Genomic DNA, 65,035 nt, shown 5'->3' on the forward strand with positions numbered 1-65,035 from the left:
AGGTAAAGTTGAAGTAAAATTGATGGGACTGAGTAATTCAAAGTATCATTCATTGTTAGCTTACCATGCTTCAAAGAATATAAGGTTTGTTCTTATAATTGTTGTTGTTATTATTTTTATTGTTATTATTTTTCCTTTGATTGAAAATAGATTGTTTTCTCATGCAACAAATGTCCCAAGAATCCTATCAAAGCACTAAACTCAACCTGGAATCCAGTATGCTCAAAGGACCTGATGCAGACCCTTGCAGAGACTCTGTACTTTGGCGCGGTTCCTCTGACTTCACAAGGGCTTTGATGAAGCTGTTACCAGGTGTGGGGATGTAGCTCAGAGGTAGAGCCCATGTTTTGCCTATATTAGGCCCCGGGTTCGAGCCCCGGCATCTCCAAAACAATACTTTTAACCTTTGATTTTCTTTTTTCAGGATGTTTCTGTACAAGGTGTCCCAGAATTTAAAGTCCCATGATGAGGTTATATATGCATAGCTAATTATTGGATAAAATTGCTCATTTGTCACCGTGACAGCAATGTTCATCTTTGTGACGACATTTCCATAGATACCACCATGGTCTGGTGAGTACAATGTGGTCGGGCTTTTAGGGATATGCTTTGTTCACAGAGCGGAAAAAAAAGAAAAGCTCTGCATTCGTAGTGGGGACAGTTTCTCTAATGGGTATGCTTTCTTGGGTGAAAACAAGGGTGAAGAGTTCTTCCTTTGAGAGGAAGTAAGGGAGGGCTGGGCGGAGCCATTCCTGGTTACTAAGGGGGAGGCAGCATTGCGGTTTTCATAGAAACCGGGGTCATTATGGCGACTCTTTTCAAATGGCGACCGGACGATGTCCTGGAAAGGAGCATTCAGTTCCTGGTGTTTGGACTGAGTTGAGCTTATGGATTCCCGGAGGTGAGCACCAGAATCTTTCTGAGGGTTGGGAGGCAGATGCAGGGATTCCAGACCCAAGTTGAACCACTCCTACCTCGTGCTTGCAGCCTGTGTTTCTCCGGAAGGAGAGAGACTTGGGACCATTCTGCCTCCTCCTGTGCTGTTCTGTACAGGGCTGTGCTGGAGCCATTGTCCAGGAGGGGAGTTGTCGTAGAGTGAGCAGGAGGGAAATGAGGCCAAATGAGCACTCTGTGATCCCGACTTCCCACTCTGTGCGTGAGATTGCTCGCTGACATTTGAGGTTTTCCGTATGTTTCATAGAAATGTTAGAAATGTTTTATCAGATATATGTATTTCTAACTTTTCTCCTAGCCTCAGACTTATCATCTCAATTCTCATCCATGTCTTTGGAAGAGCAGGAGATTTTAAATTGTAAGATCCCACCTTCTCTAGTTCTTCAATTACGGTTTTTATTCGGTGTCTTGTCTGCGAAATCTTTGCCTGGCACTCAGTGACAGGGATTTTCTTCTTGTGTTCTGTTTGACATTTATAGGCTGATTTTTATATTTTTACATCTGTAATTTATTTTGAATGGTCTTCACATATGATACGATGTAGGTCCTAGTTTATATTTGTGGGTTTGGATATACACTTGCCTCAGTATTGCTTCCTGAAAGGCCATCTTTATGCATCAAATTGCCTTGTTTATTTGTGAAACATCAGTTCTCCAATTATCCAATCATGGTACATATGCCAGTAATCCCAGTGCCTGGGAGGCTGCAGCAGGAGTATGGTCAGTTCTTCTCAGCACACACTACACGCACTACACACAAGCTTGATGCCAGCATCAGACACAGGAAAAATGTTGACTCGATATAGGCAGTGGTCTGTAAATGTGTGGATGTGAGCGTGGAATGTTGGTTTTGGACTTTTTCTTGCCAACTTTGATTCAAAAGCATGCTGGTCCAATTACTGTAGGTTCAAACAGAGGTCTCCTATCAGGCAATGCTGTTCTCTAACATTTGTCTGTTTCTAAGGTTTACACAAGCTATATATTTAGTCTACAATGTTTAGATTTATCCACTCAATTTTTATATTTATTTATTTATTTATTTATTTATATTTTTTTGGTTTTTCGAGACAGGGTTTCTCTGTGGTTTTGGAGCCTGTCCTTGAACTAGCTCTTGTAGACCAGGCTGGTCTCGAACTCACAGAGATCCGCCTGCCTCTGCCTCCCGAGTGCTGGGATTAAAGGCTTGTGCCACCACCGCCCGGCTTCCACTCAATTTTTTTTTTTTTGGTTTTTCGAGAATTTTTAAAAAGAGTAAGTGCTATTTTATTGTTAGTGCATCGAATCTGTAGCTCAGTTTTGAATCAACAGACATCTTACTAATAATGAATTGTTTGAGCCGTGAACATAGTTGTCCTTCATTAAGACAGGTTGTCTCCAATTCAGCAATGTTTGGAAATCTCTCGGCCTATCAGCACTATGGATCTATCTGTCGGGATAATGCACAAATATTTGTACTTTTTGATTCATCTATAACTGCTATTATTTTTTAAACAAATAGATACGTATTGTTTTTTCTGTGAACAAATTATTAAATCTTCTGTAAACTGTCAGGAAACAAGTGTCAATGAAACTTACAAAGGATATATTTTGTTGAAAGCATGGATTACCCCATGATGAAAACGTTATTTGATGTGTAATGCAGTTTGTCGCTATTTTCTTATCGGCATTTACAGGTTATTATTGACAGTCTGAAACAAATGAGAGAAATGTCCCAGAGACAAGTCCATGGCCATCGTCACAGGAATCTCATTCAGACCACATAATTTAGGAGCTCTCACCATCCTGTGTGTGGTCAGAGACGAATCTGTTGTAACGTGATTGTACCCCTTGAGCTCTCAGTAAACACCAGGGAGCTAGGAGAGTGAGAATGAGAGGTGTCGTGTGTGTGTGTGTCGTGTGTGTGTGTGTGTGTGTGTGTGTGTGTGTGTGTGTTTGTACAGGAATTCCTTGGCAGAGGCTGGTCTGCAAAGCCTGATTGATTGACTCTTAGACCTGCAGTGATATGGAGATGGTGGAAGTCGCAGTCCCAGGGCCTAATTACAATTTCCTTTGTGTTCTCTTGAGCCCATGAGTAGCCAATCCTTGGGCCCCCTGTGTTGGACTTACCTAACACCTTGTCACTAACAGATGACGTTGGACCTGACATTTAAAATATCAGAATATGTCTCCTTAACAAAGCTCTAAGTTTCTGCGAGTCAAAGTACTGTGTGTCATCACATAGCAGCTAGTAGCTGAGGTTTCTCTGCTTTACCATAATAGTCTACTTAATATTATCTCCAATGCACTGAAGGAGAGTCTACAGTTTCTTCATTCTGTTATTATAAAAACTTCATGAAATTGTTTCCACATTGTGACATGTAATTTGTACTAACATAAACCTGTCTCACTCATGTTTACTCACAGATATTTGACTCCAGAATGAACTCTCTTCTTCCTTCGAGGTGAGAGCTGTGTGTTTACATTGACAATTGTTAGTGTGTGTTGTGTATATGCTCATGCTTGTGCAGATATGTCCCTGGATATATATGTGTGAAAGTTAGTTAATCACTTACTGCTGTGATAGGTTATGTGTTATAATTCTCCTGGTCCTCTTCAATGATGACCTGGTGTGTAGTACACTGCTTACTTATCTCCATAGTTCTTTACTCATGTGCTGACTTTTATCAGTATGGCTCAACACCCATTTTCCTAAACTGTTTTCCTCTCTATTGCCGTTCTCTATTTCCATGCTCCATTTGTCCCAGTATTGGCTAGAGGAATCCTTTTAAGATGGCATCAATGAATATCACAAATTCACCTTAAGCTTAGGAGCTCACAGCCCTGCTTCAGGGAAAGTTTGCCCCAAATTAACAGCTCTGCTCTGGTAGGGGAGGGTTACCCCAGCCAGGTTGTTACAGCTCTCCTTAGATCCTCAGAAGAGTAACAACTCTGCTCTGCTAGGAGAAACTTTTCCAGTTCTGCTCCCCTCACCTCTGCTTGGCTCCAGTTGAAGTCATTGCTTCTCTGTTCTTCTTAGGCAAAGAAGGTCTCACCCAAGCCTCATTTAAGAGATTCACTGGGAGGGAAGAGTCCAGGAGGTGGCTGACCCTGCAAGAGTGGGAAAGGCAGCTCCCAACTGAACAGGTACAGGGTGGTTTCATGCTCAGTGATTAGCTTGTTTTCCTGCTCTGGGATTGGTTCCTTTTATGCTGAGAGATTGGTTAGTTTGTTTCGCTGAATTGGTAAGTGGAAGAGTGTGTTTCTGTGGCTTTGGTTTCAGGGACAAAGTGTGTTTATTTCACTGGCCTTTTTAAAACGTTGGGCTCTGGTTTCAGGGCCAGTGAATTGATTCTAGTCTCAGGGTCAGTGTATGTTTCTTTTGCTCTGGTTTCAGGATCAGGGTGTGCTGCTTTGGACAGAAAGGGGTGTTGTTTCCCCTAGAAACAGATATGCAGTCCATTGTGGGCCAGCAAGTGAGTGCTGAGAACCCAGCCCAGGTCTTCTGTAAGAGCAGCAAGTCCTGTTAACCATGGGGCAATCTCTGAAGTCCAAGTCACCAAATATAAAACGTAATTTGTATTTTTCCACTTTTCCCCATAATGACAATAGACATCTTCTTATACTCAGGTAGGTATAAGTTTCATTATTATTTACCAATCCATAAAGTTTCTTTATGTTACTTAGGTTCTCATACCCAACCACTGCCCAACCCTGTCTGCAGAAAAATACAACAATCTGATATTATAGACAAATTTATATATGCTGGAATGTATTAGGATAAAACCAGAGTTTAGAGACATCTGGCCTTCATTCATCTTGAATATATGTTTAAATTTATCTCTTTTGTTGCCCATGATAATTGTTCATTCTTAATATGAAATAGTGTAGCAATGTATAGCTACACGGCAAGTTTTATAATTTAGTTTATTTCATGTGTATATATGCTTGCCTACATATAGGTATGAAGAGCTCATGCATGCCTGTTGCTCATGGAAGCCAAGAGTGGACATTGAATCCCTTGGCACTGGAGTTAACAGTTGAAAACTGCCGTGCTGGTTTTGGGAAATGAGTCTTTGCCTGTTGCCTGTTGCTGAGGTTGTTTTCAATTTCAGTGTCTTGTATATAAAGCTGTTGTGAACTGAAATAAATAAGTCTTTAAAAGAAAATATGTCCTCTTTCTCCAGGTTATATATTTGGGTTGTGATGGCCAGATGACAATTAACATATGAAGAAACAGAAAAAGATTTTTCCAAGTTATCATCCTGTTTTCCATGGCCACCAGCAGTGGGTATTTGAGAGTCATCCTCCACAAACTTGCCAGGTCTTTGTATGACAAGTCTTTATTTCTGAGTATTTTATATGGGTGTCGAGAGTCCCATCAGAATCACCTGTCTCTCTTCCCTAAGTGTTAAGCATGTTGCTGCTGTATGTTTCTCTTAGTGGAGCATCTACTCACCCTTCTGGTCAAGTTTTATTTCCTGAATTGTTTATTTTCTTAGTGTCTCCTTTAGAAGCTTTCTGTATTCTGGATACAAGAAGACTGTCATCTGATATACAATTTCCCACATTCATTTTCCCAGGTAAGAAAAATATGTTTCTATCATATATTTGGAAGAATAGACATTTTCTCACTTTATGGAATTCTTAACACTCCTGTTCTTCATTTAATGAAAGGGGGTTTGCCGTATCTAAGAAGTTTGTTTGTAATTCATGAACCTGAACATCCAATTGTATTCTGCTACAAGATTCATGTTTAGGTTGTAATTTGGACTTCTTTTAGGTTTATTTTCCCTATTTACTGAGGGTCTGCCTGTATGTCTGTGTGTGCCATATACACGTTTGAGTGCAGATGCCCACTGAGACCAGAAGAGACTGTCAGTTCCCCTGGATCTGGAGTTACAGACATCTGTCACCCACCATATGGGTGCTGGAAACTGAAGTCAGGTCCTCTGCAATAGCAAAAGGCACTCTTAACTTCTGAGATGTCTCTCTAGTCCTGTGTAGATCATTTGTTCATTCTCGATTGACTTTTGTATCCTGCGATATACGTTTGTCTATATTTATATTTGTGCATGGGGAGGTCTGCTTGTCCCAAAATAAGACAGAAAGACAGGGCATTGAAGGGGATATGAGAGGGAACACACAGCCCCTCACCCTGTAATCATTTTTACATTTTTCTGACATTCAAGAAACCTCAAGCCAACTGATAGAGCCAAAATTACCTGCAGATATGATGCAACTATTCCTAAAGACATCCCAAATAATGTTTAAAAATAACAACAAATAAACTAGAGTCTGAAGATAGGGTGTCAGGAGCTGTTTCCTCCTGAAGTCATTACAGGAACCATCACCCTGGGGAGTCTGCAGAGAACCCCACACCCCTAATTGTGTTAGGAATCGTTCTATTGACAGAGCCTACCCCATACCCAAATTGGCTGTTAATGGAGAGCTATCTGTTAGTGGAACCCGCCCCACATTCCAAACTATCTAGAGAACTAGGTGTGTCAACTCCTAGTTGTGAGTTCCCCGCCTATGTGATCTGACCGAATGTAACCTCCTGGCCTAGTGACCAACGTGAACTACGTGAACCATGCGACAAGAGTCCAGGCCCCTGTGCCCCCCCCCCCCAATTCCTTACCCTATATAAACTGTAAACCTGTCTCTAATAAGCGCAGGCTTCGACAAATCTACCTAGCCTTCTTCCTCTTTCCCCCCATATCTTCCAGATAGTGCCTCTCCGGGACCCTGGAATAGCTGAACTGCCAGGTGGGTTACAGACCCTAGACTGAGTAACCCACCCAAAGCGGTTTACAGTGGCGCCCGAACCAGTGACTCGGAGCACGGCCAACTATTGGATGAAGATGCGCTGTCCCGGGACAACAACAAGAAGAAAAAAGAAGATTCTGTGGCTGTAGAACTCAGACACATCTGCAGAATGAGGTAGGCGCAGGATCACTGTCGTCCAAAAAGATATGGGACTTTCAAAGGAAGAGAAATTCATACAGGAATTGGCGCACGCCTTTAATCCCAGCACTCGGGAGGCAGAGGCAGGCGGATCTCTGTGAGTTCGAGACCAGCCTGGTCTACAGAGCGAGTTCCAGGACAGGCTCCAAAGCCACAGAGAAACCCTGTCTCAAAAAAAAAAAAAATCAATCAATCAGGGAGAGAGGAGTAAGAGTCAAAAAGAGAGATTTATGTGTTTGCTTTATGTGTTTGCTTGCGGACTCAAAAGGGAGTCCCTCGAGGTGCGAGAAGTTAGGGTACAATCCACACAGCTATGCCTGCCAAGCAGGCTGGCTGCTAGGGCTAGAGAGCCTATGTCTTTAACCCCCTGCCATATGGAGCAAAAGCTGACAGGCAGGTTTGCTATAAAGGAATCTAGACTCAAAAAGCTGCAGCTTCATTTAGGACAGTAAATATGCTTCTTTTCCATTTTTAAAAATCTTGTTTCTTGGTCAAAAATCTTTAGTTTGTAGGTGTCTAAGTTTATATCTAAGGTAGATTAATTTCAGTACTGTGTTTCTGTAAAAAAGTTTTAAAATCAAAGATTGTAATACATTCAGAAAATTTTTAAAATTGTTTAGGCTATCCTGAGTTTTCATTTCTTTCTCATAAAGTTGAGGTTTGTTCTTTCGAGTTCCGTGAAAAGTTTTGCTATAATTTTAATGAACATTTACATTAAAATCTGTATGTGAGTTCTGTGAAAAATGTTGCTATAATTTTTTTTAATTTATTTATTTATTGTGTATACAACATTCTGCCTCCATGTATGCCCACACACTAGAAGAGGGCACCAGATCTCATTACAGATGGTTGTGAGCCACCATGTGGTTGCTGGGAATTGAACTCATGACCTCTGGGAGAGCAGCCGGTGCTCTTAACCACTGAGCCATCTCTCCAGCCCGTTGCTATAATTTTTAATGGACATTTACACTGAATCTGTAGATTGCTTTCAGTAAAATTGTCATTTTTGCTGTGTTTCTTCTGCTTTCCCAAGAAAGTAGGGGATCTCTCAAGATTTAAAATTCTCATACAAGTTTTTCCATTTGTATGGCCCGCTCTTGGGTGGGAGTCGTATTGTTTCAGCTTGAGGTTCTTTCCTGCTGACAGGTGTTGCTTCAGGCTAAACTGCTGAGACTCCAGCCTCTCACTAAATTTATCAAGGGCAGGAGTTATACTCTACCAAGTGATAATGGTTAAAAATAAAAAACATTTCTGCCTTCACACGCAGAGATTACGGGACTCAAACTTCTGTCCTGCTTGCTTAAAGTTATTCCAAGATATTTTGTGGTATTCATGGATACTTAAAAGGATGATGTCTCATTTATCCTAGGTGTAAAAGAGGTACATTTGGGTTATTTTCAGATTCTGGCTATGATAAGTAACTCTGCTGTAAGCAAGTCTGAGCCCATGGTCTTATGGTTAAACAACTTTGTATTTAGGCCCAAAAGGGTTATTGCTAAGTTTTGAGGTAAATATTTGCCTAATTTTAAAAAAATAGACATAATGGGGGTCCCCCAGTGCTGGGGAGACTCTCACTCAGGTCTCCCCATGGCTCGCTGGAGGCCATCCTTGCTGAGGTAGTGCACGTGGCTTTAGTTGGGGGGGGGTGGGGGGAGGAGTTCAGCCTCTAGTGACCTAAAGAGAAAATTTTTAAAAAGGGGCCACAGCCCAGTGGTCCAGGAGGGTCATAAATTCCAAAAATACAGTGGTGGTCGCAGGAGGACAGCTGCCTGCCTTGGGACCACTCCCAGGGTCATAATCCGCTAGTTCCTAAAACAGTACTGTGATAATTGCAGCTGGAAAACCCGTTTTTCGAGGTAAAGGTCTGGCTTTGTCTTCAGACAGTTCCTGGTACAGGGTCGCTGAACAGGCTAGTCCTGGATTTTTGATCCTTCTCTTCCTGATGAGGGAGTCTGGTTTATCCAGGTTTTTCAATACTATGTGTGATCCAAAGGTGACTGTCAGTTTGCACTTCCAGCAATGGAGTTTTTTCCCTACCCACATTTTCTTAAGCATAAATTGTTAGCAGTAATTTTTAATCTTGGTCATTTTTGCAAGGATAAAATAAAATCTCAGAGTTTTGGTTTGCATTTCTCTGAGGGCTAAAGGATGTTCTGCTTAAACATTTTTTAGGTGTCTCTCATTTTTAAGTTCGTCTGAGAGTTTTCAGATTAGGTCTGTAACAAATATTCTTATTGGATTAATTTTTAATAACTAATTTCCTGAGTTCTTCATATATTTTTGAAAGGGATTTATGGTAAGTAAAGATCTTTTCCCACTCTATAGCCTTGTTATACAAAAGTTTCTCAATTCAAGAGATCTAGTTTATGGTTTCTCACAATGTTTGTGCCACTGAGGCTGTGTTTGAGATGTGGCAAAGTGTACTTCAAAAAATTTTTTCTCTGTGAGGTTCAACATAATTTTTATATGCTGAGGCCTTTGGCTCATTTAAACTTAAGTTTTGTACATGGAGATGAATATGGATCTATTTTCATTCTTCTACATGTTGGTGTCTAATGAGGCCAGCATTATTAGTTAAAATGCTTCCTTTTTCCATTTTCCTATCTGTAAGGCAGACTTAAAACTTAAGAGGAGGATAGCTTGCAAACTTTTGGTTGGATGTCCAATGGTTAAAGCTCTAGTTATAATAGTCTTATGAGGGACCTTGAGCCAATAGATAAAATTCTTACAAAAAAAACAGTTTTCAATAGAAAGCTTAAGCAAGCTGCCTAACAGATACTCAAGCAGGTAAAATATAAATCAAAAGGTAAAGTATGCAATAATCAACAAATACAGTATATTAATTATAATTCAGCTATGGCAAGTGTGTATATTAAGTACAAACTTATTCTACAACAGTTTTATAAAAAAATGCTGTTTGTGGCTAAACCTTCCCAGTTTTGCCAGTTAAGATATTAAACTCTTAATTTAAAACAGTAGCCTGTCTGATACAAAAGGACAGGATAAAAGCTGAAAAATTGTTTGACAGAATATTGACTATGATCAGTGTTTCTTATACTAAACAATAGATTCATTGATAATTTTAAGACTGATTCCTGGACAATTGTCTTTGCTCAATTCAAAGGCAAAAACAATAATCTTTTCCCAGATCATTGCTACAATTCACACAACTGTATTTTGCTAATGTTATAGCAAAAAATCCCTTAAAGGATTTTATGCTAATTTTTAGCACATTTCCCCAAATTTATTTTTGTTTTTATGCTTATATCAAATACAAAAACATTCATAATATTATAGAATATTATACACTCACTAGGAATGTTGATAAAGATATTTGTTTATTCATTCACTTGGAGTTCTTAAGTAAAACAGTATAATAGAAAATAAGTTAGAAAAGACTGTATATTCCAAAATCCTAAAAGTGATCACTTAGGGGCAGTATAAAAATACACAGAGCATTGCTATCATGAAAGTTAACTAAACCGAGGCACTTGTGTGAGCCCCCATGCTCACATTCTCACTCAGGCTTCCCCCAACGCCTCAGCCACACCCCCTCCCACTACTCCCGCCCCACTCCAGGCCATGTGGGCTAGAAGTTACTTTCTCATACAATCCATTGGGTGTCCACAGTATTGGGGTGGTAGTCCGAGGCCAGCCTGAGACCCTTCCTGTGTACACACAGGACTCACAGACTCCCACTGTCCCACACAAGTCATCTGACTGTGACCTTGTCCAGCTCTTCCCTCTCAATAAGAGAACCAACTACAGAAGCCTGAAAGGTCTGTCAGCTATGAGGAATAGGTTCACAGCAGAGGTCTAAGTGTCACGGTTAGGCCACAGGAGATATCCATTTCAGGACCCTAAGAATATTTTATTAACAATTAACAAGTTTTCCTCTTTTTATGTGTGGTATTAGGGCAAGAACAGGTCTACGGGACTTCCTTCTAAGGGGCAAAAAACCCCAGTCAAGAACAGCGAAGCTCACGGTCTCTGCCACCAGGTGGCGTCATAGAGCAGTCCACAAGAACCTGGATGGGTGGTGGCAGCCACTCTACCTATCTCCTCCCTCCTCCTGGCTCCACAGCTGTCAACAGCTGACCCAGAAGAGATGAGGTAGGGCAGGAGGGAGTTTTCTTAGCCCTGGCAAGACAGAATGAAGACCCAAACGCCTTTCTTCTCCTTCTCTTTTAATCTCTTTTAATACCTAGATATAAAGATCCCAGAACCGACCACAGTAACAACAGCTGCATGTTGGCAGGTCCCTTCCAGGGCTGTCCTGAGCACCTGCCACGTGCCCAGCTCGCAGGCCCCGTTCTAGGAGGAGCTGGGGCTAGGGACTGCCTTCAGCCCACAGCCTCTCAGAACTCTGTTGGAAATGTGTGGTCCCAGTGGAGGAGGTCTTCACTTGAACCAAGATGAGGGTTATTACTTGTGGAGAAACTTCATTTTATTGCCCAGACCCTTTAGGAACTTATTGACTCCGCTGTGTTCTCCGCTGGGCAAGGTTTCGAGGTATTCCTGGGCTCGGACCTCAAACAGACCTTTGGCATCCTGCCTGCGTAGTTCCCGCTCCTGGATGAAGCCACGGAAAGTCTGGGTCTCCATGAAGACCTGCAGGAAGCGGCGCAGGCTCTTGGAGGAGACAGCTTTTCTGAAGGCCTCTCGCTGCAGGCTCCTCTCCTCGTCCGAGGTCAGGAACGAGGAATAGTGGCCCACAATCTCCACGAAGAATCGGACAAAGGCTTCAGACGCCACCGCATTCAAGGGGCTGAACTCAGGGCCATGCACGCAGTCCAGTGGGCCTCCATCCTAGTCACAGGCCAGGTCATTCCTCTGCTCCAGAATGTGTTCCAGGGCTACCTGAAGCTTCCGGGGCAGAATGGAATCCTCGTCCTCCATCTGTCTGAGGAACCGATCATTGATGAGATGCACCACAAGGACCTCTTCCAGTGGCAGCTCCCTGAGCAGCGGCAGTGAGCTGGAGAGCAGCCCGATGAGGAAGGGCGTGGGTGAGCACACTATGTCAATCGTGGCGGGTGGCAGCACTGGGATGTAGGTGTGCTGCCAGCTGAAGGGGTAGATGAGCGCCACCACGGCATGGCAGCACTTGGACAGCGTGCTGAGTTTGTCCGCAATGAAGATGACCCTCCTTTCCAGGAACAGGGAGGCAAAATCACTGATGAGGTGCCAGACGCTGAGGGAGGAGAACAGAGACTCAAAATCCACGTGCTCCAGCCGGGAGTCCAGGGGCCAACACAGCTCAATCACAACAGTCCCCGAGCTTGGCAGGAAGTTCTTGACAACGATGATTTTGCCCAGGACTGGGAAAGGGGCTTCCATGATGCTCCTCATGAGGGGCTGCACCAGAGCAGGGGAAATGCCTCTTCTCTTTTCCACCTCATCCAAGAACTTTGAAAAGAGGCTGAAACATCCCAGATGGCTCACAATGCAATAAACTTCAGGAAGCCTCTTCCCTTTGCCTCCAGGCAGCAATCTTTGGCAATAACCGAACCTTCTGCTCCCGTCTTCTCCAGTTAAGACAAATGAGAATGTTTCACTGGTAAACTCCTGGATGGAAGCCCAGTCCTTGGCGTCAGGAAAGCAGAACTGGGGCATTGCCTTCAGCTGGTCCTCAGCCTCCCTTATGAACTTGAATGACTTTTCTAACTTCAGAGGAAACTGCTGGGTGAGTTCTGGCACATAGGCAGCCCCTGCCTGCTTCTTGTGCAAAGACACGACCACAAAGTACTCGAAGAGTTGCCTCTACTGGTACTCGCTGAGATCCCGGTCAAGCGTGGAGTAGCGAGGGGCCTGCTTCAGGCGGGACTTCACATTGACCAGGCGCTGGCTGTGGGCTTTCAGCTTCTCCTCGGTGTCGCTGTCAGACTCGCTGTTCTTGTCTGTCACTTTTCCTGAGTTGCTCTCCGTGGACTGGGATAGCCTCTTCACCCGTTTCTTTCCTCTCCGGGCCTCATAAAAGGCATTGATCCGCAATACCAGCCTGGGGATCTTTTTCTTCTTCCTGCCATTCTGTAGGTCTCCAAGGTTAAAGAAAGTGTCATCCGGGTTGCTAGCTGTTTAGGGGGGGGGCTGGCTCTCACTGGGGACCCAGCTCCCTCCCGACTCAGCTTCTGGGTGTCCAGCAGTTTGAAGTTTCTTCTCTCTGAATTTTGCCTGAAAAATGCAGACTTGGACAAGGATTGCTTGGTGAAAGTGTCCGGGATGGAAGAGGTGGGAGATCCAGGGAAAGTCAAGACACACTTCTTGCCCAGGCAGCGGCCATGTAGCTCGATGTCCTCATACGGATTTTCCTTCATAGGTGGATCTAGAATGTCTTCGTAGACGTTCTCCGATAAAGTGCATGTGAGTCCCAGCTTGGTCTGTGCGTACCAGTCCACCCTGCTGCTCTCAGAGGAGGACTGCAGTAGGTCTTCAAACTCATAGGACTTCCTGTGGTCAGCACTGGGTCTCTGCTTCCCAGTCCACAGTCTTCTATTCACAGAAGTAGGAGGCGGGGAGGAGGGTAGCGGTGGGGGAGGGGGAGGTAAAGTGGGCAGGGGAGGCAGGTTTCTCTTCTCTTTCCTGAAGCCAATGCCTGAGCTCCCAGGACTGCTGTCCTTGTCCCCTTCTCCTGCATGTTTGAACGTTCTGCGGGGCTTGGGAAGGGGGTTGATGAAAGGCTTCGGGGACACTGCCTGGAGCCCGGGTATACACTCTCCTGGCCTTTACACTTCTCTGAAGCCTCAGCCCCTGGCTCCTTGTCCTCCAAGGGGTGGGCCCTGCGGCCAGCTGCAAAAGCACCCCCACTTCCAGGACTCTCGGGAATGTGCTGGTCCTCTTCTGCTTTGTCAGGCAGACAGTGTGGGGAATAACAAGTCCCCAGCAACTGGGGGTTCAAACCAGCAGAGCCATCCTTCAAGGCCTTCTCCAGTCTCCTGACCTGTTTGAGCGCGGAGAGGTGGTCACTCTGAAAACGCAAGTCACTGGGCTTCAGCTCGACACCTCGGCGCTGGCTGGGCTCCGGCTGCCCATCACTCTGCCTCAGGCCTGGCCACCGGTCTGTGTCCTGACACGTGGTCTTTGCTGTCCTTCTGCTGTCATTTTCCAAGCTCTCTGTTTCAAGCCTCAACCCATTCTTTGTTCTGGTGACCTCGCTGCCTCTCCGCTCTACCCCGCAGGGTGGCAAGTAGTTCTCTTGGCCCTCCGTTGGCCTGGCAGGCTCAGGAGTAGGTGGCTCCTTCTTGCCTTCCCACTTGGATATCTTGTCCTTTATGCTGAGGGGCTCGGTCTCGGGTGGATGGCCCAGGCTTCTGGACGCTGCCAGGCTGCTTCTTCGAGGGCCTGCTGGCCTCTTTAGCACCGAGGTCTGCAGCCGGGCCATTGATGATCATACTGGAGCCGAGCATGTCCACTCTTGCCTCCAGCATGAGGTTGTGGGGGTTCCTTGGGGAGCTCCTTCCCAAGGGCAGTGCTGGATTAGACTCTCGAGAAGGAACAGATCTCCCAAGTGGCCGCCTTCCAAGAACTTCCCCAGCCTTTGAACCCTCTGCCTTGATCCTCCCCGCAGGCGGGTTCCTGGGCGCATATTGCTGATGCCCATGGCGGCGGCAGGGGGGGGGGCCTGGGGCGCCAAGGCCTGCTGCCCTCAGCGCCTTGGTCCACATGGCCTCCCCCGCTGCCACTAGCTCCTTGGGTCCCTTGCGGGCGTGCCTTTTATGCTAAATTTTACAAATGGCTCTTCCAATGGAAGAACTGCATATAGGGCTAATAAAAAAAATTGTGGAGCATAACAAGGGTCCTTCAAAGCAAATCATAAAAGTTGTAAGCAGATCCTGATGCAAACGGATCTGACATGATAAAACCAAGCTGACCTTTGCTAGGGCAAGGTGGAAAAAGCCCTTACAATGCATTATGAAAAAACCCGACCTATATATATTTGGGGTCGATGATATGTTTATGCTTTTTTCACAGAAAGAAAATAAAATCTGGACCTGGATGATGTTGAGGCTGCAGATGCCCCACAGAGGTCTTCCAGAGGCAACTGGGGAGAGGTCCTTGGTCTGGCCTTTCCTGCCCCCAAGGAGAGGAGTGCCTGATAACAGAACCTGCTGCTCCACTCTGCAGGGTGTCATACTGCCTCTAGAGAGTCAGGGAGACCCGGCTGAGATAAGTGCCAGGATGTGCTCCAGATAGCTGAATCCAGCTCACCTCACTCAGAAATCCCACCTGCCCTGGAGCACAAATGCTAAACTGCTTCTGCAGCTTGAATTCTGGTTTGCTTTGGAGCTAAGGTGCAGACTAAACAATTGTTTTAATCTTTGGGACACAAAACTCATTTTAATTTAAAATATTAACCCTTCTTCACTAAAGAAGGGTGAAGATTGGGGTTCCTGTCACTGTTGCTCAGAGACTGGAACTGGGTGCTGGAAACTGAAGTCAGGTCCTCTGCAATAGCAAAAGGCACTCTTAACTTTTGAGATGTCTCTCTAGTCCTGTGTAGATCATTTGTTCATTCTCGATTGACTTTTGTATCCTGCGATATACGATTGTCTATATTTATATTTGTGCATGGGGAGGTCTGCTTGTCCCAAAATAAGACAGAAAGACAGGGCATTGAAGGGGATATGAGAGGGAACACACAGCCCCTCACCCTGTAATCATTTTTACATTTTCCTGACATTCAAGAGACCTCAAGCCAACTGATAGAGCCAAAATTACCTGCAGATATGATGCAACTATTCCTAAAGACATCCCAAATAATGTTTAAAAATAACAACAAATAAACTAGAGTCTGAAGATAGGGTTCATTCTTTAATATCACTGGATGTCTTCCAGAGGATCCAGGGTTGATACCCAACCCTACCCGATGGTTCACAACTGTCTGTAACTCCAGTTCCGAGAGATCTCATAAAGTCTGGTACTGTCTGTGGGCATTAGGTACTCACGTGGTGCACAGACTTCCCTGTGGAAAAGCATTCAAAAGCAGAAAATAAAAAACGCAGTTATGCTTTCTTAGGGGCAGAATACTTGTAGCCTTGAGATGGATGATGATAGCACTCTATTCTATCGCCTAAGTCACATAATCACCTTACAATTTAATTTACTGAAAGAAACTTTAAAAGGAATAAGCACATTTAAAAGCATTGCTTTTTAGTTTCATGTTTTACTTTTTAATAACCTATTGAATATTTTTTTCCTAATGGAAAAATAGAACCCATTTAAAGAGTAAAAATATTCTTATAGTTAATTTAAAAACCTGAATATAGGCTTTAATGTAATTTAATCTTGAAATTTTCTGAATTACATTCTTTCAGCAATGTAACTTTAGAGCCATAAAAATCCTCCCATTTCTCCCTCTCCCACTGTACCTCCCTCCCTGCCCACCTCACATACCCTTTGCAATGACACCTAATCTCAAGTCTCTCTCCAGTCCACTCTCAGGCCATCATGCAGGAGCCATCCTTATTCTGTGTGAGCTTCTATCCACAGGATTAATAAGCTCACAACCTTTGCTTCATCCTGGCTGTTTCTGAAATTCTTTACTGCATCCTAGATTCATCTTTACCAGGGTCAAGGTCATCAAAGCGACAGGGTTATCCTCAGGCTGCTCGTCACTGTGCTGGGCTGTACCTCCCTACCACTTATGGGGAGTCCCAGAAAAACTCGGTGAAGCACAAATGTCTGCTTCACTGAAGTGTCTTTGAGTCTTTGCTAAAGGTGTCCCCTCACACATGTGTGACTCTTCTGTCCCCTTCATATTCTTTTCTGTCTTATTGTCATTTCCAATCAGGCACACTGTCTACATTTCCAAAAGGTTTATAAGGAGTTTGGAAGTCAGGTGTTCATCCTCCGAGTTTGTTCCTTTATAAGGTTGTTTCAAGCTGGGGTTCTCCATATTCACTGTGAATTTCAGGATAAGCCCATTAGTTTATGAAAAGTCTGTTAGAGTTCTGTTGGTATTGCACTGGATCTATAGGACTATATGAGGAGAACAGACACCTGTATCTTCCATTGCATGAAGATGATTGTAGCGTGAGTTCTAATTGGTCTTAATAATAAAATCTGGAGTCAGATATTAAGTAGTTGGAGCTATAAGATCAGAACAGCAGAGCAGCCAGACACTAGTTCTTTCCCCGAAAAAATCCTCAGACCAAATGGAGCATCCTGTCTCTACAAGACCTCAGACTGACTGCCTGGATCTCCTATCTCCTCCCACCTTATATTCCTCTCTTTTTCCAGCCACATTCCTTTCATTCTCCATCTCCCTCGTGCTGGGATTAAAGGTGTGTGACACCAAAGCACTTTGATGAAAGATGTGAGTCACCACTGCCTGACTCTGTTTCTCTTTTAGACTGGATCAATCTAATGTAGCCCAGGATGGCCTTAACCCACAGAGTTCTGTTTCTTTTTTTTTTTTTAATTTATTTATTTATTAAGGATTTCTGCCTCGTCCCCACAACCGCTTCCCATTTCCCTCCCCCTCCCCCGAACAAGTCCCCCCCCCCTCATCTGCTCGAAGAGCAATCAGGGTTCCCTGACCTGTGGGAAGCCCATGGACTGCCCACCTCTATCCAGGTCTCATAAGGTGAGCATTCAAACTGCCTAGGCTCCCACAAAGCCAGTACGTGCAGTAGGATCAAAAACCCACTGCAATTGTTCTTGAATTCTCAGTATTCCTCATTGTCCGCTATGTTCAGCTAGTCCAGATTTATCCCATGCTTTTTCAGACCTAGGCCAGCTGGCCTTGGTGAGATCCCAATAGAACATCCCCATTGTCTTAGTGTGTGGGTGCACCCCTCGTGGTCCTGAGTTCCTTGCTCGTGCTCCGTCTCCTTCTGCTCCTGATTTGGACCTTGAGATTTCTGTCCGGTGCTCCCGTGTGGGTCTCTGTCTCTGTCTCCTTTCATCGCCTGATGAAGGTTAATATTCCTGAGGATGCCTATGTGTTTGTCTTTGGATTCACCTTATTTAGCTTCTCTAGGAACATGAATTATAGGCTCAATGTCCTTTATTTATGGCTAGAAACCAAATATGAGTGAGAAACCAAATATGTTAAGAAACAGAGTTCTGTTTCTTAAGTGTTGGGAAAGGTGAGTTCCAACACTGCCTGTCTTCTGTGGCTAACTAGTGGCTATCTGCACACACTGATTCTCAGGCAAGCTTTATTGTCATGGAAGAAACAAAATATCACCACAGTCGATGAATCTATACATCTTTACTCTCAGCAATGAGTTGTCCCATTCAGTGTCTAGGCACTACAGAGAAGTGGGCAGAGTTTTCCTAATTATTTCATATTTCCTGATGCTATCTCCAGTGACAGGGATTTTAAATTACAGCTTCCACACATTCATTTCACTGTGGTCAGCTGTCTGTGTTAAATTTAGACAGAGTTATTGATGAATCTTTTAGGTTAAAATATTTAATTACATTCTCTATGATGAAAATGTCTTTGATGCTAACATATATTTGCTGTGTTCAAAATTCAGTACTTTGAAGTTGCAAGTGAATTATGAGAACAGAAACAAATGTCCAACACCCAGTTTGGGGGAAAATTTCTAAGGCAGCCACAGGTCAAAGGTTTGCCCCAATGGCATCTTTGGAATCATAGAGATAGTCCTTTACCTCCCAGCTAGCTCCATCAGGGAGGTGCTGAGATCACGGTGGAGAGAAAGAAGGGGATACATGTGAAGAGTTAGGTATGTATGTGTAACTCCAGAAAGGTTTGTATTATGAAGAATACTTAGGTAATTATTTTCAAAATATCTAATATTATTTTCCCCAACACAAAAAGGAAAAGGTTAGTACTCGTGTGTTTTCCCTCTTGTTTTCCCATCCAGTCATGCAGATTTTAGCAGTGTTGCTGTGGACTTGTACAGAGGGGTGTTTTATGTATGGTTCTTTCCATGTTTATTATAACCATGACGCCTGCTAAGTGTTGCTCTGATGCCTACTTCCCTGTGCAGTTACTAGTATACAAGCATTGCTTGTCTTTGAGTAATGTTTCCCTTTTATCTTTTGTTTATTAATGGATTTACTCATGCGTTTGTGTCTACTCAGAAACACCCATTTCTTAAAGGAGTACTCCTTTGTCATCATTATATACTGTGATGCTTAAATTATCCCATAACATGCCCGTGGGAGTACATTCAAGTGGACCTGCTCTTCATTTGTTATCTGTCTAGAATTCTGGATTATCTGACCACCCCTGGGAAGAAAGCCAAAAGCAAATGCTTCTTGTCAGTGATACTTTGTGTCCTCTGCCTATCAATGTCAGGTCTCTTCTATGAGAAGAACAGCAGGACTGCAGAGAGAACACGCAGAATGTTGACAAGAAGCTGACATGAGCCCTTGTTTCCAGTATGTGAGTCATCATTGCCACCAATGTGAGTGTGTGTGTGTGTGTGTGTGTGTGTGTGTGTGTGTGTGTGATGTGTACATGGGTGTGTATAAAGGGTCTGTGAAATGAACAAAGAAGAGGAAGATGTCACTGCACATCTTTGACTTGACTGGATGCAGACAGACTACTCCATCCTTATATTCAGTACAGTAGAGTGACAAGATCATGTGGGACTCACCAGGTCAGTCATTTCCTTTTCTCTTCCCATCTGTGTGACCAGCAGCTGGTCTGTGATGCCTTGTAGGAACACATCCTGTTGAGCAGTTCGCAGCAAAGAGCAGCACACTGTAAAACAATGGCATTCATAGACTCCCCAGATGACTGAACCCTGTAGGGGTCCCTTTAAATGACCAGGACTGAAATGGAAGCAATCCCCATCAGACCATTTCCCCGAATGGGCCATGCATGACTGCATCACATTTGGAGGGATTGCTTATTAAGATGGTAGAAATCTGGATCCACAACAGACACTGAATCATGCTTATTAAAATGGTAGATATCTGGGTCCACAGCAGACACTGATTCAAACCCTAGGAAGTGAGTGTGGCATAGCCACTTCTTTCTGATGGCTGTCCATGTTAAAACGTATTGCTAGTGTGTTTGATATTCTGTCTTCCAGGATATGAAGTCACAGACTGCTTAAGTCCATACCATGTTCTCTTGTTACTGACTTAAATACCACTGTGTTGCATGGCATATCAAATAGACAAATCAATTCCTTCGTGTACGTTTATCCAGATATTCACATAGTGGCCTCTTTAGTGAACACCTTGTTCCTGCACTGTGAAGACTAGCACGGGTCCTTGTATATCGTGTTAGATAGGTAAACTGTCAGTAAGCAGAAGAAATCAGTAATCACAGCAATTCCGTGTATTATTGGCGCTTTAAAGATCATAAAGGGGACAGGAAATAGTTGTGATGGGGATTGTCGTATGTGATGTTACCCCCAAAGGTTTCAGAAGTTAGCATGTGATCTGAGTCCTGAATGGCAAATAGAAGCAAGACCATGCACAAACCAAGTTGTGGGCGTGCTTGCTTCCATGGAGAACAGTGGATCTAAGAGCAGAGAACAAGGCTAGTTGCCAGAACCTTGAAGACAACGTGGACACTGCTTGGGGATAGGACAGAAAGGAAAATGTTGTCATTGTCAGCTGTGTACGACATTTGGATTATATGATCTGTGTGGAAGGTGAGTTATGAAATTGTCATGATATGTTTCCTTTTGGTAGAAGGTGACTTGGCACTGCACAGAGAAAGGCCTGGGGAGGGCGGGATGAGGTAGTGTGTGGAGACAGTGGAGATGGTTCCGAAGACAGGGGAGGGATGGAGGTATGAAAGAGGGATGAAGCCATGCTGCAGTGATCAGCAGGAGAGCTGCCCTGTGCAGCCTTGTCTGGGAGAGGGCCGATAGCAATGGATGCGCTGTGCATTTTCCCTGTGGAGAAATTGCTCTAACATCTCTGGATTTGTCTGACCACATGGAGACACGGTGCTTCCATTTACTGACATCAGTTATTCCACGTGTATTGACACAGGATAGTTTGAATACCCAAACTAGTCATTGTAAAACTTAACAATTTGATAACGAGTTGCTGATGAATAATTTTCAGATGTAAAGTTTTCTAAGTACAGCTAACTGTAGCATAATTTCCAACAGAATAAGAATCTAACATTTGTCTCTTAAAAAGTGAACCCAAAATTCAGTGTATTTTTGAAAATGGCTGTTCTACAGCATGTACTGCTCTTGGCAGGTTTACAGATGAAGGAAGTGAGTAGGTTTTAGGCAGAGTTGAAGTGAAATCAGTCTCTAAATTCTGCAGCAACTGTTTGTCCCTATTTCTCCAGAAGAAGACTGCCTTTAGAAATGCTTATTTTTGACAGCAGGGAATGGAGCAAACATTCACAAGACAGAGGCAGTTGGATGTCTGAGTTCAAGGCCAGCCTGTAATTCCAATTGCATATATCAACATTAGTCTGTCACATATGCAGGAACTTGTGACTGGTATTTAAAGCAGGTATTATCACTAAAGACCCCCAAATTAGCACATGAGCAGTGTGATGCTCTCAATTCACAGAGTGGGAAGCACAGCTCAGAGCAGAGGGTCTCACTCTGTTTTCTCCTCACAGAAATTCCCAGCCTGTGTTTGGAGAATGGGTCCAGGACATCCTGGCTCAGGGAACCAAAGTTGCTGGGGCTAGGAAGGTCCCACATCTCTCTGACTCTAGAAAAGTGGTTCAACCTGTGACTTGACCCCTTCAGCAAACGTCTATCTCCAAAACTATTTCCATTGTGATTCTTACCTGTAACAACTTTACAGCGATGATGAAGCAACAGAAATAATTTTCTGGTTGGGATCACCACGCATGAGGGACTGTATTAAGAGTCACGTCACAGCATAGGAAGGCTGAGAACCATTGCTGTACAGACATCCAAACGCAGAATCCGGCTTCTCAGATATGTCTGGGATCCCTTCATCATTGTCCCCATACTCCTAGGGAGGCACAGCCCCACATCAGGACACATACACTCACATCTCCGTGCAAGGGAAATCCTGTTCTTCTTTCTCCGTCATTTCTATTTCCACACACTATGCTATATTTCCAAATTTTCTTTTTTTATGTCTTCAGTACTGAGCTTAAGGATGTGTCTGATTCTTTGACCAACCTTTTTCCTGTTTTGTGATTCTTCTGCAGGGTCTGGGTCATTGGCTGTGCACACACATCCACAGACAGTACAACAACAGCCTCTAGTCCCTTGTTGCTGACCTTTGGGAAGCTGGGCATGTAAGGTAGGTTTGCTGGCAGGAGACATGCTCTCAGGAACAGGATGTCCTTGCCAGAGGCTGGACTCGAGGATGCTACAGCACTTAGATCTGCCCAGCATCTGACGGCCCTGTCCCAAGCTCTTCACAAATGTGGTGGGAGCACATTTGGGGATTTTTAAAAGTGGTCCCTAGACACTGCTATTGCTCCCCTGGCTGTGCACACATTCCCAGCTATATTCTTGATTTCTCTGGTAGCTGTTCAATGAGAATGCTATACCATGAAAAGAAATCACTGGTGAATTTAAAAAGCCACAGTATGGGGACTGGCGACATAGCTCTCGTGGCAGAATGATTGCCTAGAATGGAAATTGCTCTGTGTTCTTTGACCCTCTGGGCATGTTCACCCTCACCTGTAATACCAGCACTCAAGGCGTAGAGGGAGGAGGAAAGAGACAAGAGAGTCATTACTGTTTATGAGAGTATGGCTCCCAGCCCCCATGGCAGATAGCTCACAACTGCCTTTAACTCTAGCCCCATCAGGAGTCAATGCCTCTGCCAATCATGTGCATACCACAGACAGACAGACAGACATAATTAAAAGTATAACTAAAATCTAAACAAGAAAAAAAAAGAAGCATCAACTCCAGGTCATTGACCAAGGGGAAAACACAGTGGAATTTAAAATATGAACATTATAAAGGCTAACGGAATCTAACAGTCTACAGTCTGGCAGGGGAGATGACTCAGTGGTTCAGAGTGCATTCTATTGTTGCTGAGGATCCAAGGTAGTTTCCAGCATCCATTTCCAACATCCTTGAAGGACCATACCTCAGCTCCAGGAAGGTATGACCTCTCCTGACCTTTGGAGGCGCCGGAATTCATGTGTACATACACATAGGAATATACACAACGTAATTATTATTAAGTTATGTATATTTTAAAATTATGTACAAATTAAAATAATTGTTGTGAAACAATGAAGAAAAATGGTCAAATGCCAGGCAGTAATGAGAACAGTTTTCATCAGCGTTAGGTGGCAAATGCGTGCACTTTCAGCTATTTGAACACTGGGGTTACACGATCATTACTGCTAAGAAGTTTCAGAACAGCCTTAATAGCACAGAGAGGCCCTGCCTCAAAATGAAAACCAAACAAAAACCAGAAATATCTCAGAAAATGTGAAATTTCTTAGGAAAACAATCTTAGAGTACATGGTTTTTCAAGAGATGTGGATCATTATAAAATAAATTTTTGCAGGGAAATCAATGATAAAATTACTTATTTCGTGGGAATTCAACAATATACATGTAGAAATGGAATGAAAATGTTACTGGGCCGAGAAGAAAACAGTAGCATTAAGAATGTGTTTACATTAAAATGAATACTTGAGCTGGGGCAGTGTGGTAAGCTGGGAGGACCAGCAGCACTCTGAAGGCTGAGGGAGGAAGGGGAAGAGTCCCAGGCTGGGCTGGGCTGCTCTGAGACTCTGCACTAAACACACAAAATAATTAGCAGGACTATTATCGTTCCATTCACTGTGGGAAAGTTTCAGCTTAGTTCTGTCATGGGAAACCATCCTCTTTTCACTGGATGTTAGGCAGAGCCCTGTGTGTCCGTGGCAGACACATTAAAGATTACCATCCCCTAAATGGGGAAGTGACTTCCTCACCACCACATACAGCAAGGCGCACAGAAAATGGCGGCTGGCACTCTACTCAGATAGCTCACTCTCTGGAGATTTCCCTGCAGACAGCCCTGTGCCTTAGGGGTAGGAATAAGCCCGGCGACAGACACAGATTTCCTTATGGTAGTACATGTGCTTTCCGGTGGTGTTTCAAATTTCGTATCCAGGAAGTAAAGTACTTTAAAGTGTAAACTGAGAAAAATGCTTGTGCTCGGGTGGTAAAAGTGGGGCTGGGGAGACAGCTAAATCAATAAATTGCTGGCCTTGTGGGCATGAGGCCCTGAGTGTCATTCACAGAGAGCATCATCAAGAAAATGAAGTTAAACTACAGCAGGAAAAGTAGTAGGTGTGGTGGGACTTGCTTGTGTGTGAAGGTGGAGGCAAGCCTATCCCTGGAGTGTGCTGCCCAGCCAACCCAGCCTGCCTTGCGTGTTCCAGGCCAGTGAGAAACCTTGTCTAAGAAAAACTTCAGGGGGATGGCGCCTGAGGTACAACACCGGAGGCTGCCTTCTGTCCCCTGACCACATGCATGTATGCATACAATTGCAGAAGCACACACATATGCACACGGGCACACAACCACACACTGGATAAACGATGTTTATACCTTCTGTACTTTAGAAGTAGTCATTGTGTTCCATTTCTGGGCAATGAAGTAGAAGGACAAATGGAATCTACTCTCATGCTCTGTGCATGCCTGTGTGCATATGTGTGTGTGTGTTTGCACACAGAGCTCCACCATCTCTATCTAATGAGGCTGCTTTATGTTAGCCTTAGACTGGGATTGGTCTCCAATCTCTGGTTTACATTTGATATACCTAAGATGTCAAGGTTTATGTACCAGGAAAATATACTGAAGTGAAAAAACACTGCTTTATCTCCAGAGGTAAGTTCCCTTCAAGTCCAGGTCACAGCCAATGTTCCCTCCCACCCAAACATAGACGCCACTGGGCCCAAGACTCTCACTGATGTAGTCCCCATTATGGCCAGGAGGTGGCATTCAAACTACATGCCTACATTTATTTTCTTTAAAGGGGCTGATGTTTTATGGAATAGCAATGCGTTTTCAGTGTGTTTGGAAACTTGATACAATACTAGAGCAGTTCCATTTATGGATTGCAGCAACTGTAGTGCTCCACAACTCACTTCATCCTCCCTGAGTGTAAAGTGGGCAGTGCACAAGGGATACAGAGTGGTGCTCTGTAGAGAATATGAATGTGATGGTCACCTTGAATCCCCTGACACTGGAATGGATGGATTTCCTAGACTTTCCATCTCCTCTCCAGAGGCACCAGATGAACACAGATGCCATCTTTAAAGGATTCCTCTAGCCATACTGGGACAAATGGAGCATGGAAATAGAGAACAGCAATAGAGGAAAACAGTTTGGGAAAATGGGTGTTGAGCCATACTGATATCGGTCAGCACATGAGTAAAGAACTATGGAGATAAGTAAGCAGTATACTACACACCAGGTCATCATTGAAGAGGACCAGGAGAATTATAACACATAGCCTATCACAGCAGTAAGTGATTAACTAACTTTCACACATATATATCCAGGGACATATTTGCACAAGCATGAGTATATACACAACACACACTAACAAATGTCAATGTAAACACACAGCTCTCACCTCGAAGGAAGAAGAGAGTTCATTCTGGAGTCAAATATCTGTGAGTAAACATGAGTGAGACAGGTTTATGTTAGTACAAATTACATGTCACAATGTGGAAACAGTTTCATGAAGTATTTATAATCACAGAATGAAGAAACTATAGACTCTCCTTAAGTACATGGGTGATAATATTAAGTAGACTGTTATGGTAAAGCAGAGAAACCTCAGCTACAGGCACTAGCTGCTATGTGATGAAAAGCAGTCCTTTGACTGGTAGAAACTTAAAGCTTTGATAAGGAGACATATTCTGATATTTTAAATGTCAGGTCCAACGTCATCTGTTAATGACAAGGTGTTAAGTAAGTCCAGCACAGGGGGCCCAAGGAGTGGCTACTCATGGGCTCAAAAGAACACAAAGGAAATTGTAATTAGGCCCTGGGACTGCGACTTCCACCATCTCCATATCACTGCAGGTCTAAGAGTCAATCAACCAGGCTTTGCAGACCAGCCTCTGCCAAGGAATTCCTGTACACACACACACAGACACCTCTCATTCTCACTCTCCTAGCTTCCTGGTATTTACTGAGAGCTCAAGGGGTACAATCACGTTACAACAGACTCATCTCTGACCACACACAGGATGGTGAGAGCTACTAAATTATGTGGTCTGAATGAGATTCCTGTGACGATGGCCATGGATTTGTCTCTGGGACATTTCTCTCATTTGTTTCAGACTGTCAATAATAACCTGTAAATGCCGATAAGAATTTAACGACAAACTGCATTACACATCAAATAACGTTTTCATCATGGGATAATCCATGCTTTCAACAAAAAATATCCTTTGTAAGTTTCATTGACACTTGTTTCCTGACAGTTTACAGAAGATTTAATAATTTGTTCACAGAAAAAACAATATGTATAAATTTGTTTAAAAACTAATACCAGTTATAGATGAATCAAAAAGTACAAATATTTGTGCATTATCCTGACAGATAGATCCATAGTGCTGATAGGCCGAGAGATTTCCAAACATTGCTGAATTGGAGACAACCTGTCTTAATGAAGGACAACTATGTTCGCAGCTCAAACAATTCATTATTAGTAAGATGTCTGTTGATTCAAAACTGAGCTACAGATTGGATGCACTAACAACAAAATAGCACTTATTCTTTTTAAAAATTGAGTGGATAACTCTAAACATTGTAGACTAAATATATAGCTTGTGTAAACCTTAGAAACAGACAAATGTTAGAGAACAGCATTGCCTGATAGGAGACCTCTGTTTGAACCTACAGTAATTGGACCAGCATGCTATTGAATCAAAGTTGGCAAGAAAAAGTCCAAAACCAACATTCCACGCTCACATCCACACATTTACAGACCACTGCCTATATCGAGTCAACATTTTTCCTGTACCTGATGCTGGCATCAAGCTTGTGTGTAGTGCGTGTAGTGTGTGCTGAGAAGAACTGACCATACTCCTGCTGCAGCCTCCCAGGCACTGGGATTACTGGCATATGTACCATGATTGGATAATTGGAGAACTGATGTTTCACAAATAAACAAGGCAATTTGATGCATAAAGATGGCCTTTCAGGAAGCAATACTGAGGCAAGTGTATATCCATACCCACAAATATAAACTAGGACCTACATCGTATCATATGTGAAGACCATTCAAAATAAATTACGGATGTAAAAATATAAAAATCAGCCTATAAATGTCAAACAGAACACAAGAAGAAAATCCCTGTCACTGAGTGCCAGGCAAAGATTTCGCAGACAAGACACCGAATAAAAACCGTAATTGAAGAACTAGAGAAGGTGGGATCTTACAATTTAAAATCTCCCGCTCTTCCAAAGACATGGATGAGAATTGAGATGATAAGTCTGAGGCTAGGAGAAAAGTTAGAAATACATATATCTGATAAAACATTTCTAACATTTCTATGAAACATACGGAAAACCTCAAATGTCAGCGAGCAATCTCACGCACAGAGTGGGAAGTCGGGATCACAGAGTGCTCATTTGGCCTCATCTCCCTCCTGCTCACTCTCCGACAACTCCCCTCCTGGACAATGGCTCCAGCACAGCCCTGTACATAACAGCACAGGAGGAGGCAGAATGGTCCCAAGTCTCTCTCCTTCCGGAGAAACACAGGCTGCAAACCCCAAGGTAGGAGTGGTCCTACTTGGGTCTGGAATCCCTGCATCTGCCTCCCAACCCTCAGAAAGATTCTGGTGCTCACCTCCGGGAATCCATAAGCTCAACTCAGTCCAAACACCAGGAACTGAATGCTCCTTTCCAGGACATCGTCAGGTCGCCATTTGAAAAGAGTCGCCATAATGACCCCGGTTTCTATGACAACCGCAATGCTGCCTCCCCCTTAGTAACCAGGAATGGCTCCGCCCAGCCCTCCCTTACTTCCTCTCAAAGGAAGAACTCTTCACCCTTGTTTTCACCCAAGAAAGCATACCCATTAGAGAAACTGTCCCCACTACGAATGCAGAGCTTTTCTTTTTTTTTCCGCTCTGTGAACAAAGCATATCCCTAAAAGCCCGACCACATTGTACTCACCAGACCATGGTGGTATCTATGGAAATGTCGTCACAAAGATGAACATTGCTGTCACGGTGACAAATGAGCAATTTTATCCAATAATTAGCTATGCATATATAACCTCATCACGGGACTTTAAATTTTGGGACACCTTGTACAGAAACATCCTGAAAAAAGAAAATCAAAGGTTAAAAGTATTGTTTTGGAGATGCCGGGGCTCAAACTCGGGGCCTCATATATGTGAAACATGTGCTCTACCTCTGAGCTACATCCCCACACCTGGTAACAGCTTCATCAAAGCCCTTGTGAAGTCAGAGGAACCGCGCCAACGTTCAGAGTCTCTGCAAAGGGTCTGCATCAGGTCCTTTGAGCATACTGGATTCCAGGTTGAGTTTAGTGCTTTGATAGGATTCTTGGGACATTTGTTGCATGAGAAAACAATCTATTTTCAATCAAAGGAAAAATAATAACAATAAAAATAATAACAACAACAATTATAAGAGCTCAAGGGGTACAACCACGTTAAAACACATTCATCTCTGACCACACACAGGATAGTGAGAGCTACAAAATTATGTATGTCTTTTGCGTGTGATATCTGTGGCGATGGCCATGGACTTGTCTCTGGGACATTTCTCTCATTTGTTTCTGACTGTCAATAATAACCTGTAAATGCTGATAAGGAAAGGGGGAGAAACTGCATTACACATCAAATGAAGTTCCCATCACGGAATAATCCATGCTTTCAACAAAAAAAGATTATATCAGACTTAAGAGTTCCATATGTCTTCCCAGGGCATATGCCTTTGAGGTTAGGTTATGCAGGGCCTCTCATTTAATAAATTATTTTCCTATGATTGTGGTCACATTGAGAAAACTACTTTGCATTCATCTGCAATTATTAATCGGCTTTTATACTTTCTTGTAATTTTCCTTCAATCCATATTTTGCTTTGTGACTGAAATATAAGTATGAAAGATTAGCATTCTCCTAATGAATTTTACACATAACATTACTGCATGTTTTAAAATTGTTTTATTCCACTTTAGTTTTAGTTCTTTCTTAAACGTTAAGATTATAACTCTAGATTTCTAATAATTCGTTCCTGGATGGTATGTGTTTACTTCTTTTTACGTGTTCAAGATAACATTTTAATGCCTTTGTTTCAGATATATGTCTTGAAAAAAGCAATCATTTTAGAGTCTATTTCAGTCAGCAATAAGAACATCGGTTATTTTTGGCTTTTGTTTTGTGTTTGGTAAGTTATGTCCATTTACATTTTTTACATTTATTTGTCTGCCTATTTTGTGTGTCTGGCAAGGCCATACATGATCTACAGTGTACTTGTAGAGGTCAGAGGACAACTTGCAGGAGTCATTTCTCTGCTTCCACAATGTGGGTCCTTGGGATCCAACTGAAGTCATCAGAAGCAGTACTCGGGCTTCTATTACACTTTAATACGATCTACATATAAGGTGAGTCACACAGTATACCTTTTTGTCCAACATATTTACTTGTAAACTTTCATTGCAATGAGTCATTGAACTTGTTCATGGCCTCTAGTTTCTGGTACACTATCATCATGGGACCCTCAACAAAACTCCTCTAGGATATCCTGCAGTCACCCCAAGTAACAGAGATTCTGCAGGTATTGTTCCCCAGGACCAGTCAATTCCAGCATTCCAGTTGGCCTTAGATGGTGTAGATGTTAGGATGGGCCAAGCCAAGAACCCCAATATGGACCTGGGTGGTAGCTGAGCTGATCAGCTGCCTGCCTAAGGATAGGGCCGAAGCCAGCTCACCTATGCCCATGGCACCAGGCCCAGTTTTCCAATGCCCATGGTGAGGTGTGGGACTAACTCTCCTGTGAAAGTCAGGGCCAGCTCTTGACACAATGTCCACCAAAGGGCAGAACCAGCTCACTCTGGCCCTTGGATATCATCATTCATGGCTCTTAAGGCCCCCTGTAGTAACATGGGCCACAAACATCAGCACATACCCTAGCTCTGGTAGGACCATAGACCCAACATGATCCTGGCAGCAACTCGTCCTTGATGTCACCATTTCCCGGGTGGTTTCACAGACCACACAGATCAGGATGGCACCAGCTGCAGCAAAGCCTTTGGACACCAACGTGGCCTCATGTGGTGACCCACACTTCAGGCATCCGCATGGCCTTCATTGGTAACAGGAATCAGGAAGACAAAGACCCTGGCTACTGCTGGGTCACAGATATGGCCCTGGTCAGCAGCTCAGGCATGCACAACACCAGGTTGGCAGCTCGGGTCTCTCAGATCATTGTCACTCCAATGGCAACACAGCGCTCAGATCCCAACAAGGCCAGAGGACACAGCCCAGACTCCAGGCTCCTGTGTGCCCTTTGGTGGCAGCATGGACCATGGATGTTAACATAGACCCGAGCTGCAATAAGACCAGAGACCCAGAAATGACCTTTGGTAGCAACCTCGGTCCTGTTGACACCATGACCATGAATGACAAGAAGACCACCCCCTCAGCCTTTTCCTTACCACCTTCTATTCCCCCTCTTTTCACAGCACATGAACTATCCCGCTACTCTTTCTCTCCTGTTTCTCCACCACACATTTTGCTCATTGTAATGGAAGCCTTGTAGCTCTGGGCAGGCCTCTGGTTGTCTACCAGCCAGACCAGGCTTTGAGGACTCTGGCTGGTCTGTGATTGGCTAGCACCTTCTGGACCTGGATGCCATAAGGCAGAGTGGAGATGTCTTTCTGCCAGACAATGAGTACAATTAAAAACATATATGTGTAGTGTAAACATTTCAGCTCAAATGTAAAGGGATCCTGGCCGTCCAGATGCAAGGAATACCACAAAGTCAGTATAAGCTTAGCAGCTTACAGATCTGCTTCAGGGAAAGCTTTCCTCAAAGTAACAGCTCTGCTCCATCAGGAAAGTTGTTACAGCTTTGGTCAAATGACAATTAACATATCAAGAAACTGAGAAATATTTTTCCAAGTTATTGTCCTATTTCCCATGGCTACCAGCAGTCAGTATGATAGTTTCATCCCCCACAACCTTGCCAGGTCTTCATATTATTATTTCTGTATATTTTGTGGGGGTGTCAAGAGTCCCCTAGAGTCACCTGTCTCTCTTCCCTAAGTGTTAAGGATGTTGATGCTGTATGTTTCTCTTAGTGGAGCATCTACTCACCCTTCTGGACAACTTTTATTTCATGAATTGTGTATTTTCTTAGTGACTCTTTTTTAGGCTTTCTGTATTCTGGAAACAATAAGGCTGTCATCTAATACACAATTTCCTACATTCATTTTTTCCCAGGCAGGGAAAATAACTTTTATATCACAGTTTACATTTTTCACTTTATGGAAGTCCTAACAGTCCAGTTCTTTTCATAAAAGGGGTTTGTTATATCTATGAATTTTATCTATAATTCTATCAATTGCTTTCTGTTACAAGATTCATGCTTAGGTTGTATTTTGGATTAATTACCTTTTAGATTTGCTTTCACTATTTACTGGGTATCTGCCTATATGTTTGTGTGTGCCGTATGCACATTTGAATGCAGATGCTTGCTGAGACCAGAAAAGACTGTCAGCTCCCCTGGATCTGGAGTTATAGGTATCTCTGGGCCACCATATGGGGACTGTAAGCTGAAGTCAGGTCCTCTGCAATAGCCAAAGGCACTCTTAACCTCAGAGATGTCTCTCTAGTCCTATGTAGATCATTTGTTAATTTTGGTTGACTTTTGTATCCAGTGATAAACAACTTGTCTATATTTATATTTGTCCATGAGGATGTCCACTTGTCCCATAATAAGACAGAAAAACAGGGCATTGAAGGGGATATGAGAGGGGAATACACAGCCCCTCACCCTGTGATCATTTTTTTTTTTTTTTTGATTTTCGAGACAGGGTTTCTTCATAGCTTTTTAGTTCCTGTTCTGGAACTAGCTCTTGTAGACCAGGCTGGCCTCGAACTCACAGACATCCGCCAGCCTCTGCCTGCCAAGTGTTGGTATTAAAGGCGTGAGCCAACACTGCCCGGCCCTGTGATCATTTTTACATTTTTCTAACTGACATTCAAGAAGCCTCCACCCAAATGATAGAGTCAAAATTACCCACAGATATAATGCAAGTAGTACTAAAGACATCTCAAAGAAAGTTTAAAAATAACAACAAATAAACTAGGGTCCGAAGATAGGGGTCATTCTTTAATATCACTGGATGTCTTCCAGAGGATCCAGGGTTGATACCCAGCACCTACCTGATGATTCACAACTGTCTGTACTCCAGTTTGAGAGATTTCAAACTCTGGTGCCCTCTGTGAGCAATAGGTATTCACTCAGATGGTGCACAGACTTCCTTGTGAAAAACATTAAAAAATTAATTAATTATGCTTACTTAGGACCAGAATGTTGGCAGAATCACATATTCACCTTACAATTTAATTTACTAAAAGTTTTTTAAAAGGGATAAGAACATTTAAAAGCATTTTTATTTTTTACTTTTAATAACCTATTGTATATTTTCTTCAAGTGGAAAAACAGAACCATTTCAAAGACTCAAAGCATGAAATTTTAAAACAATGTAATAATGTAACAATGTAACTCTGAGAACCATAAAAATCTTCACATTTCTCACTCTCCTGCCCTCCTCACACACCCTAATCTCAAGTCTCTCTAGTCCTCACTCAGGCCTTCATTCCTGAGCCATCCCTATACTATGTGAGCTTCTTCCATAGCATGAATAAGCTCACAAGCTTTGCTTCATTCTGGCTTTTCCTGAAATTCTTTTCTGCAGCCTAATCATAGATCCAGCTTTACCAAGGTCATGGTCATCAAAGGAACAGGGTTATCCTTAGGCAGCTGATCACGATGCTGGGCTGTACCTCCTATAACCACCTACAATCCCAGAAAAACTCGGTGACCAGCATACGCCTGCTTCACTGAAGTGTCTTTGTGTCTTTGCTAAAGGTGTCCCCTACACATGTGTGACTCTTCTGTCCCCTTCATATTCTTTTCTGTCTTCTTGTAATTACCAATGAGGCACACTGTCTTCATTTCTCTATGTTTATAAGGAGTTTGGGAGTCAGGTGTTCATCCTCCAAGTTTGTTCCTTTTCAAGGTTGTCAATGTCAGGTCTCTTCTATGAGAAGAACAACAAGACTGTAGAGAGTACACACAGAAGGTTGACAAGAAGCTGACATGAGCCCTTGTTTCCAGTATGTGAGTCATCAGTGCCACCAGTGTGTGAGTGTGTGTGTGTGTGTGTTTGTGTGTGTGTGTGTGTGTGTGTGTGTGTGTGTGTGTCTGTATAGGAAGGGTCTGTGAGATGAACAAAGAAGAGGAAGATGTCACTGCACATCTTTGACTTGACTGGATGCAGACAGACTACTCCATCCCTATATTCAGTACAGTAGAGTGCATGAGCGTTCTCATCTGCCTTCCTCCCCTCTCCATGAGCTTTCTCTACTCCTTCTCTGCCTTCTAGTAGAACAGGGGAGAAAACAGTGAACTTTCCATGCAGAACCAACTCCTGGAGAAGAACCAAAAGTGGTGTGGTCTGTTCAGCCTGTTACCTGAGCAACAGTGACAAGATCATGTGGGACTCACCAGGTCAGTCATTTCCTTTTCTCTTCCCATCCGTGTGACCAGCAGCTGGTCTGTGATGCCTTGTAGGAACACATCCTGTTGAGCAGGTAGCAGCAAGAGCAGCACACTGTGGAACAATGACATTCATAGACTCCCCAGATGACAGAAGTCTGCATGGGTTCCTTTAAATGACCAGGACTGAAATGGACGCCATCCCCATCAGACCATTTCCCCGAAAGGGCCATGCATTACTGCATCACATTTGCAGGGAGTGCTTATTAAAATGGTAGATATCTGTGTCCACGACAGACACTAAATCATGCTTATTAAAATGTTAGATATCTGGGTCCACAACAGACACTGAATCAATACCTGAGAAGTGGGGTGTGGCATAGCCACTTCTTTCTGATGGCTGTCCAGACTGAGAAGCTTCTGTAAAGCAAAGGACACTGTCGCTAAGACACAAAGGCAACCCACTAACTGGGAGAAGATCTTCACCAACCCCGCAACTGACAAAGGTCTGATCTCCAAAATATATAAAGATCTCAAGAAACTAGACCGTAAAAGGCTAACCAACCCAATTATAAAATGGGGCATTGAGCTGAACAGAGAATTCTCAACAGAAGAACTTCAAATGGCCAAAAGACACTTAAGGTCATGCTCAACTTCCTTAGTGATCAGGGAAATGCAAATCAAGACAACTTTAAGATACCATCTTATACCTGTCAGAATGGCTAAAATAAAAAACACCAATGATAGCCTTTGTTGGAGAGGTTGTGGAGAAAGGGGTACACTCATCCATTGCTGGTGGGAATGCAAACTTGTGCAACCACTATGGAAGTCAGTGTTTCGGTTTCTCAGGAAATTCGGGATCAACTTACCCCTGGACCCAGCAATACCACTCTTGGGAATATACCCAAGAGAGGCCTTATCATACAACAAAAGTATATGCTCTACGATGTTCATAGCAGCATTGTTTGTGATAGCCAGAACCTGGAAACAACCTAGATGCCCTTCAATGGAAGAATGGATGAAGAAAGTATGGAATATATACATATTAGAGTACTACTCAGCAGTAAGAACCAAGGACTTCTTGAATTTTGCATACAAATGGATGGAAATAGAAAACACTATCCTGAGTGGGGTAAGCCAGACCCAAAAAGAGGAACATGGGATGTACTCACTCATATTTGGTTTCTAGCCTTAAACCAAGGACATTGAGCCTATAATGAGTGATACTAGAGAAGCTAAATAAGGAGAACCCAAAGAAAAACATATAGGCATCCTCCTGAATATTAACCTTCAGCAGGCGATGAAAGGAGACAGAGACAGAGACCCACATTGGAGCACCGGACATAAATCTCAAGGTCCAAATCAGGAGCAGAAGGAGAGAGAGCACGAGCAAGGAACTCAGGACCGCAAGGGGTGCACCCATACACTGAGACAAAGGGGATGTTCTACTGAGAACTCACCAAGGCCAGCTGGCCTGGGTCTGGAAAAGCCTGGGATAAAACCGGACTCTCTGAACATAGCAGACAATGAGGACTACTGAGAACTCAAGAACAATGGCAATGGGTTTCTGATCCTACTGCACACGCTGACTTTGTGGGAGCCTAGGCAGTTTGGATGCTCAACTTACTAGACCTGGATGGAGGTGGGGTTCCTTGGACTTCCCACAGGACAGGGAACCCTGATTGCTTTTCGGGCTGAGGGGGGGACTTAATTGGGGGAGGGGGAGGGATATGGGAGGCGGTGGCGGGGAAGAGACAGAAATCTTTAATAAATAAATAAATTAAAAAATTTAAAAAAAAGTATTGCTAGTGGGTTTTACATTCTGTCTTTCAGGATATGGATCACAGACTGCTTAATTCCATACAATGTCCTCTTGTTAATCCCATAAATACCAGTGTGTTACATGGCATAGCAAATAGATAAATCAATTCCTTCATGTATGTTTATCCAGATATTCACATAGTGGCCTCTTTTGTGAGCACCGGGTTCCTGCACTGAGAAGACTAGCAGAGTTAGATGGCTAAATTGTCAGTAAGTAGAGGATAGCAGTAATTGCAGCAACTCCATATGTTATTTGTGCTTTAAAGAACTCAAGGTGGACATAAAATGGCTGTGATGGGGATTGTTGTAGGTGGGGTTTCCCCCAAAGTCGGTTTCATCAGGTAGCATTTGACTCGAGTCCTGATTGACAAGAAGAAGAAGGGATATACAAGCCTTGTTGGTGGGCTTGTCCACATGGACCTCATTTGGTCTACGAGCAGAGGACAAGCCTAGAGGCTGGCGGACAGTGTAGTCATGTCGGTGTGAGGTGGAAAAGGTAGATGACTCTCATAGTCTTTCAGTTGTATTATGACTATGAAAGGAAGATTTGGAGAGAGTCACAATTTCACTCTTGTTGTTGTTATGTTATTGTGTGTAGAATGAACTGAGTAGAAACTGTTGCGAGAGTGGGTTGGAACAGCCATTATGGTCAACGGGAGCCATGCAGCTGCAGTGTGTAGAGAGTGGAACATTTGGCCATGGCTGCTGTTGGCAGGGCAGTGACTGTGCATGGGGCTTATGGGGAAGAGGCGGGGCAAAAATTCCTGGGCTTTTCTGGCTCCATGTCCACATAGTGGTGCTGTTTTCTGATATCAGTTGTTTCTTGTGTTTTTGAGACATTCCCTGGATGGTTTGGAAACCCAATGACCCTTATCGTGAAACTTGGTGATTTAATGACACACATCAGTTGATGAAGAAGCTTCTCTCATCTCTGCAGCAATACTTGCTCACCTTAGTGACACCTGGAAGTGTCATACAATGTTCACCTCCCAGAGGAGTAGTAGTAATGGCACTAGTGGTAAAGGTAGTAGTAGTGATAGTGGTGGTGGTATTGGTGGTGGTGGTGATGGTGGTGGTGATGGTGGTGATGGTGGTGGTGGTGGTGGTGATGGTGGTGGTGGTGGTGGTGGTGGTGGTGGTGATGGTGGTGATGATGGTGGTGGTGGTGATGGTGGTGATGGTGGTGGTGATGGTGGTGGTGGTGCTGGTGGTGATGGTGGTGGTGGTGGTGGTGGTGGTGGTGGTGGTGGTGGTGATGGTGGTGATGATTGTGGTGGTGGTGGTGATGGTGGTGATGGTGGTGATGATGGTGGTGGTGGTGGTGGTGGTGGTGATGGTGGTGGTAATGGTGGTGGTGGTGGTAATGGTGGTAGTGTTAGTGGTGGTGGTGTTGGTAATTTTGGTGGTGGTGTTAGTGGTGGTGGTGGTGGTGATTTTGGTGGTGGTGTTAGTGGTGGTGGTGGTGATGATGGTGGTGGTGGTTGTGGTGGTAGTGATGGTGGTGGTAATGGTGGTGGTGGTGATGGTGGTGGTGGTAATGGTGGTGTTGGTAATGGTGGTGGTGTTAGTGGTAATGGTGGTGGTGGTGATGGTGGTGGTGGTGGTGGTGGTGTTAGTGGTGGTGATGGTGTTAGTTGTGGTGGTGGTGGTGGTAGTGGTGGTGGTGGTGGTGGTGGTTGTAGTTTCACCTCTGGGACCTCTGAACTCGCCAACCATGGGATCATGATGACATTTATAGTATTAGGCAAGTGTTTCCTCCTGTGGAGTGGGCCTTAAATTGAAACATAAAGTTACTTGGTTACCTCTGTGATATTCATGCCACTGTTGACCCATGGGTATATCTTGCCATGTTGGCCATTATTGTAGTTCACAGAGGAATAAGAACATTGACAACTTTCCTCCACTCAATAGCCTGGTAGTATCTTCTGGTAATAGGAAAACTAGGTAATAGGAAGGAAGGTTTCTGGTCAGTGTCAACTTGATTTCTCCATACCCTGTGGCCAACGTGTGTGGTGTCTTAAGCAATAGGAATCAAGAGCAATGACAATAGGAATCAAGATCAAAACAATACCTGCATTGTTTTGGGGGATCACTGGAACAGCCCTGACCAACAGCTGGAGGGGGTGTTCCACACTTGGCACTGGGCTTTTTAATAATCCATGGCTTCTGGGAGAAGCATCATCCCTTTCGTCAGGTAACTCCAATTAAATTCATATATATTATAAAATAGTAGGTTGGCTACTACTATCACGTCTGGTCTTTAATTCAATCTGTAAGAGAAAATATTTCACATCTCCCTGATAAGTCTGACTTGCTGCACTCACGTGAAGATCTCCATTTTAACACGGACTTTTTAGTCTTTTCCAAATTCTTCCTGATGAGATAGGTCACTGTGCACTTTTCTGTTGCATTCCTGGCCCCAAATCTGGAATCAGCCATTTTCCCCAGGCATCTTTGAGGGGGCAGTGTTTTTAGTGTACTCAATCTGAGCAATGGAGTTGGTGATAAGTAGTTGATTGGAATCAGTGCATGGAATGAGTACTTCTGCATCTTCGAGAGCATAAATGTCAGCCTCTGTCCTGGTTTCTTCCAGGGCACTCTATAGGAGATCATTTTCTTTTCTTGGGGGGCGCTCAACTATCCAGTGTTTCAAAGCACAAGCATACATATTTTATCAATTCTCCCACTCACAATAAAGGTGTGCACTCTCTGTTCCCAATGCACCTTTCTGAATTGATGAAAATGCTCTGCATCTGCACTGCCCAGCCCAGGAAGCTCTAGCTGTCTGTGGCTGTTGGCCACTGGAAATCTGAGCAGTGCTGAAGGTGACACTTATAATTATGGTTAAATTTTGTTTGTTAAAGCTGACTTTATTTATTTTAAATAGGGTTATATAATTTATTAACCTCCATGTGCCGCATGTAACTGAGGAAAATATTAGGCAGATAACCCTGGCCTCATTTCTTCACCTTGTGTTGTGTATTCACAATATATCCTGGAGATCACTCTATAATTATAATCATGGACTTCATGTTGCCTTCTTAAAAATTATTTTGTTTGTTTTGAGATAGAATCTCAGTATATAAGTCAGGTAAAACTTGAGCTCACTATGTAGCTCAGGATAGCCTCAAAACGACTATTCTCTTGTCTTTACCATCAGCCTGTTGGCATCACAGATGCATACCATCATACCTGGCTAAGCACATGCGTACCTAGTCATTTGAGTGGTAGATACACCTGAGATCATGCTGTCCCTCTTTCCTTCCCACAGATGTTTTTCATAGTTCTGCTCTTGGAGTTCTACATTGTTGCTCTGTCAGATTCTTTGTGTCCCCTTCCGTGTTCTTTGGGATGGATCCTTAGAAGAAAGACCCCTGGTCCCAGAATGCACGCTTGTGGTTTTCACTAGCATAAGATCCATCCATAGGCTTGGAGAACAGTTGCATTCTCTCCAGCAATGGAGAAGAGTGTCTTTTTGCTCACAGACTACCCACGTGGAGAGCTGAGAGGAGGTGACTGCTATGTGAGAAACCTGTGGTGAGCATTTCCTGAAATCAGGAGAGTGACATGCTCAGACTGGACCCTCTGCCTGTCTTTGTCTTTGAAGATGTGGTTCCTCTTCCTCTCTGAGTCCTGTGGCTCTGGTTCTAGGCCCACAGTGTGGGAATGGGAAGTCACGTGCTTGGTGTAACCTCAATGACCTCCTTAAACAAATTGCTTTCTTATAGATCATCCATACATGTTAACTGCACTATCAAATGGAAGCAGAATCAGAAAAAAATCTACTCCGCACCCAGGATAACTTCCAAGACCGACACCACACAAGGTTTATCCTCCCTCCCCTCTGTAAGGGAGATATAGCCAGGAGAAGAGTGGGGCCTGATAGCGAACACTGTGGGAAGGATGGGCCAAATTTTCCTTGGTTTCCAAGGCAGCATTTGTTTTTCTTTGTGGACCAGACAGTTTAAGGCAGTCTCTTTGAATGGTTTCCATGGGAATCCACTTGAGCAGATCAAAAGAGGGAAAAAGGAATTGTGTGAGACATGTAGGTGTGGGGTTAGAATGATGATGCCTGGCACACAATAAACTACTAATTCACAGAAATAAATTGATGACATGGCTGAAGGAAATGTATGTGTGTGTGTATATGTGTGTGTGTGTGTTTGTGTGTGTACCTTCACTCAATATTGTAGAATTCACAATACACAAAGACAATCATGGCATATTGGTACTTATTATTTTGTTACCTATTTTGAGAAGTATTTTTTTCTTTCATTAAAATATTAATTTATTCAGGGAAAACTAGCCTTTAGTAAATAGAGCCAGGCGCGCCATCTGGTGATCAAAATGTGAGTTGCAGGACTTCAAGGCAACTATGGAGTTTCCCTATAGACAAGGTTGGGGCATCAGAGGGCAGTGTGGGGGACCACTCACTCAGAGAACTCAGGGAGTTCAGTGCCCTTAGGATCCCGACATCTGGGGATGGTTAGACAATTATGCAATACATCCGAGTGTTAACGTGTACGTAGCTGCCAAAGAACCCGTAGATTAATATACAGACTGCAACTTTCCATTCCAGAGAGGATTTCTGAGGTTTCTGGGGTCAGGTCATCTGGGACCACTTGGACATGTGTAGCTTTGCTGTGGGACCATTCTTGTGCGTGTTCTCTCGTGTGTACATCATGTCTGAGTCTCTCCCCTTAGTACCTGGGACTGCGGTAGCTGTGGAAAATTCACATCTGACTGTTGGTCAACACTGCCTAGTTTTTCTACATAGGGAGTACATGGAATTTCTCCTCCAGCAAAGTATGGGCTTTTCTTCTGTCACATTTTCCATTTAAATGGGTGTAGCATAGAGACATCTCAGTCATTAAGCTTTCCCTTCTAGAGTATGAAGTCCAGAATTAGCCCAAGACATATGTTGGGGCATCAATGTAAACTATGGAACACACATGGAAATTAGAGAAAATAAAAAGCAATTCTACTTTCTAACACTAGAAGAATATAGACAACATCTACTAAAATTGTGTGACTTGCATATTTTGGCCAATTGGAAACATACATGCATTCTTTTATGGCAGGGTTGGTACATGCACACGGAAGAACCAAGACTGTGGAATTCTTGGCCCATCTGTTGGCTCACCAGGCAAAGGTGCTTACAGCCCAGCCCAACGAATTTGAGGCCTGGAACCTACTTGGTGGAAGAAAAGAGCCAACTCCTGTAAATTGTCCTCTGATCTTGAACACACTACATCCCACCACAATAAATATATACAATAAATTCTTGTTAAAGCTATGAATTTTTCTACTGCTTAAGGAAGCAGTCCCTCTTCTCCCACTGTCCACACTGCTCAGGGCAGAGGTGACCATGTCCACAGTTTCCCTAGAGCCTTTCCTTCGGGAACTCTGACCCTGAGGCGGTGTTTCACAATGTTCCTTCCATCCCTGCTCTTGCAGGGTGAGGTAAGTGTCCAGGTGGCTGCAGAAATGGGAAGAGTCTGGTCCTCCCAGTGGCTGAGATGAGCAGCCTCTCTTGCCTCACAACCTCCACAAGAGAAAGGATCAGACCAGATTAAGAAAAAGCAGGGGGAAAACGAGGCAGGAGCCTTCAGTATTCCTTCCACACCAGGTGACAGGCGGGCTTGGAGTCCAGCCCTCTAAAAAATGTCAGAAAGCTCTGGAATTCATGGACTTCCCTGAGCTATGTGGTAGCAGGCCTCACTATGTTTACAGTGGAAAAACCCCGCCAGTAGTTTGGGAGCGTAATAGAGACACTGAGTTTGTATGTGCAGGGGCTCTGGATTGGGGTATGCTGTGAAAGGGGATCCTGAGCCAGTTTTCTTATCTTGGAATTAGTTGAGTCTAGGACAAGCCTCTCTTTAAGAAATTGTTTGTCCTCTCCCTAGGTACTCAGCTACCCTTCATTTTCCATGTACAGTTAGCATCATTCCATAAGCTCATTGCAGCCAAGGCACAGTTCTTGTGTCTGGGTCTATCAATTGTCTAGATGCTTCTGCGCACACTGTGGAAGGCAGATATCCTTTATTCAATTGTCTACTGAGTCAAATCCTAATCTTTTCCAGAAAAATCTTTCCAGGCATCCTTAGAAGCAGTGCATTACTTTATTCTATCAGTTAACATACAACATTGAATGTTACCATGATGGACGTCAATATTTTGTCTATGTTGTTAATCTGAGCTATCAGTTTTCCATCGACCTGCCATTGGAACATTTCTCTTTGTCTCTTTTCTTGAGAGTCCCTAAATTGACTAAATGTAACATTAAATACTTTATATCCCATAGAATCCAAATTTCAGATAAGTAAAATAACATGACATGCTCCAACCAATGAAAGTAATTGTTTTGTAGAACTGAAATTGTATGGAGTTGGTTCAATCTGACAACTATGAACACAATAGACAATGTGGAGTAGAAGCAGAATGTTCTAAGGCTCATAAGGACCTAGGAATTTCTAAATGGGGTTTGCTAAGACTCAGGAAATTCTGAAGACAGACTCCTTGAGACTCAGAAGTTAACAATTCAGGAGTCTCTGGAAGTCTTTAAATTGGCCAGATGCGCAGGGCACTTTCCTTAACAAGTTTATATAAGCAACTTGTTCACTGAGGGCCACGTTTCCAGATTTTGTTGTCACTGCCCACGCTGGGGCTTTCAGGCATAAGGCTGTCCCTGAGTGGTTCTTCCACCTGTAAGTAACCCCTACCCATGCTCCCATATGGAACTCTTATAAACTCCTTGTTTCACCAAGTTAGACTTGGGTGATGTCGTGTCTTTTACTTTGGTCGGTCGTTGGTTTCCTCTCTGGGGTTAGTAGACCCTTGTCCCTGTCTTCCTAGCAATAGTGACATACAAGTGTTCTCCTAAGGGGCATCTCTTCAGATTGCTGAAAACCTCTACTGACAGATCCCAATGGAGCGCACAACACCCAGCTGTGCCTGCTTAATGTACAGAAGAAGCCTGGGAAATATTCAATAGCCATTGTTTTGCCTAGCACAAGTGAATATTGGAACTGTGGCCTCTATGAACTTCCTATCTACCTTTTCACCATGATCTCTTACTATAGGATAATATGTAGCTCTTTTCTCCAGGATTGGTGTTTGGGGCATTGTGATATTTTGACTGTAGCTTGTGTGTTAGTGTATTCGGTGGGGTGTAGACTTTCATTTACTTGATTGCTTACTAAAGTGAAAATCTCACCTTAGTACCTCTATGGGTGAAGGAGACAACCTGGGCAGTTTCTCCTTTTATACTCTGAGGTAACCTAAGTTGTTATTGTCGTGGTGACGAGATGAGTGCATAGTGAGACTAGGGAAACGCACCTTCCCATGTAAGAGAATATTTGGAATGGAAAATAAGGATTTCTTGGGATCAATCAATGCATTGTTGAAATGACTGTGCTTTCTCTATTATCCAAGGCCTGTCACTCCAACACAACAGTGAAGCTCTGCTGCTCCTGAATCAGCAAAGTGTGTTACTATGGCCAGTCTATTAGTTCTTTTGCAAGAGATGGCAAAGTGTGTCTTCTTTCCTTTACAGGGCTAGCTCACCTAGAAATCCACTAGGAGATCTCCTCAGGTCTCTCTGATAGTATTCCTCAAAAGTCACACTTTAAGGCAGCACTCCCCCCCTGACAATGGGAAATTTCTGTGGTCCTTAACGTGGGACAACTTTGCCAATTGCCTGCCTCCTGGCCTCCTCTTTCCTAGTGAGTATGGTTTTCTTTGGGTGACCTGAAGGGTGAAGAAGTTTTGCTTTCAGGGAATGAGAGGTCACAGAAGGGTGAGCTGGGTGAAGACACCTTCAGTGTGTAGAACATCATGTGCATCATAGGTACCACTGAAACCTGATGCCATTTTTACATTTTAATGCCTTTTTATTGGAGGCTGGTGTGAAGAGCAAGGCAGAGTCCCACCTCCAGGACTTGGACTCCGGTAGAGGTGTGGGTTACCACACTAAAAACTGAACACCTTTCATGGTGGGGAGACCCAACTATCCCAGAAGGTTGGAAGGTCTTTCTTAGTAAATTTAAATTATTGTTCCATGTCTTATGAATTAGATACCGGCGTGCTGCTGAGGAGGTTCCCGTGATTCCAGGCCTCGGGTGTAATCCCAAATCTTTGGATCCACGGATAACATTCTCGACTGTTCTGAGAAGATTCTTATGTGTAAACTGAGTCTTTAGAGTTCACCGTGCTTATCCAGGCATTTTAACAATCACAGCACCTCCACACCTATTTTTCAGTCTTCCTTTCTAAGATTTAATTTTATTTTTAATTTTGTGTATGCCCCTATAGATGCTCATGGAGGGGAGAAGAGGGTATCAGTGTCCTTGGATTTAGAGTGACAGGCAATTGTCAGCTACCCAGTTTGGGTACTGGGAAGCCAACTGAAAGAACAGCAAGTGCTTGTAGCTGCCGAGCCGCCGCTCTAGCTGTTTTTCACCATTGTTGTTTTTTGGAGACAAGGTTTCACTATTCAGCCCTGGGTAACTTGGAACTCACTCTGTAGACCAAGCTGGCTTTGAACTCACAGAGATGTGCCCGTCTCTGCCTCCTGAGTGATGTAATTACAGACCTGAACCACAACATTGAGCTTCTACCATTCATTCTTAAACCACAGTTTCCAGTGATGTATGATAAAATTCCCAGTCACGCATCTGGTCAACCCAGAGCCATCTACTTCCTTCCTGATTTCGACCCTCACAAGCCAACATTGCTCCCATTTGCCACCCTGGAAATTTCTACAAGCAGAGCTATTAACTTTATAGACAGGTTCCATGATATCATGGATGACAACAGGGGTGATAAAGGACAAGGCTGTTGTGTTGTAGCTCTCTTATGAAGTACAGTAGCATACCATGGTCAAGACTGATATAAAGAGTTTGTTGCTGGCATTCTCCCCTGGTGTCCAACTAAAGAGACTTCCAAAACCCATCTATGGTTTAGATTTGTTTCTTTACTTTTTATTTTATTTTATTTTTTGAGACAGGGTTTCTCTGTGTCATAGCCCTTGCTGTCCTGGAACTAGCTCTTGTAGACCAGGCTGGCCTTGAATTCACAGGCATCCACCTACCTCTGCCTCCCGAATGCGGTTTAAAGGCATGCACTACCACCGCCCTGCTAGATTTGCTTCTTTTTTTTTTTAATATTTATTTATTTATTATGTATACAGTATTCTATCTGTGTGTATGCCTGCAGGCCAGAAGAGGGCACCAGACCTCATTACAGATGGTTGTGAGCCACCATGTGGTTGCTGGGAATTGAACTCAGGACCTTGGAAGAGCAGGCAATGCTCTTAACCACTGAGCCATCTCTCCAGCCCTAGATTTGCTTCTTAAGTGGCATTTCTGATTCATATAACTTATATCTACTTGCATCAGTAGATACTGCCAAGCACGATTTAAAAACAATTGTTCCAGTCTAAATTTCCAGGCAAGAACTCAATGTATTCCACATGCTTGCCAACACTTGGTGACATCCAACTGGTTCTTCTATTTGTGTGGATATTTTGGTATCTCATAGTCTTAGAGATGGTGTGCCTCATGTATCTCAGGCAGATCTTCAATTCCAGCTTCTCCTGCCACAGCCTAAGTGCTAGGATTACAGGCATGCACCAGACAGTCTGGTTTTATATAGTGGTGAAGATTGAATCCAGGGTGCCACAGATTCTAGCCAAGTACTCTATCACCTGAGCTACAACTCCAGTCCTTATTTTGAGAGGGGGTTTGAGGATGACCTTGGATTTCTGGTCATCCTGGATCAGCCTCCCAAGTGCTGGGATTAAACACGTGTCATTGGACTCAGCTGACATTAGTTTTAGTAGGTAAATCTCTAGTGCTATGTCTCTTTTAAGTATAAGAATGTGTGTCCTCTCTCTTTGCATTAGTCCATGTTCTCAAGAGAAATATATCCAAAGAGGACCAAATGGATATGATACCATGTAGATTAATACCATGTAGATGTAGTGGCTTACACAATCATTAGGTAGTCATGTTATAAATAATGGATAACCTATGAAATAGTTACAGCTTAATATCAAGGTCAAAGAACTGGGAGAACCAATGCTAGAATTTCCAGTTGAAATGTCACTTTTGCATTCAGTTCTGAAGCCAGTGAAAGAAGATAGCTCAGTTCAAGCAGTCAATTCAGTCTGTCGAGTTTAGTCTGGCCATCGGATGTTTGGGTAATGTGAATCTAAAAAGGCAAGCTGTTTTGCTCAGCTCACAAATTCAAGTTTAATCTCATCCCCAAAGATGCACCCCAAACAACATTAGCTCAAAGTCTTTAATTTTTCAGACTCCATTAAGAGTTTGTCTTCTGCCCTATGAAGATTGCTGATTTAACCCTTAGTATGCCATACATTATTTGGGTCACTTCTCTACCTTTTAAATTCATATTGAAATTAGAGACTAAACTAAACTCAGAGTTTGGTAAAAATAGGTCAGCTCTGGTGATGCTTATTCCTACAGTCTCATTAAGAACTCACTGTTCTAGTTGTCTTTCTTCTGGTAACATCAAAGCTGATCATCTGGTGATTGGTGAAGTAATCATACAATTTCTAATATGTATTGCACACCAAAGTTTTTGCAAACAAGGAAGAATGTTGGGTAGATCTTCACTGTTAAAAGGATGATATCATAATTTTATAACTATGTATGTATTATTTATGATTTTCTATTACAGGAACTTCTTATCAACTTTGCTAAACTCTGGTATGCAAAGAAGGTTCACATAAATATTTAATTCTTTTGCAGTGGTTTTCCTAATGTTTTGTTACTCAAGTAACATAAATCTTATTTGTTTTGCTTTCCATTAAATTTCTTTACATTTGGGACACTGAATATATGAACACATGAAATATGAGTATTACAGGAACATGAAATTTTAATTATGAATTTAATCTTAAATTTGAATGGCTTTTATAGCTAGCCAGTGCCACAGTGTTATATAGTAAGTACTCTAGATGTTTTTCCATATCTTAATTTCTTCACTTAGTAATATACATTGAATATCCCTTACACAGTAGAGAAAGGGAATCTTGCTATATTATTCCTGCATTATATATAGTATAGTATGTGGCTGTACCTTGTATTATTCAGTGACTCCCCCATTAGTGAACATCTATATTATTTTTCATCTTCTTTTTTTTTTACAAGGAAAGACCTTATGCTTATATTCATGTCTTTTGATATTTGTGCAGTGTGATTTATTATAACTTTGAGATAGAACCTTAGAAGAAGTGTGGTGGGTTCAGAAAGAAAACATACTATAACTCTTAATGAGAAGATTTTGCCTAGGTGGTGGCGGTGGCATATGCCTTTAATCCCAGCACTTTGGAAGCAAAGGCAGAGACTGGAGGATCTCTGTATCTCTGTGAGTTCAATCCCAGCCTGGTCTAAAGAGTGAGTTCCAGGACAGCCAGGGCTACACAAAGAAACCCTGTCTCAAGAAAACAACAACAGCAACAAAACTACCTCCAAGAAAGAGGGAGGGAGGGAAGGAGGGAGGGAGGGAGGGAGGGAGAGAGAGAGAGAGAGAGAGAGAGAGAGAGAGAGAGAGAGAGAGAGAGAGAGAGAGAGATTGAGTCACAGACTTCAGAATATAGCAGGGAGAAGTAAATGTGAGTGAGAGAAGACGGCTCCAAGGGTAAGATGCTTGCCACAAGAGCATGAAGACCAGAGTTCAGATACCCAGAACTCAGATAAAGGTGAGAGATTACTTGCGTGTCATTTTAGCACTCTTGGAGTGAGACAAGAGATGATAACAAAACAGTTCCCAGACACTCACGAGACAACTAGCTCAGCAGACACAAAGGCACACACACGGGAGTCAGTCACAAATATTTCCTTGCTAGCATGCTATGGATGAAGATGTTTTTTTCACAAAGGGGTGACCAACACATCAGGTAAAGCTTCCAGAAAGAAAGGTTTAATCCTGGTTCAGTCCACTACAGAGAAGACAAATGATCAGCCACGTGATAACATGAGAACAGGAGTGTGTGGCAGAATAAAGGTACTCATCACTTGCCTGACAGGAATTCGAGAGCTCAGTAGGGTAACATATTCCCAAAGAAGCATCCGAAGTGAACTAGTTTCTCCAACTAGGCTCCATCTCCTTCAGAAGCTACAACTTTCCTAAATGGAGCCATTAGCCTGGACCAAGCGTTCAAAACAAGAGCATGGCAGGGGTGGGAGGTGGGGGAAGGTTCCTTTTCAAACCTAGTACTCTGCTCAGTAGGTACCCAGAGGTGTCTTCTGCCAATTCAAATGGCTGTTTTTGGGAAAGTTCAGAGGAAACATAATGGGAAACTATGATATTTTGTCGCCATACGCATACATCAATAAATGTAATTTTAAGTCTTTAAAAAAGGAAGCATAAGCTATCATTTACAATAGCACAGGACACCAAGAAAATCAGCAATACAGCCCAGGCGTGGAGGTCAGAGGGCAATTCTTGGGAGTTGTTTCTCTACTTTCACCATGGCAGTAAGTGCTTTACCCGTTAAACCATGATGTCAGCCCAGTAACTCATACTTTCTGAGGAACGCAAATGGCATGGCGTTACCATCTTTGATGAAAGCCATATCTGTATATTAATCCATACCTATCTTTATGAATCAACATAATAATAGCACTGGTGAAAGAAATCTTTTTTATTTTTAATTTATTAGATTTCTAAAAATACCAATCCAAGTTCCGACTCCATCCCCTCCTCCCATTCCCTCCCCCCACCCCCACCCAGTCCTCAGAGAGGGTAAGGCACATTGCTTTGTGAAAGGAATCGTAATAATATGCAATAATAACTTCCTTCTTATCTGACGCTAAATGGTAAGTTATACTTTAAAAAAATTCTCACAACCTATGAGACGGAGCTATTGCCTGACTTTAAATATATGGGAATTGATGCAGGCAAATGGAGTGTAAAGGCTAGATTTGAACACAGGCTATGCAGTTTCATAATAAGTACATGTGGGTCTCTCTGATGATAAAAGTCCCCTATATTCACAATTATAGCAAACAAAACTCCTGCAAACAGACACGCGTTTGTTGTCCAGAAACTGAGAAGAATTTTGCCAATTGTCTACATCCCCCTTTAAGATGGTAGCCTGCAAAAGAGCAAGCGTTTTGCCTTCAGAGAAAGATAAGGGAAAGGAAGGTTGTGTGTAAACAGTGCTGGAGTGGAGGATAAGACTGCAGGTCGCTGTTGCCACAGTAACCTGACGTCATCAAGGCGATCCATAAGTTTTTAGTTAGATGTACTTCATCTACCGAAAACAGGGTTTCACTGCCGCTAATGTGATTTGCTTCCAAAACTTGCACAGGGTTCTGCTAACAGAAAGCAACCTGGCACACTTTTTCAAAAGACTGTGATTAGTTTGGTTATCTTAAAAGAGTTTTCTTTCAGGGACAGGCAAGGGCATGGAAAAGAAGTCCATGTGGAGACATTTTAAGATTTTCTAACAATCCTAGCATCGCGATTGCTTTAGAAACATGACGTCATTATGGTGACCAAAATGTCTTTTAAAGCACATTCTGCAGCTAAAATCGTACTTTTAAAATCTGTCAATGGTCTTCATCCTAATCTAATGAACGTTTTTTCTCAGGTGGCCTCAAGGGTGAAAGGTGCTTTGTTCTCAGAAATGGGAGTGGGGGCGGGGGAACTTGAAGAAGGGGTGGGTACACAGTCATTTCCGGTTTGGGGGAAGACTGAGTGCGTCCCAGTTGCTATAGAAACCCGACACCTCTTTTTGACAACATGGGCAGGTTTTGATCAAGAACAAGGGGTTGTGATTAAGAGAACGGTGTCCCTCTTTCCTTCTCTTGTGGTTACCCTGAGGTGGGCATCCTTGCACGGTTGAGAGAGGCAGGGATCACTGATCTAAAAGGACTGGTTACTGCTTTGAAACTTGGGGGCAAGGAGGCTCAAGGGCAGCAGAGATATGGGATCCTCTCCTTAAGGGAGTGTGCTACCCTTGACTCTTTCCAAGTAGCCCATCTTCTCCTTGAAAAAATTGGGGCAGAACGCAAGAGGTCACCCCACTGGATCACTGGTATCTTCTGGTTAACTCCAGCTTAAACAGCAGTTGTACTCAGTGCAGCTCGGTTGGAAAGCAATCCCGACCACAAAGTCACCATAAGCATAACAAACAGCCTATAGCTAGCCTTGTTCCAGGGAAAGGCTTCCCCGACTTAACAGATCTGTTCCTGCAGGGGAGGGGTTCCCCTACAAAATTGTTACAGGAGAGTTTTTGTTAAGTTCAATTTTGGCTTTTTAAAAGTTCATTTTTATTTTATTTATGTTGGAGTGTTGTCTGCAGGTATGTCTGTATGAGAGCAACAGATCCTCTGGAATGGCCAGCTGTGAGGTGCCATGTGGGCGCTGGGAATTGAACCCAGGGCCTCTGGAAGAGCAGTCAGTGCTCTTAACCACTGAGCCATCTCTCCAGTCCCTGATTTGGGCTTTTTGATTCGTATTGTATCATCCACAAATTTTATGTTTAATTTTCCCATATCGTTGCACATATGGATGAATCGTATTGACTTGTTTGGCAGCAGTGTTGAGGATTGAACCAAAGCCCTTCAGCTTGTTGGCAGACATTCTACCACGGAGAGCTCTCTTTACTTTTTCTCCTTCCCCTTCAAATAGGAGCTCCCGAGTGGAACCCCTGCTTCAGTTTACCAAATGCTGGGATGACAGGCTTTGGACAGCACACTTGCTTTATCTCTTCACCCCTTGATGGAAACATTGTGTTTCTGTTCGTAAAGCTACTATGAGCATCTGGGAATTGTGGTGACACTGTCTAGTATGTTCAATAAAAGAGAAAAATCCTTTTTATAGGGACACACACACACATACACACACACACACGAGGGGGAGGGAGGGCAAGAGGGAGGGAGGGAGGGAGGGAGGGAAAGAGAGAGAGAGAAACACACACACACACACACACACACACAGAGAGAGAGAGAGAGAGAGAGAGAGAGAGAGAGAGAGAGAGAGAGAGAGAGAGCAGAATAGCTACTCATATGAAAGTAGTCCCAGATGAAACAACTACAGGAATTTCAGGAACATTCTCCAGAGGAAAGAAAAGGTGGAATCGGGATCTTTGTCTACAGTTTCATTGACAACTGCACACATCTCAGCCATCATATGTTTAACATTACTCACTCCTAACCATTCTAGGAGGAAGGCATCATTATTCCCAACTTACACAGTCGGAACAAGGCTAATGAGGAATCACACAAACCCATTCCTTTTCCTTTTAACTGTGTGCTTGTGACAGCTCAGTCTGCAACCCTATGTCTATGGTGAAGCTAATGGAGCAGAGGACTTCATAGTGCAGGAATCTCGATGCTACAACGAATCGGCTGAAGAGTCAGGGGCTTATGATCTCTCTGCCTCTCTCTCTCTCTCTTTCTCTCTCTCGTGTGTGCATGATCCTGTCAACTATAAGTCAGCGGAAATCTGATACTGAATATCAGTATTACCAGTACCAATATCAATGTTCTGATGCTGAACTATACATCAAGCAGACAGAAGTTAATAAGAAACAGTCTAAAATCCATCACCATCATCACCTTACATCACAGTAATGGCTCCAAAGCTTGAAGCTCAATGCAAGCATGAGTGTGGGCTGCTTTTTATGGCTACCATTCCAGGTGGCCTCCATGTGAGTCATACTGTTTGATTCTAGCCACTCTCCTTGCTTCCATGGTAGGAAGGAGAAAGTTGGGCCAGGGTGGAATCTATTGAGGTCCTTCTATGTACCATATAGTATGTGAAGTATTTCAATTCTGTAAAAATCCATTGGCTCATTTCAGAGATAATCACTGGAAATGTAATTTCTCAAAAGCTTTCTTATTGTGGCCAGAAGATGCCACAAACCAGAGTGTACTGATTTCTCTATTGCCCTGAATGCATGGATCCTTGAATCCCCATCAGCCGCCCCAGTTCTCATGGTTATAGACCCTGGCTAGATGCCTTGCGGTCCTGCCATTCTGACATAAATCATCAGATGTTACCTGCCTCCACTGGGAGGTGGGGTTGAGACAGGGTTCTCTGTAGCTTTGGAGCCTATCCTGGAACAAGCTCTTGTAGACCAGGCTGGCCTCAAACTCACAGAGATGCACCTGCCTCTGTCTCCCGAGTGCTAGGATTAAAGGCGTGCGCACCTAGCCACCTGCCTCCAATTTTAACAGATTATTTTTCTTTTCATGAACCATCTATCTTTCCAGCTCCCCAAGGGTGGCATACATAGTTAACTTACTTCAGTGTGTTAGGAATTTAATATGGTAGTACCCTGCCTGCATGTTCTACCATCTCATTCTATAGCTGCTTCTTACAAAAGGAAATTCCCCTGTGGATATTTGTGCCCATTCACAAGGAATGACTCAAGGACACTTTCTTTCACCAGTGGGCCTGCTTTTTCAAGCAGCGGGACAATTCAAATCTCTGAGTTTCCCGTTTTAGTAAGTTGCACAATGTTTTCATTTGCCCAAAGTCAGCTAAGTACCTGAAGAGAACACCTGTCTGTGCATGTCTGAGAAATTGATGAGTTCCACAAAACTCTGGCTATGTGCACATCTGATATCCTGCTATAATGGCTCAGACTGTATCTTAGAAGCAACTGCAGAATTGGAAGGGAAACCTTACTGGCCAAATTGTGTTTATGCTACCCCTATAAGAGCATAAAGTGGGGAGAAAGTCACCTTATGCTACAAAAGAGAGAAATTTCACAATCCTCTTTGCAGAAAAATGGGGGAGCATTAATATGTGGGACAAAAGGGAAGCTTTTGTCTGCTAATGTTCTCATAGTTACAGCGTAGACCCTCCCAGGGATATGCGCCTGGCAAACACAGAGCTCAAATCTCTTGGAGTCTGGAGGTGGTGTGGAGGTTTGAATAAGAATGGTCCCCATAGGCTCATGCATCTGAATGCTTAGTCTCCAGGGAGGGGCACTCTTTGAGAAGGCTTAGATGATGTGGTGTCCTTGTTGGAGTAGAAGTGGCATCATTGGAGGAAGTGTGCCACTGGGGGTGGGCTTTGAATTTCAAAATCCCATGTCAGGCCCAGTGTCAGCCTCTCTCTCCCTGTGGATCAGGTAATAGAACTCTCAGCTACTTCTCCAACACCATGTCTGCCTGTGTGCCACCATGCTCCCTGCCGTGATGGTAACAGACCAACCTCAGAAACTATAAGCAAGGCACGTGAATGCTTTCTTTGATAAGAGTGGCCTTGCTCATGGTGTCTCTTCACAGCGATAGAACAGTGACCAAGACAGATGGTGTTTCATAAATTCCTGTGTGCTCAAGGTCTTTACAGTTTTAGTATACGCAGGTTTGTCCATGAAGAGGGCCAAAAGGGGATTACTGTCTTCTGAAGAGCACATTATTTTAGACAAGTAACTGGAATGGCCTCCTGCTTGCCCCAAATGTCACACAGTAGTCTCTTGTATTAATGACTGACATCTTGGAACAGATTCTAGTCAATGCACTTATGAGTATTCAACCAGCCCCAATTCTCCCTCTGTAGCTGCTAATGGGGCAGAGGAAATCCCTTACATGACAGTGGTAGTTTGAATGAGGATGGTCCCCGTAAGCTCCTATGGTTAATGTTTCAATGGTGAATAATTTAAGAAAGATTAGGATGTGTGGCCCTATTGGACGAGGCGTGTCACTGGGTGAGTTCTGATGTCTCAAAAGCCCTCTGCCTCCTGCCTGTGATCAGGATGTAAACTCTCAGTTTCTGCTACAGTGCCCTGCCAGGCTGCCTGCTGCCATGCTGCCCACAGTGATGGTACTGGACTAACCCTCTGACACTGAAAGTAAGCTCCCCATTTAATGCTTTGTTCTGTAAATTCTCTTCAGCACAGCGCCTCTTCCCAGCAACAGAACAGTAGCTCAGACAATGTCCTGTGGCTGTCAATGGACTTGGGGTTCCTGCCTCTTTTCTTCTGTGTTATCTCTTCTTGTAGGGCACAGGGGATAATTTCTCTTTCAATATCAAATTAGTGGCTCCAAAATGATGGTGAGGTAAAGGAAATACTTTGGAGATCTTCCTGCAATAGAGAAGGGGCCCCAATCTTGTTCTACATCGTAAGGGTGAATACATATTACATCTGAGCCATATGCAGAGCATATTCATTGAAAAGTACATGGCAAACACACCACAAACACCATGGAAGCGTACTTGGCAACCACACCACAAACACCAGGTTGCTCTTGGAAGTCCCCAGCAGGCATGGTGCAACACAATTACAGTGACTGACCAGGATACAACTTGCCTGGGAGGCAGCGATCTGGGGACTGTACCACAGCCTCCTGGAGAGGGGATATAAAATCTAGGAAATCCATTTATCCCAGTGTCAGGGGATTCAAGGTGCCCACCACATTCATATTCTCTACAGAGCACCACTCTGTATCCCGTGTGCACTGCCCACTTTACACTCAGGGAGGATGAAGTGAGTTGTGGAGCACTACAGTTGCTGCAATCCATAAATGGAACTGCTCTATACGTGTGCCAGCTTTCCAAACACACTAAAAACGCATTGCTATTCCATAAAACTTCAGCCCTTTTAAAGAAAATAAATGTAGGCATGTAGTTTGAATGCCACCTCCTGGCCATAATGGGGACTACATCAGTGAGAGTCTTGGGCCCAGTGGCGTCTATATTTGGGTGGGAGGGAACATTGGCTGTGACCTGGACTTGAAGGGACCTTAGATAAGATAAGGCAGTGTTTTTTCACTTCATTATACTTTCCTGGCACATAAAACTGGACATCTTAGGTATATCAAATGTAAACCCGAGATTGGAGACCAATCCCAGTCTAAGGCTAACATAAAGCAGCCTCATTAGATAGAGATGGTGGAGCTCTGTGTGTAAACACACACACACACACACACACACACACACACACACCACACACACACACACAGAGGCATGCACACAGCATCAGAATAGATTACATTCGTCTTTATTACTCCAGAAACTCAACAAAATGACTACTTCTCCTAAAGTATGGAAGGTGTATAATCATTTATCCAAAGCGCAATTGTGGGTTCGAGCATGCCTGTGAGTGCGTGAGCAATTGTGTGTGTGTGTGTTTGTGTGTGTGCGCGCGCGTGAGGTCAGGGGACAGAAGACAGCCTCCGGTGCTGTAACTCAGGCGCCATCCCCCTGATGTTTTTCTTAGACAAGGTTTCCAACTGGCCTGGAACACGCAAGGCAGGATGGGTTAGCTCGTCAGCACACTCCAGGGATGGGCTCGCCTCCACCTTCACACATAAGCATGTCCCGCCACACCTGCTACTTTTCCTCCTGTAGTTTATCTTCATTTTCTGGATGATGCTCTCTGGGAATGACACTCAAGGCCTCATGCCCACAAGGCCAGCACTTTACTGATTTAGCTGTCTCCCCAGCCCTACTTTTACCACCCAAGCACAAGTATTTTCTCAGATTACACTTTAAAGTACTTTCCTTCCTGGATATGAAATTTCAAACACCACAGGAAAGCACATGTACTACCATAAGGAAATCTGTGTTTGTTGCTGGGCTTATTCCTACCCCTAAGGCACAGGGCTGTCTGCAGGGAAATCTCCTGAGAGTGAGCTATCTGAGTAGAGTCCCAGCCGCCATTTTCTGTGCGCCTTGCTGTATGTGGTGGTGAGGAAGTCACTTCCCCATTTAGGGGATGGTAATCTTTAATGTGTCTGCCAGGGACACACAGGGCTCTGCCTAACATCCAGTGAAAAGAGGATGGTTTCCCATGACAGAACTAAGTTGAAACTTTCCCACAGTGAATGGAATGATAATAGTCCTGATATCTACTTTGTGTGTTTAGTGCAGAGTCTCAGAGCAGCCCAGCCCAGCCTGGGACTCTTCCCCTTCCTCCCTCAGCCTTCAGAGTGCTGCTGGTCTTCCCAGCTTAGCACACTGCTCCAGCTCAAGTATTCATTTTAATGTAAACACGTTCTTAATGCTACTGTTTTCTTCTCGGCCCAGTAACATTTTCATTCCATTTCTACATGTATATGGTTGAATTCCCACGAAATAAGTAATTTTATCATTGATTTCCCTGCAAAAAATTATTTTATAATGATCCACATCTCTTGAAAAACCATGTACTCTAAGATTGTTTTCCTAAGAAATTTCACATTTTCTGAGATATTATTGGTTTTTGTTTGGTTTTCATTTTGAGGCAGGGCCTCTCTATGCTATTCAGGCTGTTCTGAAACTTCTTTGCAGTAATGATCCTGTAACCCCAGTGTTCAAATAGCTGGAAGTGCACGCATTTGCCACATAATGCGAATGAAAACTGTTCTCATTATTGCCTGGCATTTGAGCATTTTTCTTTAATGTTTCACAGCAATTATTTTAATTTGTAAATGATTTTAAGGCAAAGAATGTGCATAACTTAATAATAATTATGTTGTGTATATTTGTGTGTGTATTTACACATTAATGCACGTGCCTACAAAGGTCAGGAGAGGTCATACCTTCCTGGAGCTGAGGTACGGTCCATCACGGATTTTGGAAATGGATGCTGGAAACAGACCTTGCGTCCTCAGCAAGAATAGAATGCACTCTTAACCACTGAACATCTCTCCAGCAAGACTGTAGACTGTTAAAGTCCATTAGCCATTATAATGTTCATATTTTAAATTCCACTGTGTTTTCCCCTTGGTTCAATGACCTGGAGCTGATTCTTCTTTTTTCTTGTTTAGATTTATTTTTACTTTTAATTATGTCTGTCTGTCTGTCTGTCTGTCTGTCTGTCGTATGCACATGATGGGCAGAGGCATTGACTCCTGATGGAGCTGGAGTTAAAGGCAGTTGTGAGCTATCTGCCATGGGTGCTGGGACCCATACGCTCATAAACAGTAATGACTCTCACATCTCTTTCCTCCTGCCTCTACGTCTTGAGTGCTGGTATTACAGGTGAGGGTGAACATGCCCAGAGGGTCAAAGAACACAGAGCAATTTCCATTCTAGGCAATCATTCTGCCTCGAGAGCTATGTCGCCAGTCCCCATACTGTGGCTTTTTAAATTCACCAGTGATTTCTTTTCATGGTATAGCATTCTCATTGAACAGCTACCAGAAAAATCAAGAATATAGCTGGGAATGTCCTGCACTGCCAGGGGAGCCATACCAGTGTCTAGGGACCACTTTTAAAAATCCCCACATGTGCTCCCACCACAGTTTTGAAGAGCTTCGGACAGGGCCACAGATGCTGGGCAGATCTATGTGCTGCAGCATCCTCGAGTCCAGCCTCTGGCAAGGACATCCTGTTCCCGAGAGCAAGTCTCCTGAGAGCAAACCTACCTTACATGCCCAGCTTCCTCAAAGGTCAGCAACAAGGGACTGGAGGCTGCTGTTGTACTCTCTGTGGTTGTGTGTGCAGAACAATGACCCAGACCCTGCAGAAGAATCACAAAACAGGAAAAAGGTTGGTCAAAGAATCAGACACATCCTTAAGCTCAGTGCTGAAGACATAAAAAAAGAAAATTTGGAAATATAGCATAGTGTGTGGATATAGAAATGACGGAAAAAGAAGAACAGGATTTCCCTTGCACGGAGATGTGAGTGTGGGTGTCGTGATGTGGGGCTGTGCCTCCCTAGGAGTATGGGGACAATGATGAAGGGATCCCAGACATATCTGAGAAGCCGGATTCTGTGTTTGGATATCTGTACAGCAGTGGTTCTCAGCCTTCCTAATGCTGTGACATGACTCTTAATACAGTCCCTCATGTGTGGTGATCCCAACCAGAAAATTATTTCTGTTGCTACTTCATCGCAGTAAAGTTGTTACAGGTAAGAATCATAATGGAAATAGTTTGGGGGATAGACGTTTGGGTGGGGATAGATAGTTTGGGGGATAGAGGTCACAAGTCACAGGCTGAGAACCACTGTTCTAGAGTCAGAGAGATGTGGAACCTTCCTAGGCCCAGCAACTTTGCTTCCCTGAGCCTGGATGTGCTGGACCCATTTTCCAAACACAGGCTGGGCATATCTGTGAGGCACGAAACAGAGTGAGCTGTGATCTCTGAGCTGTGCTTACCACTCTGAATTGAGAGCATTAGAATGCTCACTCATTGATTTTATGGGCCTTTAGTTACAACATCTGCTCTAAATGCCAGTCAGAAGTTCCTGCATATGTGACAGACTAATGTTGATGTATGCAATTGGAATTACAGGCTGGCCTTGCACTCAGACATCATACTGCTCTGTCTCGTGAGTCCTGGGATTAAATGTGTGTGCCACGCCCACCTGTCAAAAATACGCATTTCTAAAGGCAGTAGTCTCCTGGAGAAAGAATAGGGACAAGCAGGAGCTGCAGCACCTAGAGACTGATTTCACTTTGACTCTGCCTAAAGCCTACTCGCTTCATCCGTAAAACTGCCAAGAGCAGTACATGCTGTAGAACAACCACTTTCAAAAATACTTTAAACGTTAGGTTTGCTTTTCGTTAGACAAATGTTAGATTCTTATACTTTTGGAAATTCTTCTACAGTTAGTTTTACTTAGAAAAGTTGACATCTGAAAATTATTCATCAGCTGACACGTTGTTAAATTACTAAGTTTTACAACAACTAGTTTGGGTATTCAAACTACCCTGTGTCAAATACACGTGGAACAACTGATGTCAGTAAACGGAAGCACTGTGTCTCCAAGTGGTCAGACAAATCCAGAGATGTTAGAGCAACGTCTCCACAAGGAAAATGCACAGCGCATACAGGTGCTATCTGCCTTCTCCCAGACAAGGCTGCACAGGGCAGCTCTCACGCTGATCACTGCAGCATGGCTTCATCCCTCTTTCAATCCACTTCCATCCCTCCCCTGTCTTCTGAACCATCTCCACTGTCTCCACACACTCCCTCATCCCGCCCTCCCCAGGCCTTTCTCTGTGCAGTGCCAAGTCACCTTCCACCAAAAGGAATCAAATCATGTCAATTCCATAACTCACCTTCCACACTGATCATATAATCCAAATGTCATAGTCAGCTGAAAACGACACACATCTTCCTTTCTACCCTATCCCCAAGCAGTGTCCACATTGTCTTCAAGGCTCTGGCCACTGGCCTTGTCCCCTGCTCTTAGATCCACTGTTCTCCATGGGGGCAAGCACGCCCATAACATGGCTTATGCATGGCCTTGCTTCTTTTTGCCATTCAGGACTCAGATCACATGCTAACTTCTGAAAACTTTAGGGGGTAACATCACGTACCACAATCTCCATCACAACTATTTCCTGTCCCCTTTATGATCTTTAAAGCGCCAATAATACATGGAATTGCTCTGATTACTGATTTCTTCTGCTTACTGACAGTTTGCCTATCTAACACAAAATACAGGAACCCGTGCTAGTCTTCACAGTGCAGGAACAAGGTGCTCACAAAAGAGGCCAGTATGTGAATATCTGGATAAATATATATGAAGGAATTGATGCGTATTTGACATGCCATGTAACACACTGGTATTTACAGGAGTAGCAAGAGAACACGGTATGGAATTAAGCAGTCTGTGACTCCATATCCTAGAAGACAGAATAACAAACACAGTAGCAATACTTTTTAACGTGGACAGCCATCAGAAAGAAGTGGCTATGCCACACCACACTTCACAGGGTTTGATTCGGTGTCTAGTGTGGACCCAGATTTCTACCATTTTAATAAGCACTCCCTGCAAATGTGATGCAGAAATGCATGACCCATTCAGGAAATGGTCTGAAGGGATGGCTTCCATTTCAGTCCTGGTCATTTAAAGGAACCCATGCAGACTTCTGTCATCTGGGGAGTCTATGAATGCCATTGTTCCACAGTGTGCTGCTCTTGCTGCTACCCTGCTGCAACAGGATGTGTTCCTACAAGGCATCACAGATCCGCTGCAGGTCACATGGATGGGAAGAGAAAAGGAAATGACTCACCTGGTGAGTCCCACATGATCTTGTCACTCTTGCTCAGGTAACAGGCTGACAAGACCACACCACACTTGGTTCTTCTCCAGGAGCTGGTTTTGCATGGAGAGTTCACTGTTTTCTCCCCTGTTCTACTAGAAGGCAGAGTAAGGGGAGAGAAATCTCATGGGGAGGGGAAGAAGGCGATGAGAACGCTCATGCACTCTACTGTACTGAATATAGGGATGGAGTAGTCTGTCTGCATCCAGTCAAGTCAAAGATGTGCAGTGACATCTTCCTCTTCTTTGTTCATCTCACAGACCCTTCCTATACACACCCATGTACACATCACACACACACACACACACACACACACACACACACACACACACACACACATACTGGTGGCACTGATGACTCACATACTGGAAACAAGGGCTCATGTCAGCTTCTTGTCAACCTTCTGCGTGTTCTCTCTGCCTTCCTGTTGTTCTTATCATAGAAGAGACCTGATATTGACAGAAAGAGGAGACAAAGTGTCACTGACAGCTAGCATTTGGTGATTACTGTCTTCTGGGGGTGGTCAGATAATCCAGAATTCTAGACAGATAACAAGTGAAGAGCAGGTCCACTTGAATGTGTGTCCTTGCACGGGCATGTTATGGGATAATTTAAGCATCACAGTATATAATGATGACAAAGTGGTACTCCTTTAAAAAATGGGTGTTTCTGAGTGGACACAAACGCATGAGTAAATCCATTAATAAACAAAAGATAAAAGGGAAACTTTACTCAAAGACAAGCAATGCTTGTATACTAGTAACTGCACAGGGAAGTAGGTATCAGAGCAACACTTAGCAGGCGTCATGGTAATAATCCATATGGCAAGACCCATCCATAAAACACCCCCTCTGTAAACAGTCTACAGCAGACACTGCTAAAATCTGCATGACTGGATGGGAAAACAAGAGGGAAAACACACGAGTACTAACCTTGACCCTTTTGTGTTGGCAAAAATATTATTAGATATTTTGAAAAAAGTTACCTAATTATTCTACATAATACAAATCTTTCTGGAGTTACACATACATACCTAACTCTTCACATGTATCCCCTTCTTTCTCTCCACTGTGATCTCAACACCTACCTGATGGAGCTGGCTGGGAGGTGAAGGAGTATCTCTATGATTCCAAAGATACCATTTGGGCAAACATTAGACCTGTGGCTGCCTTAGAAAATTTCCCCCAAACTGGGTGTTGGACATTTGTTTCTTTTCTCATAATTAACTTGCAACTTCAAAATACTGAAATTGAAACATAAGCAAATATATGTTTTCAAAGACATTTTCATCATAGAGAAAGAAACCTGACATTTCAACCTAAAAGAGAGCTTTTGTTAAAATCTACCCACAGACATTTGACCACAGTGAAATGTGTGGAAGCTGTAATTTAAAATCCCTGTCACTGGAGATAGCATCAGGAAATATGAAATAATTAGAAAAACTCTGCCCACTTCTCTGTTGTGCCTAGACACTGAATGGGACAAATCATTGCTGAGAGTAAAGATGTATAGATTCGTCGACTGTGGTGATATTTTGTTTGTCCTATGACAATAAAGCTTGCCTGAGAATCAGTGTGTGCAGATAGCCACTAGTTAGCCAGAGAGGACAGGCAGTGTTGGAACTCACCTTTCCCAACACTCAGGAGGTACAGGCAAATGGATCTCTGCGAGTTCAAGGCCACCCTGGGATACACTAGATTGATCCAGTCTAAAACAGAAAGAGAGTCAGGCACTGGTGGCTCACACTTTTCTTCCCAGGGTTTGTTGAAGAGAGGAATATAAGGTGGGAGGAGATAGGAGATCCAGGCATTCAGTCTGAGGTCTTGTAGAGACAGGATGCTCCATTTGGTCTGAGGATTTCATAGAGGAAAGAACTGGAAGCTGGCTGCTTTGCTGTTCTGATCTTATAGATTCAACCTCGTAATATCTGACTCCAGATTTTATTATTAAGACCAATTAGAATTCACTCTGCAATCACCTTCATGCAATGGAAGATACAGGTGTCTGTTCTCCTCAAAAAGACCTATAGATCCAGTGCAATACCAACAGAAATCTAACAGACTTTTCATAAACTAATGGGCTTATCCTGAAACTCATAGTGAATATGAAAAACCAGAGCATGAAAACACCTTCAAAAGGAAAAATCTTGGAGGATGAACACATGACTTCCAGACTCCTTATAAACCTAGAGAAATGAAGACAGCGTGCCTGATTGGTAATGACAATAAGACAGAAAAGAATATGAAGGGGACAGAAGAGTCACACACGTGTGAGGGGACACCTTTAGCAAAGACACAAAGACACTTCAATGAAGCAGGAATATGCTGGTCACCGAGGTTTTTTGGGACTCCCTGTAGTGGTAGGGAGGAGCAGCCCAGTATCGTGACCTTCAGCCTGAGGATCACCCTGTCCTTTGATGACCTTGACCCTGGTAAACTGGGTCTAGGCTGCAGAAAAAACTTCAGAAAAAGCCAGGATGAAGCAAAGGTTGTGAGCTTATTAATCCTGTGGATAGAAGCTCACACAGAATAAGGATGGCTCATGCATGACGGCCTGAGTGAGGACTAGAGAGAGACACTTGAGATTAGGTGTCAGTACAAAGGGTGTGTGAGGAGGGCAGAAGAGTGAGAAATGTGAAGATTTTTATGGCTCTCAGAGTTACATTGTTTTAAAATTACATGTAAGAATACTTTGAGTCTTTAAATAGGTTCTGTTTTCCCATTAGGAAAAATATACAATATGTTATTAAAAAGTCAAAAATAAAAAAATAATCTTTTGAAATGTTCTTATCGCTTTTAAAATTTCTTTTAGTAAATTAAATTTAAGGTTAATATGTGATTTTACAAGTATTCTTGTCCTAAGTAAGCACAATTAATTAATTTATTTATATTTGTTGAATGTTTTTCCATAGGGAAGTTTGTGCACCACATGAGTGAGTACCTACTGCTCACAGAGGGAACCAGAGTTTGAGATGTCTTGGAACTGGAGTTACAAACAGTGTCAACCATTGGGTAGGTGCTGGGTATCAACTCTGGATCCTCTGGAAGACATTCAGAAATATAAAAGAATGAACCCTATCTTCAGACCCCAGTTTGTTTGTTTTTATTTTTAAACTTACTTTGAGATGTTTTTAGGAATAGTTGCATCATATCTGCAGGTAATTTTGGCTCTATCAGTTGGGCTGAGGCTTCTTGAATGTCCTAAAAATGTAAAAATGATCACAGGATGAGGGGCTATGTATTCCTTCTCATATCCCCTTCAATGCCCTGTCTTCTGTCTTATTTTGGGACAAGCAGACATCCCCATGCACAAATATAAATATAGACAAGTTGTTTATCTCAGGATACAAAAGTCAACCCAAAACAAACAAAGGATCTACACAGGACTAGAGACATCTCCGAGGTTAAGAGTGCCTTTGGCTATTGCAGATGACCTGACTTCAGTTTCCAGCACCCATATGGTGGCCGACAGATGCCTATAACTCCAGAGCCAGGGGAACTGACAGTCTTTTCTAGTCTCTGTGGACATCGGCACTCAAATGCGCATATCGTACACACAGACATACAGGCAGACACTCAGTACATAGTGAAAAGAAATCTAAAAGATAATTGATCAAGAATACAACCTAGAGCCTGGAGAGATGGCTCAGTGGTCAAGAGCTCTTCCAAAGGTCCTGAGTTCAATTCCCGGCAACCACATGGTGGCTCACAACCATCTGTAAAGAGGTCTGGTGCCCTCTTCTGGCCTGCAGACATGCACACAGAATATTGTATACATAATAAATAAATATTTTTTTGAAAAGAATACAACCTAAACATGAATCGTGTAGGAGAAAACGAATGAATTACAGACTAACTTCTTAGATATAACAAACCTCCTTTCATTAAATGAACAACTGGATTGTTAAGAACTCCATAAAGTGAGAAAATGTCCACTCTTCCAAATATATGTTAGTAACATATTTTTCCTGCCTGGGAAAATGAATGTGGGAACTTGTGTATCAGGTGACAGTCTTACTGTTTCCAGATTTCCCAAACCTCAAAAAGAGCCAGTAAGAAAATAGACATTTCAGAAAATAAAAGTTGGCCAGAAGGGTGAGTAGATGCTCCACTAAGAGAAACATACAGCCGCAACATGCTTAACACTTAGGGAAGAGAGACAGGTGACTCTGAGGGGACTCTTGACACACCCATAAAATACTCAGAAATAAAGACTTGTCATACAAAGACCTGGCAGGTTGTGGAGGATGAAACTCTCATACCCACTGCTGGTGGCCATGGAAAACAGGACAGAGACTTGGAAAAGTATTTCCCAATTTCTTGATATGTTAATTGTCATCTGACCATCACATTCCCAAATATATAACCTGGAGGAAGAGGACATATTTTCTTTTAATGACTTATTTATTTCAGTTCACACCAGCTTTATATAAAAGACACTGAAATTGAAAACAACCTAAACAACAGGCTACAGGTAAATGACTCATTTCCCAAGACTGTCATGGCAGCTCCCAACTGTAACTCCAGTGCCAAGGGATCCAATACCCTCTCTTTGCATCCATGGGCACCAGGCATGCATGTGCTCTTCATACCTATATGTAGGCAAACATATATACATATAAAATAAAAATAAATTATAAAATTTTCTGTGTAGCTATACATTGCTACACCATTTAATATTAAGAATGAACAATTATCATAGGCAACAAAATAGATAAATTTAAACATATATTCAAGATGAATGAAGGCCAGATGTCTCTAAACTCTGGTTCTATTCTAATACATTCCAGCATATATATTAATTTGTCTATAATATCAGATTGTTTTTTTTTTTGAGACAGGGTTTCTCTGTGGTTTTGGAGCCTGTCCTGGAACCAGCTCTGTAGACCAGGCTGGTCTCGAACTCACAGAGATCCGCCTGCCTCTGCCTCCCGAGTGCTGGTATAATATCAGATTGTTGTAATTTCCTGCAGACAGGGTAGGGCAGTGGTTGGGAGTGAAAACCTAACTAACATAGAAATGAAACTTTATGGATTGGTAAATAATAATGAAACTTTTACCTACCTGAGTATAAGAAGATGTCTATTGTCATTATGGGGAAAAGTAGAAAAATAGTAATTACGTTTAATATTTGATGACTTGGACTGCAGAGATGGCCCCATGGTTAAGAGGACTTGCTGCTCTTACAGAAGACCCGGACTGGGTTCTCAGCACTCACTTGCTGGCCCACAATGGACTGCATATCTGTTTCTAGGGGAGCAACACCCGTTTCTGTCCAAAGCAGCACACCCTAATCCTGAAACCAGAGCAAAAGAAACATACACTGACCCTGAGACTAGAATCAGTTCACTGGCCCTGAAACCAGAGTCCAACGTTTAAAAAAGGCCAGTGAAATAAACACATTTGCCCCTGAAACCAAAGCTACAGAAACACACTCTTCCACTTACCAATTCGGCAAAACAAACTAACCAATATCTCAGCATTAAACCAACCAATCCCTGAGCAGGAAAACCAGCAGATCATTGAGCATGAAACCACCCTGTACCTGTTCAGTTGGGAGCTGCCTTTCCCACTTTTGCAGGGTCAGCCACCTCCTGGACTCTTCCCTCCCAGTGAATCTCTTGAATGAGGCTTGGGTGAGACCTTCTTTGCCTAAGAAGAACAGAGAAGCAATGACTTCAACTGGAGACGAGTGGAGGAGAGGGGAGCAGAACTGGAAAAGCT

At 43.3% G+C, this 65,035-nt stretch overlaps 1 protein-coding gene, 3 long non-coding RNA genes and 1 other non-coding gene across 8 annotated transcripts in view; 1 reads left to right on the top strand and 4 right to left on the bottom strand.

Moving 5' to 3' along the window:
• Positions 1 to 10,210: 10,210 nt before the first annotated feature.
• LOC121436969 (DENN domain-containing protein 2A-like) lies at positions 10,211 to 14,845 on the bottom strand. The gene is given in 4 exon segments (XM_041636877.1): positions 10,211 to 12,974; positions 12,977 to 13,590; positions 13,593 to 14,179; positions 14,181 to 14,845. Coding segments are annotated over 4 exon segments (3,234 nt in total). The 5' UTR covers positions 14,561 to 14,845; the 3' UTR covers positions 10,211 to 11,321.
• Positions 14,846 to 18,908: 4,063 nt separating this feature from the next.
• LOC121436970 lies at positions 18,909 to 33,632 on the top strand. Of its 4 annotated transcripts, none has more exons than XR_005972891.1 (4): positions 18,909 to 19,257; positions 21,988 to 22,082; positions 29,092 to 29,397; positions 33,412 to 33,632. It is a non-coding gene; the product is annotated as an uncharacterized LOC121436970 (long non-coding RNA). The 4 variants fall into 4 exon arrangements; XR_005972890.1 differs by having other exon boundaries at positions 18,909 to 19,253; XR_005972889.1 differs by having other exon boundaries at positions 19,224 to 19,279.
• Positions 25,379 to 33,565, bottom strand: LOC121436972. Its single transcript, XR_005972892.1, has 3 exons — positions 33,531 to 33,565; positions 32,183 to 32,280; positions 25,379 to 25,417 (listed from the first exon to the last, which is right to left on the bottom strand). It is a non-coding gene; the product is annotated as an uncharacterized LOC121436972 (long non-coding RNA).
• On the bottom strand, positions 28,126 to 28,197 carry Trnav-cac. The gene has a single exon. It is a non-coding gene; the product is annotated as a tRNA-Val (tRNA).
• Positions 33,633 to 64,904: 31,272 nt separating the features above from the next.
• The window catches only part of LOC121436973, a 1,700-nt gene continuing 1,569 nt past the window's right edge, over positions 64,905 to 65,035 (bottom strand). The window contains exon 3 of the long non-coding RNA XR_005972893.1: positions 64,905 to 64,963. This is a non-coding gene — a long non-coding RNA (uncharacterized LOC121436973). The remainder of the gene's footprint in view (positions 64,964 to 65,035) is intronic.

Source organism: Microtus oregoni, unplaced genomic scaffold (genome assembly GCF_018167655.1).
Source record: "Microtus oregoni isolate MIOR12 unplaced genomic scaffold, Mior012 000050F_013, whole genome shotgun sequence".
NCBI classification, from domain to species: Eukaryota; Metazoa; Chordata; class Mammalia; order Rodentia; family Cricetidae; genus Microtus; species Microtus oregoni.